The sequence below is a fragment of the Cryptomeria japonica genome, chromosome 7 (assembly GCF_030272615.1).
Source record: "Cryptomeria japonica chromosome 7, Sugi_1.0, whole genome shotgun sequence".
Lineage (NCBI taxonomy): Eukaryota > Viridiplantae > Streptophyta > Pinopsida > Cupressales > Cupressaceae > Cryptomeria > Cryptomeria japonica.
Window position 1 is genome coordinate 29,833,575 of NC_081411.1, and position 72,089 is coordinate 29,905,663.

The 72,089-nt window shown below is 36.5% G+C and overlaps 2 protein-coding genes and 1 pseudogene across 2 annotated transcripts; 2 read left to right on the top strand and 1 right to left on the bottom strand.

The window, feature by feature from the left end:
- The first annotated feature begins 27,125 nt into the window (after positions 1 to 27,125).
- Positions 27,126 to 45,188, top strand: LOC131078145 (uncharacterized). Its single transcript, XM_059208024.1, has 5 exons — positions 27,126 to 27,406; positions 43,255 to 43,863; positions 43,997 to 44,211; positions 44,319 to 44,872; positions 45,015 to 45,188. The coding sequence occupies exons 2-5, from the start codon at positions 43,277 to 43,279 to the stop codon at positions 45,186 to 45,188; spliced, it is 1,530 nt and encodes a 509-aa protein (XP_059064007.1). The 5' UTR covers positions 27,126 to 27,406; positions 43,255 to 43,276.
- Positions 28,258 to 29,475, top strand: LOC131078130 (RAN GTPase-activating protein 1-like). The gene has a single exon (XM_058015803.2). The coding sequence runs from the start codon at positions 28,258 to 28,260 to the stop codon at positions 29,473 to 29,475; it is 1,218 nt and encodes a 405-aa protein (XP_057871786.2).
- A 20,118-nt stretch (positions 45,189 to 65,306) lies between the features above and the next one.
- Positions 65,307 to 67,341, bottom strand: LOC131078146 (auxin-responsive protein IAA27-like; annotated as a pseudogene).
- Positions 67,342 to 72,089: the final 4,748 nt, after the last annotated feature.

The following is a 72,089-nucleotide window of genomic DNA, read 5'->3' on the forward strand; positions in this document are numbered from 1 at the left end:
ATTGAAATAAATAAATTAAAAATTAAAAAGTTTATCTGCCAATCTAAGTTTGAAAATTTTAAATCAAATTTGAATTTTTAATAAAAATGAAATGTAATAAAAATGTCAATACATAATTGAAGCATAAAATTTAATTATATATTTAAAAAATTTATTATAATTAATTATTTATATATTATTTTTATTATTTATATATGATAATTATTATTAAAATTCTTTATGTACACATTATAAAAAGATGTAAATAAATATCATATATAAATTTATGTTTTTTTTTTTTTTTGATAACTGTTTTTTTACTGGAGCTTGAACCAATGGGGTCGCAGAGGGGGACCCCATCCCCAAGTACATTATGATGAGGTATTAACACCTCCATATTGAATATTTACAATCATCTCTCCTTATCACTCTGCTCTCACCTTATCTCTTCATTTCTCATACACCTTATCACTCCAATAATTCATCACTTTATATCTCTCTATAAAGGGGCCCCTTATCACTTTGAATCATTCTTAACTCTCCAATAGGGACTCCTTACCACACCAAATACCAATTCAACATCTATCACCTAGCGAGGGCATCTTGGATCTTAGGTACAATGCAACACATGATATTAACACCAATACTTGGTGATGTAAACCATTGCACAGACCAACACATGAGGAATCAAGCATGTCAATCAAGGAAGGTAGGCACTGAGGAATTGCCATCCAAACTCACCCTGGTATAAACACCACCGAAAAAACATATGCTTGACCAATTGCTTGTGAGAAGGTACCTACACAAAGCATGGGTTTTGAACTTCAAACCCAATGTATTTAACTTTTTTTAAATAAATAATATAATAAATAATTTTGAATAGTAAATTAAATAATCACACTATATTTTTTATTGCACCTTTGGGCCTTATCTATAATCCACCATAACACAACATAATGAAAAAAATATATATATTTGCAAATAATGTTTAAAAAAAGATATGATATTGTATGTTTATATCAAACTTTAAATAAAAATAAAAGAAAGATTAGATAATAAAAAATTAAAAAAATCAAATTAGAAAGATGATAAAGAAGTTCTATGTTTTTAAATTTTTAAATTAAAAATACAACGTTTTCAAATTCAAAAAATCAAAGTTAAGTCATTATATGATTTTTAAAGTTACAGTCATTATATGATTTTTAATTTTCAATTTAGAAAGATCAAAAATAATTTTTTTGTTTCTAAATTTTAAATATTGCTAAATTCAAAAAATTAAAGTGAAATGCATATAAAAATATTTATGTTTATTTTATATAACTAGTATACTTATATTCTAAAAAAATATACATAAAATAATGTTTGGAGATATCACATAATTGTCTTGCATGTTTATTAGTTGTCAAGAAAGACATGGAGCTAAATAATCTTGCACTCTTTCACTCTCATTAAAGATGTAACGGTTTCATATACTTAGAGACAAGTGACAATGATTCTTTATTCAGAGTAATAAAATAATACTAATAAAATAATACTTATAGAGAAACTGAAACATGCATACATTTACCTCTTGATATAAAAATATCTATTATTAAAGCAATTTATAATTCATCATATAAATTTGGTTTTTCTATTTACATTTTATTTATCTCTTAATTGATTTTTAATTCTTTTCTTATGTATTAATAAAATTTAAAATATATTTATATTAAAATTTTAAAACAATAAATAATTTTATATAATTTTTTAAATAAAATTCCTTAAGAGTTTAAAATATTAAAAAAATGTTAATGAAAAATATGCATTTTTTAATATATATTTTAATTATTATTATTTTTTAAAAATTATTAGATATTTCAAATTATATTATAATTTTAAAAATTAACAAAATAAATAATTTTTAATAGCATTATTTTCTTTGAAAGTGTTTTATGTCATATATAACAATGGATAAAAAAGAAAAAATGGACACCAGGATTTTCATTCGTAAGGGATGCTTCATATAGTGGACCATGTTTATAGACCATAGTTTTGTATTAATGCATAAATTATATTTAATTTAATTTTTAATTATCCAAACTTTTGTGTTTAATTTTTAATTATCCAAACGTGTGTGTGTGTGTGTGTGTGTGTGTGTGTGTGTGTGTGTGTGTGTGTGTGTGTGTGTGTGTGTGTGTGAGAGAGAGAGAGAGAGAGAGAGAGAGAGAGAGAGAGAGAGAGAGAGAGAGAGAGAGAGAGAGAGAGAGAGAGAGAGAGAGAGAGAGAGAGAGAGATTATTTAATTGCAAATAAATTAAAAATATAAAAAAATCTCAATAAACTACATAATGAAGTCTAAATTTTAATTATATAAAATAATATAATAATAATAAAAATCTAAAAAATAGTATATAATTATTTGTGTGCGTGTGTGTGTGTTCGTTTGTTTTTGTGATCAGTAATATATAGATTTTATTAGTATTTAGAAATATAAAGTTTACAAAAGATCTAAAAGGCATGAATTAATACAAGCGACTAACCCAAATCCATAACATCTGCAACCTGCAATCCCCATAATAATCTTCAACTAGTTAGCTCTTAACCAAAACTGCCAACGTAACAACTATCCATGAATGCAGTGGTAAACCAAAATTGGTGATCCCATATTGATCACCTATAGTCTAATCTACAAAGCCATAATACATTAACATAATTGCATATAAAATAAACATTGCAATATCTCATAAGAATAGAGTAAATAAAACAAAATCGAGAAAATGCAACACCTGAAACCCCTACACCTCCAAAAACTAGGGCATTCTGCGTTTTTGGTGATCCCATGTCGATCACCAAGCCTACATCGCCTACAGTCTAGTCTACAAAGCCATAATACATTAATGTAATTACATATAAAATAAACATTGCAATATCCCATAAAAACAAAGCAAACAAAACAAAATGGAGAAAATGCAACACCCGAAACCCCTGCACCTCCAAAAACTAGGGCATTCTGTGTTTTTCTCCACTCAGGCCATCACCAACCAATTACCAACCTTCACCTCCCACTGCCTTTGATTTTCACTTATTGTCCAGATGCATAGAAACCATTCCCTCTACAAATTCTACATCCACCTTTTTGTTGCGGTCATGTTTTTTCTTTACTTATTGTGCCATTTCCTTTTTAATTTCCATCAAATGAACATACACCATCAAGTCTTCCCATGCTTCATGAGCCTCATTGGTCCTCTTCACACGGTCCACACCATCCCTCCATAGCATAAAGGGTCACTATTCAACATTAACGTGGTCCGACATCACACCCTCTCCAAAGGGTCTCCTCAATCCTTGCCCAAGAACCACCCTTCCCATCAAAGAGACCAATCCATAAAGTGAATGGGCAGGTACACAAAATTTCACCACCCATTCCACCTCTGACTTAGTTCCAAACATCAAACCCCAGACCACTAATATGGACACAATATCCATGTTAGTTCTATATCTAAACTCAGAAATGTCTCCTCATCATAGAGGAAAATGTCACCTAGTCAATTGTTAGAAATGACACCAAGGAAAGCTAGTTGTTGCTTGGTAGAATGGAGAGTGAAATTGGCCTCCATTTCCACAGAGAGCAGAAGAAAAATTGTTAACTCCACCCAAAGCAAAACAAAGCACTTCACACAACCCTCACAACGAACAAGAGAAAATTCACAATGCAAACCAAATCTAGAAGTTTCTAAATAAATGAATCCAGCCTCCTCCCACACCATAAAATGTGCCACCTAATTTACAACCAATCCCCAAAACCATAGTCATAATGACAAATTAAGGTGATGACATAAATTTAATAATAAAAAAGTAATATCAGCATAGAGAACAATCCCAGATGGACAAAATAAGATCGCAATACCACAAACTCAGAAAACAATCATGACAAATTCCAACTAGGCTTGCCAAGCCACCTCACACCTAAGTTGTCCCAGCACTGGATTATTTGGGGGCTGAAGTGACATGCCATATTGGACAAGGTGTCATGGGGGCTTCACTTTCTAGGCAATATTATATCACGTGCATTCATATGGGGGGGTTTAATATCCCAAAAATGAGGGGGCAATATATTGCCTATCAATGAAAATAGAGGGGTTTTTAATTCCGACTATGAAAAAATAAAATATTTGGTGAAAATAGGGGGGCTTTTAATTTGGGAATGTACTAGGAAGGGGTGAATAAAAAGGAGTTTAGGGCAATATTTTTTGAAAATAGGGGGATTTTTTAGTATGCCATGAACGCACGTGCTATAACCCAGACCTTCACTATGTGAAGCCCCCGTGCAAGGTGCCATCCTCCCCATTCCCATCCTGCTTGACGTGCGAAATTTTAAAATATTGGAAGGAGCTTAATTTTGAGCAAATAACTGAAACAAACTTATTAATGCACCAACATTGGGAAGATCCACTTGATATTACATTCATAATTATTTTGGAATCACCTTCAAGATGGAGTTTATAAATTTTTAGGTTACAGGCCAACTCGACTACCAATTTTGCCGCTTGAACCTCGGCCTCATTGTTTGTTCAGTCTTGCAACCTTTGAGCACCTTTAAACAAAAAATTTCCTTCATCATCATAGGCCACACAACCAACACCTGAAATACCTGGGTTTCCTCTTGCAACACCATTGAAGTTGATCTTCACCCATCTTTTTTTCGGTCTTACCCAAATGGAGTCAAAGACACCACCACCACTAGGATTTGCCCTAGAAAGCCCATTAACGAGCCTAAATTCTAAGAGGATCCATTAAGACTAAATCAACTCATTTGCCATAATAAAAGTAAATTTTGAGAAATTATTACTCATTGTCAACATAAACACCACTTTTGAAACTGCCCTTTCAACTCTGTCACACAATCTATCACCCAATTTTCTTCCTTATCCTAAAAAATGTGTGTTTATTTCTTTCTTTCTAGATTTCCTAGATAGCAATCATAGGAGTAACAGTCCAGATAATTAAATAGACCGATTTCATGGGCTTAGTCTAACTGGTAAAGGAATTTCCCATGATAGCTTTTGTTTCAAAAAATTGCAAACATACTAAGCCAATCCACAGTTCAAATGAAAATGATCCAAAGTTTCATTATTAGATTTGTGTATAATAGACTAGAAAGGGCCATTAAAACCTAATCTAATGAGTCTTTTTCCTATTAAAATACTCCCTTTCAACATAAACCAAGCAAAGACACCCGCCTTTAACAAACAGTGATTGTTCCAACAAACGTGAGTAGGTCAATCTTCAACTGCCACAACCGTCTCAATAACTTTATACCCAATTTTAATAGAGTACATACCTATCTTAGAACTACACCACTTCAATTCATCTTCCTTGTTTGAGAGATATTGACTAAACTCATCAAGAATTTCGTCAAAAATAGTTTTCTGAAGAGGAGACAAAGGAAGTGTCCTAGTATACTTTGATCTCAAATATTTAGACCATTAACTCATGAGACTTCCATATAGTCACTCAGTTTAGTGCCCCAATGTGCCTCAACCACTTGCTTGATTGCATCCACTCCATCTCGCAAAACGAGAGCAAGCCTACCATCCCAAGAGTCCTTCCAAAATTCTGCTTTCTCACCATTCCCCAACTACCATGTGATATGATCCATAATGACTTTCCTACATGAAAGAAGAAAATTCCAAATTGCAGAACCTCTAGGGGGATCACGAATAGTCAATATGCACTCCTTGTGTTGAGAATCTAGATATTTATGCACGATAATATGTTAACCCATTTTTGGTTTGGCTTCAAGTACATTTTCCAAATTAGTTTGGCTCCCATTGCCTCATTCAAAAGGATCCAGATTCTAAGGCCCGCACCTCTAGGTTCTTTAGGTTTACAAAGCTTATCCCAAGCTACAAGAGGAATTTTGTCTTGGTCATTTTTCCCATTCCAAATTTTTTTTTGCATGCATTGATTAATAACATTAACCACTTTCTCAAGAATTTTAAGACACATCATTGAGTAGATTGGAATAGGTGAGAACGTCGATTTTAGCATAAGTAATCTATCAGCAGAAGTGAGCCATTTACTTTTCCATCTTCTAACTTGTTATCAAAACTATCCACCAACCTGTGCCAAAGGTCCACCCTATCCTTCCCCTTAAAAAGAGGGTTGCCCAAGAATCTACCAGGTAGACTTCTCACTTTAACACCAAGAATCCTAACAATATCTCTCTATCTATCCAAAGGGGTATTAAAAAAGAACACAAAGACTTTTTGACAGTACACACTTCTCTCAATGAAGCCTCCCTAAATAGAATATAGCATTATCAACAAATTATTGATGAGTTGAGGCTTCTAGTCTAGCAACAATACTAATTCATTTCCATTTACAATCTCTCCTTAATTTCTGAATAAGTCTACCCAGAGATTCAACACAAGGAAATAGGGAAAATTTCACTAAAGGTTTCCACCTTTTCAACTTTTGGAATTAAAGTGAAAAAAGTACAATTCAATTTCTTTGCCACACAAGCATTTTCTCTAGCTTCTCCACCACTAACCAAACCTTAAACCCACCAACAACCTATAAAATTTTATAAAAGAAAGTAGAGAACCCATCTGGACCAAAGGCTTTATCCCCTTGCATCTAGAAGACTACATCTCTCACCTCCTCCAAAGTGACTGGTCTACAAAGACAAGCATTTTGGTGATCATAAATGATTCATGGGATATTGGAGAGCAAAAGGTTTTGCTACTAATTATTAAAATCCCCATTACTCTTTAATAATGAGTCAACATAATCTATCGCCTCCTTATTAATGGACTCCATAGTATCCAACTTTATGTTATCTTGTCTCTTAGTCTTTCTGACTTTATTCTAGGATCTCCTAACTTTCACTGAGATATGATTTTTTTTTGTGTTGTGATTGCCTACTTTCAACTAGAATTCATGAGACTTTTACCTCCAATAAACCTCCTCTCAGGCCAAAATTTCATTGTATTTAATTTTCAATTCTTTTTCCTTATCAAACAGACCAACTTTTATTCCATGGTTCATAATACTTTCTTGGATCACACTTAATTATGCCTCAAGAAACACTTTTCTTGCAAAGATATTACCAAATTTTGTTCTACTCCACTCCTTTAATTTCTCCTTTAGAAATTTTAAATTTTTGAAAAAATTGAAAGCATCATAGCCCCTCAGAATCGAGGCCTCTTCCAACCACTATTTGACCAAGTCCCGAAGGCCACAACCCTAAGCCACATTTTTTTCAAATTTGAACAAACAACAAACTAGGACACTATCCAACCGAACAATGAGCTCAACAAGAAATTGATCAGAAGAAACTAAATCTTTAATGGAAGCTTCAAAGAGTAGTGGTTTATCCTCCCAAATTCCTTCCCCAAAAAATCTGTCCATATTTTTAGCAATGTGCCCCAGACCCCACATTCAATTAGTCCAAGTGAAGGCACCACTATTAGTTTTTACTTCATGCAAGCCATTAGAGGAGACAAAGTTTTGAAATGCCATATGAGATCTCTTTAAGTCCACAACTCCACCTTTCTTATCCGCCAACTCAAGAGTAGAATTAAAGTCCCCTCCCATAATAACCAGATCCTCAGCTAAGTTCTATAAAACCAAAGAGATTTGTTGATATACTTCCAGTTGCAACTGAGCCCTTGCAGGGCCATAAACATTGAGGACAAAAAATCACAATTCAACCTAAAGGAGTGAACTTTACATAACTGTCAAGAGGGAGAATTAACCAACTCCTTAACATCCAAAGAAGCTGGGTTCCATAAAATACCCAAACCACCAGCAACACCAACCACATCTGCAAAAATACTCGACCACATCCACCAAATTCTTAAATGTTTCACAGACTCCTTACCCAACTTTGTTTCTTTAAGACAAACTAAATTTGGCTTCATTTGATCTAGCTCACACTTGATCAGATGACTTTTGTTAGGGGATGGGAATTGCATCCCCTGACATTCCAACCTATGAGCTTCATTGCTCCTTAGGAAGGGATAACCCCTTCCCTACTATTAATTTTATTTGTCCCTTAGTACTTCTTGCCATGGCTAGTTTGACTTTGTTGCACTTCCACCCTTGTGATCTTTTCTCTCCAAGTTTAACCTTCTACACCAAAGAATCAAATTGACTTATTGTTTGAATATCCACAATACCTTCCTCATCCATCAATCCCCATTCATCATCATCTTCATCCAAGACATATAGTTTGAATCCTCATTTGCCTCACTTTCCTCCCCCAAATCCTTTACATCATCCACTCCCTGTGCATTCTAACCACCCACTAACCTATCCTAAGCCCCTTCCTATTCCAAACGACTAGCCTCCATTACTTCCATAACTTTTTCCACTTTTGCTAAGACTTCCCCTGCTAAATTTGTCACTGCCTCTTGACTATTAAGGGGAATAACATTATTCTTAGAAAAAAGGCCTGTGTCAACTAACCATTCAAACCAGAAGGGGGTGAATTCGCAACAGAACCCTCTAACCCTGAAGAAGGACCAACTAAATTTGAAGCCATATTCAACCTTTTTTCTCTTGAAACATCAACGATGTCCTTTGAAATTTGGTGATCACGATTTGGGGGAGCAGTTTCTTCATTAGAAACTCTATCTTTCTAGCTCACTCTCTCCTCTTGAACAAGCTTCACCTGAGAAATCTCACTATTTACTTCTAACGATTTACCCTTGGACCCAACAAAATGCACCTCCTCAACATGTCCATCTTTTTTACAAATTTTGTAATGCTCCACATTCTCTTCTATTTCAATCTACAAATACCAACACCCTTCATTTGTGTTGATTTCCAAGGTTTTTGGTAAAGGGAAATGAGGCTTCCATCCAATGCAAATACAAGCATACATATTGAAATCTTTCGCTTCTATGGCTTGATCAAATTTAATGTAAAAATCCAATTTATTTCCAATCATCATGAAAGTTTCTTCATTCTAATAATCGCATGATAGATTATACAATCTCAGCCTAAACAAGAACTTATTTTAGATCCAAATTAAGGGGATTAAAATTTGGTTCCCAATCTTTAACAAACAAACCCTTACCCCCACATAAAAATGGGGCCATTCTTAAAAACCTAGTTTTTGTTTTCACTATTCTCCACTATCACCAGAAAGAAACCATTAGGCATAGTATTAATATCATACTTGAAAAACCATTTTTCATCACACCATTTCCTTACTCAACTAAAGGCAGGCCAATCCCCCACCCATTTCATGAAAAATATCTCACTCTCGAGAAGGATACCGAGTCATTCCAACTTATATTATCTAGAAAAAAAGACAAAACCTTTGCCTTCGGTTGAGAATGCCTTGTCTTATCAACATCTTCAGACCTTTGAATCTTCTTTGACTACCATTCTTTCTCCCAAACTTTCTTCCAATCCAGTTTTGGGTCTTCTAAGAAACCATTGAGGCCCTTGAAGGTCAGTACATATTTGTTCCTCCTCCAACCTGAACCCTAATTCTAGCCACCATTTTCCCTTCTTATCAAAGAAATTGTTTTCTTGTTTTGATCATGCCATACCCATTTTGGCTTTGTCCATTATCTAAAAGGAGGCGAGGACTAAAATTTAGGTTGATCCCTCTACTAAAAATCCCTAAAATCTCTCGGCTACAACCCTAATCTCCTCCTTGATGCCATTTTATCAAAGGCAATGATATATTGGTGAAATTCATATTTATATATCTTAGAATCAAAAGGAATTTAAAATAAAATCTATATATAATAAATTTATTATTTATATATATTATAATTATTATTTCTTATTAAATTTCTTTATGTACACATTATAAAAATAAATATTATATATAATTTTTTGTATTCAACTTATTTTAAATAATAAACACAATATAATAAATAACAATTGCTATGATGTAGGTAGAGTCCTTGCCTTTTGCAAAAAAATTGAGGTTTGTTCTATGTTTGTGTTGAAAAATGTTAAGTTGGACATCAAGCATCTAATATATTGTATGCATAAAATATCTAAGGTTATTTAGAATAAAGAATCAAACATATAAAAAGAAATTTGAATCTTTGTAACATAGAAATATGTAGATTAACATTAAAATATTATATTAGCACAATATAAATGCTTACATCATATAGAGTGCATCATTTGTTTATCATGTCTTCAATATTGTATTGTTGGTAGAGGGGATTGGTTCTTAATGAAGAATTTAACAACCTTCCCTTTCTTTAAGAATATATTTATATATTGACAATATAATTAATAATGAAAAATGTTTATAATTTTTAAATTATTTATATGATTTTGATCACAACTCTAACTTATTTAAATTTAATTATATTAGTTACATAGATTAACTAATAAAATATTATATTTATATTCAATAAAAGAAAAAAAATGCACAACAAAGAAAACATAACATTTAGATAAAGATGACAAAATATCTTCCTTACCACAACTAGAGCTTTTTTATATAAATGATTTTATAGAATAAAATTTTTATTTCTTAATTCTACATATATTTTGTTTTTCTATATGAATTCAAAGTCAAATATATGTGTGTGTGGGAAATGCGGGGTACAGAAACATAAAAGTTTGATTCCAAATGTGTCCACACACCAATGGGACTCTTGGTGCAAGTTATGGAGCTATATTGAATAGCTCAACTTCCCAAGGGATCTTCCATTCTTCTCTATCTCATAGGATCCCTCAAGCCAATGTCTTTGCTCTCAGATCACTGAGCAAAGTGACTTAGGAATGACAACTCCAAGAATGAGTGATGTTTGATTAATTTAGCATGAATGCATTCCTAGATATGTATGATATTGAATCTATGATGATTTAAACTAGCATAAAAGATGATGATAAGATAAAGATTAGTAAACTTATCCTAGCATGATATACTAGTCTAACATGGATATGCTATGATATTTAAAATTACTTCTAAAATGCTACTAAGATGATATTATCAAAGAGAGGCTAAATGCTTAGTAAAATGACTATAGATTAGATGCATGAAACTTGGATCCTTTTGTGAGAGAATGAGAGCTCTATTTATAGGAAAAATAGGGCAATGGATGGTCAAGATTGGACAATCTTAACAAGGGACAGGATTGAAATTTATCAATCCATGTTCACAATTCTCACCAATGAAATGGTGACACTTGTCAACAAGAGGTTTCTTGAGAGGAGATGAAAGAAGCATTAAATGCTTGAGAATACATGAAGGTTACCCTAGGAGGTAAGGGTTAAGGTTAGGTTAGGGTTATCCATTGGATAAATCTTTTATCCAAAGGATAAACTCTTGTGCAAGGGTTAAAGGGATAACCAAGGTTGAAGCCATAAATGTTTGATGAGACCCCTGGGTTAGGTGAAGGTTGAGCTAGGCAAAAAGTCTCTAACCATGCCAAAAGGGTTAGTTAACCATTAATGGTTTGAAAGACTTTGGGGACAAATTTGTAAGAGTCCTTCCAAATTTGGGTGAATTCAACAAGTTAGCTTGTTGAAGACAAAGACTTTAATGCTTTTAGAAGACTTTCCTCCAATTTTGAGAAGTGGCATCCTCAAATTTAGGGAAAGGATATGATTGGAGGGATTAGGCTAATTGATTATGATTAGATGGGTTCTAGAAGAATTTAGAAAGGGGGTTTAGAATGCAAGTGGGAGATGTAGGAAAATGCAAGTGGATGGAAAAGGATTTTAATTAAAATAAATTACTGTATCTCAATAAAAAAGGAAGCAACTTGCATAAATACAAGTGGGGGATTTGAATAAATAAATTAGATTTATTTACTTGCAAGGATCAATTTAATTAAAAGGGGAGAAAGGGGAATTACTCCCTCAGTCTTCAGTGATAAACTCCCTCAAGAGGCTTCCCAACCTTTAGAACAAAGGTTTTACGTATCTTAAAGATACTAGGGGAAGGCTAATCACTGAGCAAAACTGTTGAAGGGGACTTTCGTTAGCCTCCACTTTTGATTATAGTGGGTTGAAATATTTGGTGATAAAATCATTTCCCACTTAGGTCATTCCCCTCTCACCGACCATTAATGACACTCTAAGAGCAACTCCAGAGGGTAGGCCTACTAAAGGATTTAAATACTTGAAATGAAGAAAGCATGAAAGAGTGGTTTGAATTTTTGGTCACCCAGTTAAGGGGAGAGCATATACCTTCCACTTTCGAGACAAGGCAGACAAGTTCTTTTTATCTTCCAAAGCAATGATTTGTTAATTTCTATTTGGAGATTTTGCTCCAAAAAGCATGGTGTTCTTTTTAGTTCCTCATAGCAATGATTTTCTATCTAAAAATTGGAAATCCTGGTCAACAAAAGAAATCATCAATTTTGGTCAACAAAGTAAAGTCGATAAATAAAAATTTTCCTTTTGCCTTTCACAAAATAAATATGAGGTTCTTTTTATCCTTTGCGAAAATGAAAATGGATCCTTTTATGCACCAAAGGAAGGTGAAGTTCTTTATACCTTTGCAAAAATGAAATTTGCTTGTTCTTTTTAAACCCAAATTGGAAGTGTTTTGCCTAACTTGCAAGAATGAAAAAGATTTGTTTTGTTGTTCATTTTATCCAATCAATGAAGTTCTTTTTATAACCCAAAGGAAGATGATGTAGATTTTAAACCCCCCAAAAAAGTGAGATTCTTTCCAACCTTATAGAAAAGTGAATTCTTTTTACCTTAACTAGAAAGTTAAAAAGAACTAAAATTCCTATTTTAACTTAATCTAAACATGCAAGAAAGTGGTTAGCTACCTGCAAGAAGAAAGTAAAAACCAGAATCTGATGTGGACTTACACAAGCCTAAAATTGTCTTCCCTCGGTTACAATTTTTTTCTTTTTCTCTGTCAGAGTTATGCGCTAGCCCACTGCACATGCACTACAAGAAAGTGCAGATGCACTACAGAATGAATTCTATGCGCTTCACTGGTTACCAGATGCGTTATGTTATTTTCCAATGCGCAGAATAAAACTGAAATGTTATGCGCTATCCTAGAGTATATATGCGCTAGATAATGGGTTCAATGCGCTAAACAATATACCAAAAGTGCTAGCAAAAGGACCTAAAGTGCTAAAGAAAGGTCCCAATGCGCTAAACCAACCTTTCTGTGTGCTTGCAATATTGATCCTATATAAAAAATGATGTGATTAATGGGGTAGAGCCCCACGATAGGTTCTATAAATGTGTGCAGGAAATGTGGGGTACATAAACATATAAGTTTGATTCCAAATGTTTCCACACACCAATGGGACTCTTGGTGCAAGTTATGGAGCTATATTGAATAGCTCAACTTCCCAAGGGATGTTCCATTGTTTTCTATCTCATGGGATCCCTCAAGCCAATGCCTTTGCTCTCAAATCACTAAGCAAAGTGACTTAGGAATGACAACTCCAAGAATGAGTGATGTTTGATTAGTTTAACATGAACGCATTCCTAGATATGTATGATATTGAATCTATGATGATTTAAACTAGCATAAAAGATGATGATAAGATAAAGATTAGTAAACTTATCCTAGTATGATATACTAGTCCAACATGGATATGCTATGATATTTAAAATTACTTCTAAAATGCTATTAAGATGATTTTATCAAAGAGAGGCTAAATGCTTAGTAAAATGACTATAGATTAGATGCATGAAACTTGGATCCTTTTGTGAGAGAATGAGAGCTCTATTTATAGAAAAAATAGGGCAATGGATGGTCAAGATTGGACAATCTTAACAAGGGCTAGGATTGAAAGTTATCAATCCATGTTCACAATTCTCATTAATGAAATGGTGACACTTGTCAACGAGAGGTTTCTTGAGAGGAGATGAAAGAAGCATTGAATGCTTGAGAAGACATGAAGGTTACCTTAGGATGTAAGGTTTAAGGTTAGGTTAGGGTTATCCATTTGATAAAGATTTTATCCAAAGGATAAACTCTTGTGCAAGGGTTAAAGAGATAACCAAGTTTGAAGCCATGAATGCTTGATGAGACCCTTGGGTTAGATGAAGGTTGAGTTAGGCAAAAATTCTCTAACCATGCCAAAATGGTTAGTTAACCATTGATGGTTTGGAAGACTTTGGGGACAAATTTGCAAGAGTCCTTCCAAATTTGGGGGAACTCAATGAAGTTAGCTTGTTGAAGACATAAAGGCTTTAATGCTTTTAGAAGACTTTCCTCCAATTTTGAGAAGTGACATCCTCAAATTTAGGGAAAGGATATGATTGGAGGGATTAGGCTAATTGATTAAGATTTGATGGGTTCTAGAAGAATTTAGAAAGGGGGTTTAGAATGCAAGTGGGAGATGTAGGAAAATGCAAGTGGATGGAAAATAATTTTAATTAAAATACATTACTTTATTTCAATAAAAAAGGAAGCAACTTGCATAAATACAAGTGGAGGATTTAAATAAATAAATTAAATTTATTTACTTGCAAGGATCAATTTAATTAAATGTAAATTTAATTAAAAGGGGAGAAAGGGGAATTAATTAAATAAATTGGTTTATTTAATTAAAGGATAGAAAAGGCTTAGGTGAATTTAATTAAATAAATTAAGTAATTCATTTTATTAAATAGAGGAATGAGGTTAAAATGAATATTAAATATTCACTTAAGAAAGTGGTCAGATTTATACGTCTACAATATGATTCCTTCATGCAAGTGCAGATAGACAGGTGAACTATACCTTGAAAAAAAGATTATATATATTTTCTAGATAAATATTATATATTCACATAAAATAATATAAGTTAGTAGCAATTCATTATAGGTGCATTGAAAGACAATGATGAAGATAATAAATCCCAAATGCAACACCATCAACACAATACTATATACAGAGCTTTCCTTGGTGTTGTGATAAAAGATCATAATTATGTCAATTTCAGCTTCTGATATGTGCTAGAAGTTTGAACCATAATCAAATCAACAACATTGAGAAGAAAAAGATATTAGACACACAAAGACCTATAACAAATACATATGATAATTAGTATAATTATGGAAATGACAAGAAGATCCAACTCATTGTAGACCTTCATTAACACATCTACCTTGAACCGCCAGCTATCAGTATAAGTACCAATCGTAGCCCCTAGATAAGACGTCAAGCTCTGGGCCATAGCCGCATTCATTTGAACATACTCCATCAAAAATTTTACACCAATAATATGTTGCCAATTCACATTGCAAGGCACCAAAAACACAAAATTCAAGATCCATAGCCAAAACTGAACCAAGTCCTCACATTTCACAACAAAATGATCAAAGCTCCACGTATTAAACGTTGTTCTTTCCACGTATTAAACGTTGTTCTAAGATAGCTAAGAGAAAAGTAGAGAGGCATGGGGCCAACCCATTAAAAAGGAAGTTGCAAATTTAGGGTAGAAAAGCTAGATAAGATCAGACGTAAGTAGATTATAGTAAGTTGGGTTGTATGTATAGAGATGAAGATCCAACATAGGTCCTGGACTACAAGCTAATCTTGTTTGCATAGTCATTCGGGTGGAGTGAATGTTTTTTGGGATACATTTTTTTAAAAGATTTTGGAATGTCTCTATTTATTTATTTATAGAAAATCATGTAATAAAGCCTAAGAATATTATTATAAAGACATTTATTTTTAATTATTTAGATCTTTCTTTCTTTAACTACTGCAATTGTTGTTTTAAAATTTTAAAATTTATATTTACTAAAAATTGCACTTTAGTGTGCAATGGGTGCACTGAATGGATGAGGAAGGTTAATTAGATAATATTTTGGTCTGTTATTTGCATAAATTTGTGTAGTACATGAGATTGAAATTAGTTTCCATGATGATGTTTTTGCAACAATGGTATTGATAGATAAGTGATAGCTTCACAATAATAGGGATCTAAACACAATCGGAAAAAACCCTTGAATTGATAATAAAATTAGGTTCCATTTTTGCTAGGATCATGTTATGTTTGCATGAGAGAGAGAGAGGGGGGAGAGGGGAAAGAGGAGAGATAGAGTGAAAGAAAAATAAAGAGGAGTAGAGATATAATAATAGAGATGGAGAGAGGGAGAGAGAGGAAGAGAGGAGAGGGAGAAGAGAGGGATCTCTCTCTCTATGTGTGTGTGTTATCTTTACCTCTATTTCTCTTCCTTTGTCTCAATTTGCTTCCCCTCTCTTTCTCCTTATTCCTTTCTCTTTTCTCTTGTTTTGCCTCTCTATATCTTATCATCTCCCTATCATTTCTCAATTCCTTTATCTTTAGTATCTATCTCTCTATATATTTCAATTAATATATTACAAATAATATTATCATTAATTGAAATATAAACTCAAAATAAAATTAAAAAATATAAAATTAAATGGAAATGTAATTAAATTAAAATAAAAACAAACTATATTAAAATTGTCAAAGCTAAAATTTTAACTTCTATATTAAAAGACACAAATAAAACTAAATTTGTGTTACATGAGTTTAATTAGTAGGCCATTCAACAAATGGTGTTAGCAACAAAGATCTTAATAGAGAAGTAATAGTTTCAAATTAACTTTACATCTACTTATAAGGATCCAGACACAATTGAAATAAAACCTCTAAATGAAGAAGATAATTAGACTAATATTAAAGGTGTATCCTATGTTTGTAATAGAAGGAAGATGAGAGAGATAAGGATAAAAGAAAGATAAAATATAATATAATTTAAAATGTATACATTTTATTATAATGCATCCCATCGAAAAAAATATATTAAACAATTAAACTCTCAATAGAAATCCATTAAATAAAATTTTATATATATATATATATATTCCCAACCCATTAAAAGGAAAAAACACGTTTTTACCTCTTTACTTTTATGAGTATTGGATTAATGAATGAATGATTTTACTAACGTCCACGAGACTGAACAAACTATGGGACCAAGAAAAACACACACACTAAACCTCTTGAATATATTTTTCCATTTCTGATCTCCTGCTATGAATCTTGACTAGAAAGCTAGCCATTTGGTTGATCTTGTCGTCATCAAATAACCGATGCATGTTGTCGGTCTTCAGAATGATCTCATACTAAGCCCGAATATCATCATACATTGTGCATTCAGTAAGAAAGTGTCATTCAGTATCCACTGCTCCCATCCCACAAAACAAACAAGTTCTCTCTTCCCATAACTCCTTGGGCCTTTGCCACCTACCCATTTCACACTTGAGATGATGCGAACTAGTCCTCAGTTGTTCCACTAACAACCTAGCTTTCCCTTTAATAATTGCCCATACTTATAAGATTTATCTCCATGTTCCCCAGTTGGGTTAAACTCTTTAATGTAATACACCTTTTTGTGTCCAATGTGGTTATTCCACATGTCAGTTTGACACTTTTCAATGAAAAACTTCTTTATTTTCTTGGTATTAGAACAATCGTGTAGTTTGATGTTCCATTTATTCAGCCACTTTATGTTTTGTTTCATCCAAGTTTTCTTCCTATGGTTAAGACCCTCTTCGATCGCAATCTTGGGACACCGGTGGTTATCCATGTTTTCAACCTTCTTTAGATAACTTACTAACCCAGTTAATGTTGATGCCTCCAATGGAAAAATACCTGCTTTCGCCAAAAGGATTCCATATGGCATTGATGTTTTAACTTTGAGATTTCTTGTGATTAGGTGTTTTAGAATTCTTTCTAATGATCTCCATCAACATTTTGACATGCTGCCTCCCCAAACTTCACAACCATAAAGAACAACTGGTGTGACCAACAAACCAAAAAGAGTTTTTTTGGTTTTCCAATCCTACAATTCAACATTTATGCAGCTATTTTGAAGTAGATATGACACCTTCCATCCTCCCTAAATCCTTTTCGCTCTGCAAGTCTCCCAACTAAGCTTATAGTGGAAGTCAATCCCTAGATACTTGTATTCTTTCACAATTTCCAATGGACTCCCTTCGAAAAGAAAGGTAATTTGTTTTTCTTTCCTCTTTAAAGAGAAAATCATGATCTTGGTTTTGGAAATGTTCACCTGCATCACAACCTCCATACAAAAAATGCTCTAGAGGCCTTAAGTGATCCATCAAACCATGAGCCATTTTAGAAATTAGGATAAGATCATTAGCATATAAAAGTAATTTCACCACATATCTTGCAAGATGAACCCCTTCACCATTTGAATTGTTTAACCGTGTTTCAATTTTATTAATGTATAAACCAAATAAAGTGGGGGATAGAGGGCACACATGCTTGACACCAATGTCACTACCAAAGCACTCAGACATTCCCTCCTTAGTTTTGATTTTTGCTCTAACTTTCTCATATAGCCTATGGGTAACCACTCTATCTATGCCAGGTACACCCAAGTCTTCCATTCCGTTCCATAACTTATCTTTAGACACTGTGTCAAAGGCCTTTTTAAAGTCTACAAAACAACAATATGCCTCTTGCCCTTGATTATCCCATATTTTCTCTATCAAATGCCAAAGAGTGATGCAATGATCGATGGTGGAATGTCTAGGTCTGAAACCAGCTTGACCTTTGGCCTTTATACCTTCACCTTCTGCCCAACTGCTGATTCTACACTCTACCATGCTCCCAAAAAGTTTGTCGACAAGAGGATTGACCATAATAGTGCGGTAATTAGATGGATTGTTGGTATCCCCACTTTTAAAGAGAGGGATAACCACACTAGTTGTTCAATCCGATGGGAAACCATCTCAAATGACACTATTGAATATACCCTTTATGTGAGGAGCGAGAAGCTTGGCTCCCCACTTTAGAAATTCAGCTTGAAGCCTGTCGATATCACTTGCCTTACCATTTTCTAAACTCTTTATCCCCTTTTTGATATCCTCTATCATGAATAGCTCTGCTGAAGTGTTCACTATGGGAGGAGAGTGCTTCTCGTGAACCCACTCATAAAGAAGCTTTGCATAATCAAGCAATTGGGCATCAATGATACTATTTTCAGTTTTTTTTCTCTGTTGTTGTAATTCCTTCCAAAAATATTTGGGGTTGTTCCTACCAAGAGAGATTAACTCCTTCCTTCTTGCATTTACATATTCTTCTTTTTTTGCTTGAATCAACTTTGCGTATTTCTTCTTGTTTTCTTTGCTTGGATCTTTCCCCTTGAATTAACTCCATTTCTGAGGCCAATACAATGTTCAACGATGGCGCTAAGAAAAAGGGCAGATTTTGCAATAAAAAAATTACTAATTTGATGTTGTAACAAACATGAATCGTCATGCCACGTGAATCACTGGACATGGGTGACCCACAAGCAAACAAATTTAAATGTGTCCAAGTTTGAAGAAATTCTATTTCTTGTGGTTAATAATGTGGAAAAAGAAAAATAATTAGCATTCATTGGTTGGAAGTATAGTATAAACATTTAATTTTTGCTTGCACGATTCTCCAAACAAAAATAATTGCATTTAGGTAAGCTTGAAAACATTAGTCTCCTGCATATAAGGCAAGGACTAATAATCTAAAAAATTACACATAATATATTTTATTAGTATTTGTTGTTAGGCTAGTACTATTGCAATCGTTTGCACCCAATTTTTGTTAACTCATTATTATTCAATTGCTTTTCCACCAATTAGAACAAAGATTTTTTTCTTTTGATATGTTTATAATTTAAAAAAAAAGTTAAGATGCATGATATATAAGTTACAAAAATTGTTTTTCTACAATCTAATTGACTCAAATAAATTACATCTTATTATCGGATTTCACGGATCCACTATCTTAATAATAGTATAATCTAAAATACTGTATAAAGATTAATATAGTAATTATAAATAATTTATTAATATATATGATAATAAATCTATTATTAATAATTATATTAAAAAAACAATTAAATAATTATTAATTGAGATTAAGATTATTATTATTAATTTTAAGGTTATTATTTAAATAAGTGATTATAACTTAATTAATAATTATATTATAACTTTAATCTTAATTTTTATTAGTTATTATAATTCTAAAATTCTAAAATTATGATTAGGATTAAAATTAGGTTTATAGTAAGAGTTACTATTAGAATAAGGGTTATGGTTAAGGTTAAAATAAGGTTTAAATTATTTCTAAATTAAGATTAAAGTTAGGCTTAGACTTAGATTCTAAATTACACTCTAAAATTCTAAAATTATGATTAGGATTAAAATTAGGTTTATAGTAAGAGTTACTATTAGAATAAGGGTTATGGTTAAGGTTAAAATAAGGTTTAAATTATTTCTAAATTAAGATTAAAGTTAGGCTTAGACTTAGATTCTAAATTAGCATTAAAATTAAGGAAAAAATAAGATTAGGTTTGCATTTAATGTTACATTTAGAGTTAGAATTAGGTTAAAAATTTGAGCTAGGGTACAAATTATGTTAAGATTAGAATTAGGATTATTGTAAAGGTTTGAATTAGCTATATATATTAGTATAAGTTTATAACTATATTACAATTATGAACACTCTCCATTATTACACCGAGAGGCGTAACCTACAATGGCATCATATAGGAGTCATCAAACTTGTCAGTGTAAGAAAAAAGAAATGATCCATATTCCTGTCAGTTACAAACACATCACAATTATAAAGGGTTACAGAAATGCAGCCAACTGAAAAATTAACGCATTGAAGTTCAAGAGTCATTGATGTTTGCATAACATTGCCGTTTAAAACTCTTCACCATTTATCCTACCCTCACCGTTTCTGCACAAAATCTTCAACTTCTCGTTTGATACGATGTTTTCCATGAAGACATATGTATTTTTTTAATTAGAAAAACAGAGTGAAGTGACCGTTAGATTTATTTCCTTATATTGCTCTTACTTTCCATAAAGTTTCCCTTAAATTTCATAGGTACTTATATGGAGGGCCTAAATTAAAATAAGGAACTTAATACATGATAAATTTAAACGTTTAAGGAAATTTCCATATAGAGCTCCACGTATTCCACTTGAAGACTTAAATATAATTCATTTGCCTTATAACAGTTTTTAAAAGCATAACGTTTGATATAAATTTCTTTTAATTATATTTTGAGTTTTAAAGATAATTCGGACAGTTTCAAACGCATGACAATTAACACATCCAAGAAGAGAGGCATTTTTCTTTATAAGCGATTTCTCTTACATTTTTTTTTGGTTCGTGAAGAGATCCTGAGCTGGTGAGAAGAATTGGTGCTGCCACAGCTTTGGAAGGTCGAGCTACAAGAATTTCTTATGCATATCATCTTTGGTTTGCAGCAGCAAACCCCTGAAAACCACCGAAAGGGATTTCCCTTTGTAGCAGGACAGTAAGATTCTATCACATTTGATCGGTTTCATAGGTAAACCCTGCAACGTTTAGTATTTATCTTTTGATCATTTTGTTGCAGTCAAAACAATTTTTGACTAGAATTTTTTTCTATTTTAGCGGTAATAACAATTTGTGACTGAAATTTGGTTGATTTTTTTTTTTTTTTTTCAAAATTTTGTTAAAGATTTTTTTTAGATTTCAGGGTATTTTTATTGTGATTCTCTATGTTGTAGCAGATTCAATATTTATTTAGAGATTTATTTTTATACAATTGTATACACATGTTTCCTGCTCTAAAACCACCACCATATGATTCCTTGTAATTTTTACTGCTTGGACTTTGGATTCAGTAGTAAGTTCAAATATACATCTGTGAAATTTTGAATGCTAATAAAGAAGCATTGTGGGTTTTTTAAAAGTAGTATCAAGTGGGGATTCAACATCGGGAGTGTTGCAAACTCTTATGCACTTAGATGCCACTGCATCTGATGATGCAATTGACAATTGCTCTTCATTTATGTAAAACTCTGACTGTAAATGTTGATCTTCTGCATTTATACTAAGCTCAGACTCTGAATATTTATTTTTACTGTGATTTTCTATGCGTTAATTTCTTAAATGATGTAGCATAGCATTCTGCAAAACCTCAATAGCATATCTATGTCTACCATAAATGGCATAGGTCTTGGCATATAGATAATAGCCGTTGTAGATTATCTCAATTACTTTTCCTCTCTTGGTCATATATAAAGCAGGATTTTCTCCATCTCCTACACAAGGAAAAATGATCCACATGTATTGGTTTTCAATAGCATAACAAAGAAATCAGACCAATGTACAAATAGAAAAAACACAACTTCGGTAGAAAATGATCCGTATAGATTTATGAGAGCACAATGATTAAATTAGACATCTGAGAAGATAAAACCTATTGAGGCTAAAGAAATGGTGTTTGTAGTCATATGTAAATGTAATATGCTAATAATGTTTTTAATCATTTTTCTTTAATCAATTTATCAATAGAAAATATTTAAAGCTACAATACATTGAAATAGATATTAACAATTATAATGACTTCAAGTTTATTTTATTTTACAATTAAAAATGCAACTTTCTATATTCTATGAGTTATTTCCTTCTAAAAACATAAACATGCTTTTGAAGAACTGTTTTCATCTTGGAATGGTGTCTTACAAGAAAGTTTCTATATTTATTGTGCCTTTTAATAATGGATATGGATAACAATTCTATATTATTTTAAGAATAGTATAGCTGAATTGATTGACACCATTGCTTTGATACCAAAAAAAAAAAAAAAAAAGAATCTTAATTTTCAATTTAGAAAAATTCAAAAAAAATTCTATGTTTGATTTAATTTTAAACATAAAATATAATGTTTCTAAATTCAAAAAACTCAAAGATATATGCATACATGTAGATATATAATGTTTCTAAATTCAAAAAATCAAAATTACATGCATGCACAAATATTTTTAAAATAATATATATTTTTTTATTTCCAATTTAGTCAAATACAAAATTATTTATATATTTCTATTATAAATAAAATATAATGTTTCTAAATTTAAAAAAATCAAAATTTCATACACAAATATTTCAAAACAATTTAGTATTTTATATTACATTTTCTCTCTTTATAGATTATATAATTTTTCATATCAATGTCATTTTTCTATTGATATTTTATTTATCTCCTAGTTAATTTTATACTATTTTATTATATTTTAATAAAGTTTGAAATTTAGTTGTATTTGAATTCCAAAAATTAAAAAAAATAATCCTTTTTAACTTACATTTTATAATGACATTTTTTTATTCCACAAGACATTTAGCATATGGTTGTGTTAACATAGTGTTTATACAATATATATGTTCTATACATTATTAAATGAAATGGTACCCTCAATCTAAACCAAAATGAACTTTAAAATTAACTATAAATTACAAAAATTTGAAATAGTAAACCTAATTGAATATGAATCCAAGTCAAACTAGCATACTAATGCTAAATCATAAGAAAGCCTAAAACAATTAATTACCATTTATAATCTAAAGGTCATCACTTTCATTAATTAAGCTAGAACCATGGTTTCTTTTGTAGGGTTAAATTAAAACCTCAATGATGTGCCACAAATCAAATTCCAAAAGAAATACTTTTATATTAGTAAACTAAAAGCTAAATAGGGTTAGAGTTAATGATATGTTAAATATAATCTTGGATCAAAATAATAAGACCAAATCATTTAAACCCTAAGGCTTATTACTGGATCCAAATAAATTTAAAGCTAATTTATGATATGTTAAAAACTATAATTTTAATCTTATCATTGGACCAAAATAATAAGACCAAATCATGTAAATCATAATGATAATCCTACCCCTAACACTAAACCCTAACCCTAACAAAAAACCTAACCCTAGCTATAATATTAAACCCTAACCTTAACCATTTTCCTAACCATAAATCTAAACCCTAACCATTATCGTAACCCTACCCCTAATCCTACCCATGATGTAAACCCTGAACCTCCTAATAATACTCACTAAAATCCTTATGCTGACCCTAATCATAATCCACCCCTAATCCTAACCTTGATATAAACCCTAACCATAATTCTAACCCTAACGCTAAACCCTAACCCTAACCATAACCCTCGCCATAATATTACACCATAACCCTAACCATACCCCTATCCCTAACCCTAACTCGTACCATGATATAAACGCTAATCTTGCCAATAATTCTAACCATAACCCTACACCATAAACATAATTGTTATAGTAACCCTAACCTCAATCTTGAACAAAACATCATAATTTTTATTCTATCTCTAATTTCAATATTATCTATAACCCTAACCTTAAGCCTAACCTAATAATAACCTTAAATCTAACTAGATCTAGATAACCAAAAACCTAATCTGGAACTCCATTAGCAAACCAAATAATATACATATATTGGTTTCAAATGTAATCCTAATTGAATTTTACTCCAAAGCCATAACCTGATTGAACTCTAATCATAATTTAACCCTAAACCTAATTTAATTGAATAATAACCCTAATTCTAACCTAAATTGAAATATAATACTGATCCTAACTACAATTAAACCCCTATCATAATCAATCCTTGACCTTGACAATATCTAGGCAATCTATACCTAATTGAACCCTACCAATAACCTAATCTTACCATTATTGAAACCTAACCCTAAAATAACCCTAAGCTTAATTATAAACATATAGTTAAGAATTCTACAACTTGAACCCTAATCTAACCATAATTAAACACTAGCACTAATCCTAATTTAAACCCGACCCTAATGTAATTGAATCCTAGCCCAAATTGACCTCTATTCCTAACCCTAAATATAATAAAACCCTTTCCACAATCAAACCCCGAGTCTAATTAACTATAACCTTAACCCTTAACCCTAATCCTTCTAATTGAATGTTAACCCTAAACTCAACTCTATTTGTAGATTTGAACCTTAATATGAGTGTAACTGAACCCTATTCTAACCCTAACCCTATTATAAACCTAACACTAATCCTAACCCAAACCCGAACCCTAACTCTTATAGCTATCATCACTTACTATCTTTAATTGTAATCTTATCCCTAACTCTAACCCTATTCCTAATTATAATTTTGATCCTAACTCTAACCCTATTTTTTATTATAATCATTGATTATAATCTTTAACCATAACCTTAATTGTAATCACTAAGAATAACCCCAATACTAACCCTAACCCTAACCCTAGAGCTAATCCTAATTATCATCTTAACCATAACCCTAACCTTAACCCTAATTTTAAACCTATCTCTTATTCTAACCCTAACCCTAACCCTAACCCTAATTCTAACTCTAACCCTAACCCTAATTATAATCCTAACCATAACCCTAACCCTAATTATAATTGTAATCCTAACCCTAACCCTAATTTTAATTATAATCACTAATTACAATCTTTAATACTAACCCTAATTATAATCACTAAGACTAGACCCAACCCTAATCCAAACCCTAATTATAATGATAACCATAACCCTAACCCTAATTATAATTATAATCCTAACCCTAACCCTAATTTTTATTACAACCTTTAACCCTAACCCTAATTCTAACCCTAACCCCCATCCTAACCCTAACCTAACCATAACCCTAAACCCTAACCCTAACAAAAATACTTAGCCCTAACCCTAAAACCTAATTCGAACCCTAACCCTAACCCTAAACCTATCCCTAATCCTAAGAGTAAATCCTATTCATAATCCTAATCATAACTCTAAACCCTAACCCAAACCATAACCCTAATTGTATCCTTAATCTCAAACCCTAACCATAATCCCTACCCTAACCCTAAGCCTAAACCTATCTCTAACCATGATGTCATTAATTACCCTAACCCAAATCTAAACCCTAACCTTAACCCTGATCCTAGCTTGATGTAAACCCTAACCCTAGCCATAATCCTTACTATGACTCTAACCCTAAGCCTAACCATAATCTTAAACCTAACCTTAACGCCAACTATGATGTAAATGATAAACTTAAGAATAACCTTTATCATAATCCTAACCCTAACCCTAATCCTAACTCTAACCTAACTATAATCGTAAACCTTAACCCCTAACAATAATCTTGCCCTAAACTTAACCCTAACCCAAATTGAACTTTTATTCTAATCTATTTCTAACCTTAATCCATCCCAAACCTTAATCCTAATTGAACTTTAATACTAATTTAACCCTAACCTTAATGTAATTGAACCATAACCGTAATTATAACCCTCTTTGATGTAAACCCTAAACATATTAATTGTAATCCTGGCACTAAACCCTAACCATAAACTTAAGTTCCTTAACACTAAATCTTAACCCTAACCATAATCCTAACTGTAATCATAAACCCTAACCATTATCGTAATCGTAATCCTAAACCCTAACCCTAATTATAACCCTAACCATGTTATAAACCTTAACCCTGAACATAATACTAACCCTAACCCTGAACCAAAACATAACTATAAACCAAATCCTAATCCTAATGATACCCCAAGTTCTAATTCTAACCCTAACCCTAACTTTGATGTAAGCCTGAAACATAATTATAATCATGACACAGCCATAAACCTGACCATAAATTTAACCCTAATATTAAACTACATAACCCTAACCCTAACCCTAACCCTAACCCTAACCGTAATCCTAAACCCTAACATTAACCATAATCCTAAACCAAAACAAAACCCTAACGTTGATGTTAACCCTAACCATGATATAAAACCTAACCATTATCATAACCCTAACGGTAAACCCTAACCCTAATCATTAACCTAACCCAAACCATGATGTAAACCTTAACGCTAATGCTAAACATAACCATAATACTCGCAATTAAATAAAGTTTTATATTAACATTAAATGAAGTTTAATATATCTTAGATTTTAGTATTTCATATGTCTCTATGTAATAATATAATAATATTATAATATAATTTATTTTAATAAAAAGACAATATAAATATATATTTATTTATTTTATGTTTTCCATGTTGCGCCGCAACTGCCACTAGCATATATACCTTAAATTTTAATTTAATCTATATAAAATACGCCGAGATATATCCTTTTTGAGGCACCTATTTCAATTTAGGGTATAAAATTGATTAAAAATAGACGCCTCGAGAAGGATATATCTCGACGTATTTTATATAGATTAAATTAAAATTTAAGATATATATGCTAGTATTATATTATTCTCATATTTTTATCCAACCTAACTTTAAAAAACAATAGATTATTATTATTGCCAAGCACTGGCTATTATTTTTTCCTACACGGAGGTATGGATAAAATTTGTAAAACTGAAGGTATCGATAAAGTTTCTAAAGCGAACTGGGTAATTAAGTTTCTAATATTGGCCTGCCTTCCATAACGGTCGCTTCATATGGTATTGTTTGAATTGGGGTTTGCAGGTGATCTGCTTCGTTGCTTCGCTTCGATTTTTGGCTTTCGGGTGCTTGTTGTTTATATCTTTTGGCTGCATTTTTAGGGTCACAAAGTTTGGTGGCGTTTTGGCCTGCTGCAGGACAAGATACACTCCTTGTCCGGTATCCATACAGCTGAAAACTAGTACAGTTCAGTGGTGAGCAAGACGATTTTGTTCAAATTTGGGTTTGATATTGGCTTCTTGGTTTTGTTGAAAGCGTTCTGAGAATGCGTTTTGTTATTATGCTACAAATTTGAAAATAAATTGCTAACATGGAAGTGGATAAGGGCATTGGAACTAACAGAAATTATTATATCGATTTCAGTATTTTTGTCGGGTATGTAGAAATGTTGTTGCATGTTTTTTGTTTTGCATGCGAATTGCTTGCTTATTGTCAAAATCTGATTAGGAATTCTGAAACCAAAATCTGAACATAAGAGCTTTTCATATGGGTTAAAAATGAATTTGAATTCTGAGATTAAAAAAAGGATGACGAAAGCAATAAAAATCGGGGTGCATCTATGTAACTCTTAATGCCGGTTTCTTGGCGCCTCTATTTTTTCAAATGCTCTGTAAAAGTTTTCAACTTAAACAAGAGGATTGTACAATTGGTGACATTGTTAGGTATGTTTTTCAAACTACTATTTGTTTTGACCAGAGACTCAGAATTGGAATAATCTGTTTATGCTATAAAATACAAGAGATCTTGATGGGAAGCTTCAATTCAAACATTTCATATGTGCCTTGCGCAAAAGTCTCTTGAAAACCATCAAGCATTGACAACAAAGCATGCAAAATTATTTAATTCTTTTTTGGGTTGTTTTGTTACAGATCAAGAATCAGATTTTTTTTTTTGATAAAGGTCATGGGAACTTCCCAGAATCAGCTCTGGCCACCAAGCGAAGACGCACGCTCGTTGTTGGTTGAACACATGATCAGTTGTCTCTCTTTGGAATCCTATTTTTCCAGTAGGCATGGCCTTATGAGCAAAGAAAAGGCAGGAGAACATGCAAAAAAAAATAGAAGATATAGCATTTGCTGCTGCAAATCATTATATTAGTAAATACCCAAATGCAGATGGTAGCTCCACTACGCAGTTTTATGCGAAGGAAACAAGCAAATTATTTTTGGATGCCCTTGTGCAAGGATCCCCTGAAGAGACAGAAGATCTCAACGCCAGCGAAGCATTCCCTGAAATAGTTGAAGCGAAAGAAACATTTTTTGATATGTTTACAATGGAACGAGGATTTCTTGATGAAGCTTTAGCCACAAAGTTCTTCAGACCATTAGAAGAAATTAGGAATTATTGTACCAAGATACGCTTTGGCAACCAAAGTTTTGGAGTGGAGTCAGCTCGTGTTGCGAAAAAAGTCTTGATGGATGTTCAGAAAACTTTAACAGATGTGGAATTTGCAGATTTTGTCTTCGACAGATCTCAGGCTGAGGCACTTGAGGTTATGTCAATATTTTCATCTGCTTTAGAAGGGTGCGTGCTGAGATCCTTTAGTCTTTCACTAAATGAATTGGCAGAGGAGACCATCAAAGCTTTTGTTCCACTCTTGAAATCTCAGAAAATGCTAGAAGAATTGAAATTCAATTATTTCTACATTTCCGTCGAAGCTGCGAGAGCCATTTGTGAGCTTCTTCCATCTATTGAAAGGATTAAGAGTTTGCATTTCCATTACAACGATTCAGGAGATGATGCAGCAGAGACACTTTCACTGCTTGTTAAGAAATGCATTGCTCTGGAGGATTTTGAATTCTCCGCAAGTGAGATAGGTACACGAGGTGCTATAGCTTTAGCAGGAGCTTTGAGCGAAGGCAGCAGGTTGAAAATGCTTAATTTAACAGATAACATGTTTGGGACAAAAGGTGGGATTCCTCTGAGTCAAGTCGTCTCTAGACATTTGGGTCTCACAGAAGTTTACTTTCGCCATATGAATCTTGAGGATGAAGGTGTAATTGCAATTGCCGACAGCCTCAAGGATGCAGCTCAATCTCTAAGAGTTCTTATGATTGGAGGAAACAATATCACTTCAAAAGCAGCTCCAGCTTTGGCAGCATGCCTTGCTGAAAAAAAATTGCTAACAACGTTTTCTGCAGCAGGAAACAAACTTGAGGATGTTGGATCAATTAAAATATGCAAAGCAATTTCAAAAGGTCATGAGCAACTTAGAGTACTTGATTTGAGTGCAAATGCTATGACTGTTATTGGGGTTAGCTAAGGCTGCTGCGGAAGCTGTTGCAAATAAGCGTGAGTTCCGTTGGCTTTTTATTTATGAAAATTTTGTTACTGAAAAAGGAATTGAGATTGTCAAAGATGTGCTGAGAAAAGGTACCAACGGTGATTCTGTACTTGGCAGATAGGACTGCTACAGACTTTGATCTCAAACTAATTTTGAAAAATCTACAAGTTTTCAAACACAAGGCTAATTCTTCTTTAGCAGGACTTCATCTTTTTCTCTTGTAATAGTCTCATGCCATTCATATTTTGTTTCCTTGAACATATAGTCTCTATTCCCTTTTGTCTAATGTACTGAAGTAAATAGCACTATGTACATTTGTGTGTATGGTTAAAATGTCATCTTTCCGAAATGTGCCTTTCATTGATTTCAATATTTATTAATTATTGGGTACCAATTATTGTGAAATTGTATTTTACATGGATTTCACATTAGTTTACACAATTTAAATTAATATCATGTAGCTTAAATATTTTATTCTAGTTGTCTAGTTCAGGTCAGAGTTATATTTTGTTAGAATTAGTAGGGCTTGCACTATTTTTCTAGCAGAAAGGATCATTATTTGTTCCAAAATTTTCAGCACTTATATATTTTCAGCATTTTCAAGAGAACGTTTATGTTCAGAACTAGGGACTTGCTTCTGTTTTAGTTTCAGAAATTTCTGTTTAGTTACAGCAGGTGTCTTAGTTGAGTTCAGAACAGGCAGAATTACTTTCTAGATCCTCACATGCAGAGAAGGTTTTTTAATTATTCTCCACTTCTTGCAATGTGTAATCTTGAATAGTTCAATTCCCTAATTGAATAAATCTTGCACATGAGAAATTTTTTGCTTGAAGAGATCCTCACATGAGAATTACTTTCTTCTAGCTTTCTGTGAAGGTAGTGGGATCTTCATTTCAGGTAATTTCAGAATTTTGCTTTAGAATTCAGTAACTTGTTATTTAAATTGAGAGCCCTAATCTAGTTTTTTCAGAATGATGTTAAGTACTTATCTCTATAAAGGTGTTGCACCTTTTTTCCTTTCATTTGGGTTATACATGCTTTCTTGCTCCTTAAAGTCCTGCAATCACCAGACAAATTTCCTGTTTTTTTTGTCAGTTAGTCTTCTCTAAATACTTTTTGAAAAAATAATTTGTGTCAAGCTTTGCAAGGCTATCTCTTGGAAAAATAAATAATGTTGAAGGAGTTCTTTTTGCTTTTGAATGAAAAGTGGGCTTAGTTTCTGTTCTTTGTCTCTGGAAAACAATATGTTTCCATTTTATTGATGGCATCATAAATTTTGAAATTCACTTTAAATTACTTTCCCCACTTTCACAATTGAAGGTGTCATTTGTTAGTCTGAAGCACGATGTTTGTGGCAGGTTCACGTAGTTTCTTTGGTGGAACCTATCCAGCCATTACGTTAACTATGTGATGGCTTCTGATAATCAGAAAGAAAAAGTAAAGAATCGTGAAGAGTCTTCACTTTAATTTCCAGTGAAAACCAATTTTCTCTTGGTGGGCTTAACTAATCTTCTTGTCATCTGATAGATGTTCTTAGATTTGGGAATTCAATTGTTGCATTTTTTGCACATATTAATGTCTCGCTATTATTTATGGAGCTAAGTGTTTCAGTTAGTTTGACATGGTTCCTTGTGTTGAAAATGTAGCTAGGTCATATCCCTTGATTGGGCCGACCTAGCTGGGTAAATTTTAATGTGGCCTTCGGTCTTAAAATTTATTGTGTATGGGCCTATTTGGGATATTGTGTAACTTGTAAATTCAATAGGTCAGGACCTATTAATATGTAGCTTGTAAAGTGTTATTGGTCAGGTCCTAACCGATGTAACTTGTGATATTGGTCTGACCCTATAATGGCGAATGTAACTTGTGGTTATAAATGGGTTTGACCCTATAATGTAACTTGTGAATTTGCAATTTGGCGCCAAAGCCAACCTAGGCATAAGGGTTAAGGGCATGTATATAAAGGAAGTGACTTGAAGTCACAAGTCACATAACATAAGCGAATATCATCTGCCTTAATGCGATCTGTTCTGCTCCAAAAGATCAGCAAACTACATTCTGAAGTCAGCGAAATTGTCTTCTGGCTGGGCGAACATCTTCCTAGGTCTGCCGAGCCTGCCCCAAGGCTGCCGAACCTGCTCCAACGCTGCCGAACTTACTTCAGGCTGTGCTACATCTGTTCTAGGGCAAGCGAACTCCCGCACATGATCTGCGATCAACAATCTGGGCGATTGTTCAAATCTGACCTGAACTGTGATTCAGATAAGTTCTTTGTATGCCCTAGAAGGGCAGTATTGTAGTCTGCTGCTATACCTAATCTAATCAGATCTGAGATCTTTAGTTGCTAGGTTTTTCCTCCAAGAGGGAGGTTTTCCCAGGGTACATGTGTGTTATGTGTATGATTTACTTTGCATTCTGATTTTCTGTTCTATACTGCTAATCTGATCACTAAAAACTAACATCTTGTAGTGGAAACTCGAATCTGCCTAGGCACTGATTTCTTTTGCTGTGTTCTGACGATTCAAGGAAGTAAATTTAAATCATTGTTTGACATGGTTCCTTGTAGTGGAAACTCGAATCTGCCTAGGCACTGATTTCTTTTGCTATGAGTTCTGACAATTCAAGGAAGAGCTGCTGTTTTAAATTTAAATCATTGTTTAGCTATCATTGTTAAAAAAATACAGATCTCAAGCCCTCCTGTCACCGAATCAGCCAGATTACAGGAGAGAATTTGAAACAGGTTATCAGCATTCTCACAGTTTTGGATTATAAGGATAGTATATGGCTAAAATCCCCAATTATTATTATCACTTACAATTCCCTTTCTAAAATTTTGATTCAGATTTGAACCTTTCAATCCTTCTTGACAGGAAATTTAAATACATTTTCAATGCACTTTCATTGTTACTGGAATTTATTGGAACAATATGCCTCTAGTATTCTATTTGTAAGAAACACTAGAAACCACTTATTCATGCTACATAGCATGAACTAAACAACACAAACTGTCTTCTCAAGCTTACATGCTATCATCCCCTGCACACTTGCTAGCTACATCATTTTCAAAAATCTGTATTTTCATGAAAGATAATTTTAACGTTGCAACAGGAATCACCAGCAGCATGAGCCCTTCAAAAGATTGGCATCAGCTATAGTACACAAATCCATTATACCACAAAGACATTTCACACTGCATACAGATGCTTATAGAGTTCTATCAAACTGATAGCCCAGTCAAATAAAACTAGTAGGTCTTTATCATTCAGCCAAGCCTAGCAATGTAGCAGAAAGTTCCACAAAATGTGACTGATGCCGTTCAGTGGATGAACATAAAATTCATCTCAACAAACCACATAGTTAGCTGATAGGCTTCTCCTGGGAGAAAACTCATGTACAGAGCTATCGGAAAAGATGTCTCACACCATCAAACCCTTTTCAGAGTTCAGAAATTTCGTAAAACAACTTTCAAGGGCTGAAAATTTCATTAGATACTGACGTGGTAGCTACACCTTCCACTACCCTACCAATGAAAAGATCTGTATTAAATGCAGAGTAAATGAAATCCGATATCCGAATCAAATCTGATCTCCAGTAAGAGTATTGGCAACTGTTATGAATACTTTTCCTGCTCGGAGCACAGTATGGAACGTCCTATAGATGTCGTAGAAAAATGGAGGATGTGGTTTCAATTGTTCCCACTTTCAATTGCATGAACGATGAAATTTGTGGCAGTTCTTTGCACTTAGTCAGGGTTTACGATGGCCATGGAGAATCTCAGGTGTATCACAGATTCATTGGTGTATACCTTTTCCTTTATATTATTGGTCTGACAAGCAAATGTTTGGCATCATTTAGTTATTTGTTCTCAGACAACTTTTTTCTGCAAAGAATGGCTGCATAAGGTTCGTTTGGAGGAGATGAAGCCCTACATGTACGATTTGTAGGCTAGAAATAGCAAATTTTTCTGTTAAAAATGTCTCACTTAAAGTAATTGAAGTTTCAATCCTAAGCACCTCAAGTGACTTGTAAATATGCAATTTTAGGTGCGAAAGATCTTAAATTTGCAATTTTTGGTTTGAAGGGATCCAAAATTTGCAATTTTTGGCCCTTAGGACTAAAAAAATTTATCTTAAGGATTTGAAATTTTCACTTATTTGCAGCAACTGTTGGGAGATTGGTATTGCTTTGTCTATAATAAAAATTTGCTCTCGTAAGGCTCCTTAATATTTTGCCTCAAATTCTGCCCATTTTTTTCATCGACATCCTTGATAGTACAATTTATGTGCAGAATCTTTAGGTAAGTCACTTGCCATGGTTTAAGTGAATGTTTTTTTTTGGGGAATCTATACTCAGTCACACATTTTTTGTTGTGTTTTATTTCATTCTAAAATGGTTTTCTTTATCTGTTAAATTAAGGCTTTGTGCAATTAGCACACTCTTCTCTTCCAAACTAATTATTGTCTCTTCCACCAACAAACTCCATTCAGTAAGAAGCCATTTTGTTGTTGCCTAAATGTAGGCCCCTCCAAATGTACTCCTCTACAGCCAAAAAGAGTTCTTGTGTCTGTGATGGACTCAAGGAGAAATTGCATTTTGCCTTTCTCATTGGTAGTCCTGATTTAAATTTGTGTTTCCTTTAAAATGGATTAAGTCTACTTAAGAAATTTTGTATTTGTGTTTGAATGTAGTGCAAATTCTGTCACAAAGAAGGGAGGACTGATGATTGGAGGTCGAGGCTGACCATATAGTATTGAAATCAAAGATCGGAAAATCGCCTCAGACTCGCCAAACTCGGCGAGTCCGAGTACGAGACATGCCCCCCGAGTTGGCGAGCTCGGACTCGGACTCGTTCGAGTCCAGAGGGCGAACTCGCCAGATTTGCCGAGTCCGAGTACGAGACATGCCCCCCGAGTCTGGCGAGCTCGAACTCGGACTCGTCCGAGTCCAGAGGGCAAACTCGCCAGACTTGCCGAGTTGGCAAGTTTGGCATAAACTTGCCAAACTCGGCGAGTGCCAACGGCAAGGCCCAAAAAAGGCGAAAAAAATGCATTTTTTAAAGTTTTTTTAAAATGTCTAATCTCGTCTTTGTTCACTACAACCTCCGCCTAAGAATGAGAAAAATTAGGGTTACAACATGTCAGCCAATAGAAAAATAACACGTGATGCCTTTACTAAATAATAACTAAGTTACTGGTTCCGGTACGCCGATATGGCAAAATTTTGAAAATTCGTTTGGGTTCGTTAGTACAAAAACATGTAAATTTATATATATATATATATATATATATATATATATATTTTGATATTTGTGAAGTCTATAAGCATGAATTAAAATTTGCATGTCACATAGCTTCATATAAACAACAAAACAAACATAAGCTTGTAATCATAGCATCATATACATCAAGTTTAATATCAAAATGACAAAATATTCAAGTATCATTGTTTCAACTTTCAACAATATAAAGTTTAATCATCAAATGGATAATCTAATTCATCCTCCTCCTCATTGACATTGACATTAGATGAGCCAATGCCACTTGTAGAGGTGAAATGAGTGAATATAATGTTTTAGAAGTCACTTTTACGATATAAGTTTCACTTTTTAGTAGGCAGAATTCAAAAAATAATTAAATTTTGCATATAATTTGCTTTTTTGGGCCGCTCAGCCACCCGGGTTCAACTGGGTTCGACTGGGTTCGACCCGGGTTCGCTTGTGTTCGATCCGGGTTTGTTTGGGCTCGACCAGGGACAAACCACCTCTAGGTTTTTTGAACCCGGGTCGAACCCAGTCCAAACCGGACCCAAACCAGGAACCCGTTCAAACCAGGACCGGTACCAAGGGGGTCCAAGGGCGAACCCGGTAACTTAGAATAATAAAAGTCTTTTTGGCCTCGCGGGGTGCTGCCCCTCGACCCTGCCCTGTATCGGGACAGGGAGTGCGCAAGGGGCATTGCCCCTTAACCCCACCTTGGGGGCGCTGCCCCCAAACCCCCATTGAAAAATATGGGGGGAAACTACGTCAATAGAAGTAGGGAAAATTTAACCTCCGAGTCTGACACTGATTGGATTGACCAGGTAGATATAGAGGCTGAGGTTGTAGCCATGGCAGAGGAGGAGCACAGAGCACAAGCAGAGACAGGAGATACTGATAGTGACACAAATGTTCTTGATGTTGGTGAGCATGGCATGGTGTCATGGGGAGCGACTATGGCTGCTGAATCATCTAGGACCTACCCTAAACACCTTCGCAGGGGTCAGGGCAAGAGGGTGCACGCTCCTCTGAGCCATAGGCTTGTAGTTGTATTTACCTTTGGTATTTGTGTGGAACATTTGATGATGATCATATGATGACATGGATTTTTTATTCCATGAGTTTTGTAATATTGTATACATTTGACAATATTTATATATTTATGTTTGTTATTTCCTTCAGCTACAATTTGTGTTTATGCTTATGTGATTGATGTATACTTGTGTATGTAATCAAATGAGCTGAGTTTGATGATGTTATTGTGTCTTTAAGGTGTATTCAATAAAGGGTGCATGAAACAAGTTTTAAATCTTTAAAAATCTTCAAATTTCTTGAGTTTTTCACTTTCCTGAGTCCAGCTGAGTCTGAAGCCGAGTTTGACTCCGAGTCCCGAGTCCCGTTTCTTTGATTGAAATAGATTGAGATTTGGGCATTTGTGCCCATAATGCTATTTGATGTTAGAGGATATGAACTTGTAGATTTTGTTTTCAAAGATGGATGGAAGGCAGTATCAGTAAGTGATGTAATTTTCTTTGTATTTTAGAAATAAGAATACAAATTTGTGAAGAAAAGGAAAACTACATTCATAATTCAATTCAATGAAAAGGGAACAGATAAAAATTTCACATGTTCAGATATGGCACAATTCTATGGGACTGTGATTGCTGCTGCATGGTGAAAACTGTCTTGGAACACTTATATTGAAGCAATTACCAATTTGCTATGGTCCATTTATTGTAGAAATGATAGTGCTATGTCCTAAAAAGCATGTTGCCCATGCCTATTTGTTCCTGTAAGATTCTATTATAATTGCATTCTAAGATTCTATGATAATTGCATGAACTCCACTTCTATCGCTTAATGTTTAATCTATACTTAAAAATAAATTTGACAAAATAATTTCACATATTTCTTAGGGTTTCCATGTACAAATGGCTTAACCTAGAGTAACATTATAATCATTCTTCTCCCTAGCCATCTCTCTTGTAGGATTAAAACTAAACCCAAAATGTTTGTTATGATGTTGCTTATGTTATCACTAAGGTCTGCACCCTAGCTAAGCCTAGACTCAGCTAACCTGTGACACATGGGACTACTTCCAGGGTGTGGGTACTCTATGACGGAAGTAGACCTCCAGAGAGGGCTGGTTCCCTTTGAAGTTTCCTAAAACTACTGATTCAGGGCTGGTTCCCTTTGAAGTTTACTGAAACTACTGATTCTTTTACAGAGAAAAGGGATAGAAGGATGGCTGTAAATGAAAACCTATTCTACTCAAGAGGTGATGCACAAAAGTATTTTGTTTTTTGATTTTGGAATGACTGATTACAATTGAAGAACCGAGAAAAAAATATGTTCACAACCTATTCGGTTCCTATGATGATCATAAGCACTTCATATAGAGGTCATTCTCTTTCAGCTTGCATGAAAGATGATATAAATCATACAATTATACCAGCTGAAACAAAATATTGGCACAGTATATAACTTGATCAAATCAAAGGAGAACTTGCTGATACATTGAACTGATGCATAGAATAATAAAGGATTCAAAGCAAATCCCAGTGGATACTCAGCACAATAAAATGTAAATGACAAGTAACAAGTAGGAACAGCAGTGCCCTTCATTGATTTTCAAAAGAATCTGATTACAATATATAGAAATAACTCTTGAGTTTCATGTATAGGAGGTTATAAGAAATAATGCAGCTGAATACATACAAAATCAGAGACAAACTCAAGAAATTTTGAGTTACAAGACTCATTTCTCTGCTGTACATACAGTGAAAGGCAAGAACTAACTGAAAACATGAACTGAAATTGCCTTCTATTGAAGCTGCTCTAAAATTTGAAATTCGAAATTCTGGCTCTTTTTGGTTTGCTAACTCATTTGAGTTGTAGGATGTGCTGGCTGCTCCTTTGTCCCTTGAAATCAGCTGCTAATTGATTTGGAAATTTGAAACAAGTTGTGCTGGGCGAGCATATTTGAAATCTCCATAAAACTAGGGTTGGAACTGGAGATTTAGAGCTGATTTGCCTCCAAACTGCCCCTTGGTTGATGACTCACACCTTGAAGGCTTTAAATCAGGGGTAGGACTGCACATTTGACCTCAAAATGCTCCTCAAGTGGTGGAATTTGTATTTGGCCGACCCCTTGACTCATGAATACATTAACGATGAGTTTGAATTTTGAATTTCAAGTATTGCTCCTTTACTAACTCACTTTGATGACTACATCTTGCATTTATAACAAATTTGAATTTAGAATTCAATTTTGATCTTTTTGAACTAACATCTTTAACTGACGAATGTGACACATGTCAATCCTTCATGCTTCTCTGAGATTGCCATATGACTGCAAGACTTAAATCTGATCCTTCATACTGTTCATAGTTCATACTGCCTTATTGACTGTGCATAGGGCTGAGAGTTCTGATCTTTTCCAAAAATGTAGATTGCAACGAGTTCAATATTTTGCTCCTAATTTCTTCATTGCAAGCCTTCCATCCATGGTTTGCATGGTGAACTCAACAAGTATACCTTTTCTGATTGGTCCTTCAGGAAGTCTGAGATTCAAAGTGTTGCGTCTGTGAAAGTGAAGGTTCTACACAGCCTTGTGACATATACTATTTCTCTGATGCTCAAAGATCTGCAATAAGTATTCACTGTTTACTGTGTGGACTGCTCTAACAGCTCCATTCACTGCCTTGAACTGGGTTTTGGCCTTGGGACAGCAAGATGTTCATCAATCATGGATGTAAAACTATTGTTATATCATCCTTCCGGGCTGATAGCTTGTGTACCTTCTATGTTCTGAAAGCTTGACTGCTTCTTTTGCGACTGCTCTATTGACTGTGAACATAGGCTTATATCAGCTGTCTTATGAATGCCCTTGATCTCATACTAAGCTAAGAACACTGTCTCTGCAAGTCTATTATGAAGGAGCACCCTGAAGAAATCACTTGAAAGCAGTGACCTATGTATATCTCTATACCTCTGGGAGCTCTTCCTGGTACTGCTCTCTGTGCACCTCTTGTGACATCCTTTACAGTTTTCTATCTTTTTGAGCTCAAAGCCTCCACCAACTCTTTGTCACTAAAGCTCTTGACTGTGAAGTAAAGTATGTGACAACAATACTCTTTAACGGCTGCTATATTTCTAGTCAGAAACCACAAACATTTATATCCTTATTAGCAGGGAGCTGCTAGCACTATAACTGCTACAAGATTTAGAGCAGGGATCTTATGTTTTCCTCTTGTGATAAGGATTTGAATGCTGAAGGTGCTGCTCTAAGCTTGTATTTGATGCCCTACTCCTCATAACAGTGGCCGAGCTGCTATTGTCTGCATTACTATAATCCCTTTGTATTCTTGGAGATGCTGTCATATCCACCCTTTACTGGAGCTGCCCTATACTGTGACTGAGCTTTTGACTGTGGTATACCATCCTCATCTCTGCTCACAATATTGATAGAGGCTTTAGCTATGATATTCTTCAAAGCCCATTCCCTGTGTGTGTATCCTTTGACTGCTCTTAGGAGGGCTATGGATTGTCTTGGAAGAATTTATTTCCTATCACAGTCAAATTACTGTCATGACATCATTGATCATTATTTTAGACTGAGTTTTGACTGCTATAATGACCGTATTTTTACTTTGATGGGCTGCTCTATAAACCCATTTTCTTTAAAAACCTTTGTAGAAGATGAAAGACTGTTATATGACAGCAAAATGACCAAGCAAAAACCTCTACCATGATTGAATCTGTCTTCATATCTATGACTCAATCTCATGCATGAGAAAAACTCCTCCATCATACCGCTTGTTGGACTGCTTGAATTTTATTTTTTTCGGGTGACTGAAGCTCTTGAAAGATCTTTTCAACTAATGCATTTTCCCTATGTCTTCTGCTTTGTTATAGTAACCCCCCTTCATGAATGACTGTTCTCGAATTGGATGGCATTGTTCTCTATTTACTGTTCTTATAAGCTGCTCACTGTTGTATTTGACAAGTATTTACTGTTTGTGTTGAGGACTGAAACCTATGGTCTATGCCTTCAAGAGTTACCTGTCATCTTCATTTCCAGCTTACTGTTTTGTCTCCTTTTCATGTGTTTGCTATAGGCTTTGATAGTGGTGATTCCTTGGCATCACACTCATGACCCTATGTCTGCACATTCGCTGTCTAATGAGGAATTTCACTGTCTTTAGGGTGCTTTGTAATTGGCTCCTTTGTGTTTGCTATCTCACTGTGTTCAGTGTGCCGATGATTACTTTGATGGTGATCTCATAACCTCCCAAGGCTATATCTGTTATGGCTTGATGAAGATAATGTCACAGTTTTGACAGTGTTCACTGTCTCGATAATATCCACTATGACTGCTGTATCCATCATTTCCTGCTCAACGAGCTCATGCCCTCGCTTCGCTGATTTATGATGACTGAGACTGAGGCTGTCCTTGGACTTGTGACTGCATCTTTTTCATGGAGAGACTGTTCCTACTGTCACAAGCAATGGAAATCTATGTCTACTCATTGGAAACAACGGAAATCCTCTTACCAAAATCATTACCTTGGTCACACAACAACATTCACTATATCAAATGCATAAAATGATGAAGGATTTCATCAAAAGTCATAAAGAACGTATGAAGCTTTTATTCAAAGTCTACCTTCACTTCAGAAAGCTCATTACTATCTGCCTTTGATTATTGAGACATGGCCTTGTCCCATAGCCCTGCTCACTAAATCTTGTTGTTGTTGCTCTTGAAAAATCAAGAAGGAAAACTCCTAGAACTGCTGTTCACTGAAACTTTGAGTGCTGCCCTTCATATGGCCGCCATCAATGAGTTTGATGCAAAGATTTCGGGCAAAGTTTTTAAATAAACCCGTGATCTCCCTTCTTAAACTCAACATACAACGTGTTAACATTGAGTTAACATGCTTTTCCCTCAAAAGAAACCTCTAAGAATATGACTCCCCTTATGTGAAAATGACTCTTGTAATGACTCTTGTTCAAAGGGATTTCTTTAGAACATCAAGAGTTTCTTTTTCAGATTACAAGGCAAATTTTAAATCATTAAAACCCCCCTCAAAAGAAATATTTGAGCAAGTATAAGGACCTAGAACTTTTAACAATAAGGTCGAAAACTTAACCATCAAAACTTACTGACCAAGCCCCCCTAATAAATGCAATTTACACTAATGTGAAAATTAGAGAACGGCTTACACGCTTAATTTGTTTAAAAAATAATGAATAAGGATTTACGGTGGAATTTCAGTTTCAGAAAAATTGGTGGGACATAAATTAATAGTGATGGAACTTACAATCTCAGAAATACTCCTTCCAAGGCATACCATGTATCTCTGCATCCTCAATTAATATGATAATATGATTTACTGCCTTCTGTTCTGCAAGCTTCTGTTTTTGCTTAATTTTATAGCAACTAGCCATCTCATGTTATTGATGTTCCCCAAATCATCCTGGGCTTGGATAATGGTACAGAGTGCAAAGGCTCCAAGATCAGAATGCACAGTTGAAAGATGTCATGATACAATAAATACGTAACTCCAACCTGTTGTGAGGTATTCACACATCGCCCCATTGCAAATGGGGACCCCCGCTTTTCGCTTTCTAGGATTAGTCCTTTTTGCTCAGTCCTAGGTTGTCTTCGAGTCTTTGCTATTAGTCTTTGCATTGAAGGGCTAGAGTTTCTCAAGTAGCTAGAGAGTCATCATGTCAGGTTGGTCTCTTGAGTGGAGTGAAGTAGGACATCAAGTGTTGCAAAAATGATTGAGGCTTGAACAAATTGGGCAAAGTCAGGTGAAAGGACTAAGTCAAGAGTCTCTCTTAAGGACATGAGACCCCTGTATCTTCCCAAGGTCATTAAGCGAATTTCCCATCTAATTCATGTCCTTGCCAAGGTCTTAGGGCGAGAATTTCACTAAGGTGATGTACCTCATCAAGGTCCTAGAGCGAGCTTTGTCTTTGAGTCCTGTCCTTGGGAAGGTCATAGAGCGAATTCACCTATCTTGTCCTTGTCCTTTCAAAGGATAGTGAGTGAAATTCCCACATCTTGACCTTGTCCTTACCTTGGTCCAAGAGTGAACTGCACTTTGAACCTTGTCCTTACTAAGGACATAGATCGAATTGTGTTTTCTAGCCTGCCCTTACCTTGGTCCAAGAGCGAAATTAATCATTTGATCATGTCTTTAGAGCTGTCATTGAGGGAACCTAATTATGTCCTTGGATCTAGGTCTTAGAGCAAACTCTTTCACCTTGACCCTATCCTTGCTAAGGTCCTGGAGCGAATTTAACCTTGACCCTGTCCTTGGAGAGGACCTAGAGCGAACTTGTTTCTTATCCTTGCCAAGGTCCTTGAGCGAGTTTTTGCCAAGTATGTACCTCACTGAGACCTTAGAGAGAAGTTGAAGATGTATACCTTAGAAAGACTTTAAGGTGAATTTTGTCCAATCGATGTACCTTGTTAAGGTCCTAGAGCGAGATTTTTTGTATAGGTCTTGGAGCGAATTTCACCTTGACCCTGTCCTTGCTAAGGTCCAAGAGCGAATTTTGTCTTTGAGTCCCGTCCTTTTGGAGGTCATAGAGCGAATTTCCTATATAGGCATTCTTGGGAGGCCAAATTCATGAAGTTGAGGTAAAAGAAGTGATGAGTTTCATGCAGAGTTCCAGGACTCGCCAGGACTCGCCAAAACTCGGCGAGTCACGGGTCGAGTCACCCTTGGCGAGTCCTGGGTGGCTCGGACCCGGACTCGGCGAGTTTTGGCCAAGTCTTGGTGAGTCCTGGAACTCGGTGACTCGGCTCAGACCCGGCGAGTCCCGAGCCCAAAACTCAGCCGGCGTAAACAACCGAAAAAAGCAAAAAAATAAAATTTTAAAAATGGTTTTGCTTGCTTTTTTTTTCATTTATATTTTTAGCTAAGTTGTAAAAGGCATCTCATTTCATTCTATTGAAAAAATAGGAGGAGAAGAGTGAGTTGTGAGGAAAAAGAAGAGAGCATAGTAGGGTAACCAACAAGGAGGAGTAGAATTTCTTCAACAAATCACATTGGGGCAGTGTAATACTTGCATTTGGTGCATCAAAAACTTGTTAGAGAGGATTGGAAAGAGGTTGCATTTCATTTCAACCTTCTTATAAGAGGTAAGATTTATATTTTTTGGTTTTTTTGGTGTTTTATAAGCAAAATTTACATTTTTTTTGTTTTCTTAAAACTTAAAGAAATCAGCAAACCCTACAATGTACATTTTTTTTGTTTAAAAATGTAAATTGTAGGGTTTGCTGATTTCTTTATGTTTTGAAATGAAAAAACAATCTACATGGTAGGTTTGCTAATTTCTTTGAAAAAAATGAAAAAAAATGATACAAATTCTATTACATTGTTTTTTGTATCAAAATCAAAACATTGCTATTATATTTTTTTTTGTATTAATTTATAATTTAACAATGGACAAATATTCACTTTTTTTGTAATTGTGTCTTATTCCAGCAACCTTCAACTTTTGAAAACAATGTCTACTTCCAGTCCTCCTCATAGAGCAATCCCGGGTGGAAAAGATCTAGCTTGGAAATATACAGAACCTTTTCTTGAGCAAAAAAAAAGAGAGGCAATATGTAAATTTTGCAAAACATTCTTTCATGGAGGCATAAATAGATTGAAATACCACCTTGCCGGCATATGTGGCCATGATGCAGAGCCTTGCACACTAGCACTTCCTAAGGCTATTCGTGAGTGTCAAGTGCTATTAGACACATTTGAGACTCGAAAAGAAATAAAGAAGAGACAAAGAGAGGAGTTGGCTCAGGCTAGCATTGGTTGTGTTGGAGAGGCCTCTTCCATGCCTCCATATTGTCCTAGTGGGAGTGCTAGTGCTTCTGTTGCCGGTAGTGTCAGTGCTAGTGGGAGTATCAGTGCAACTCCAACCATTGGTCCTAGAGTTCGTAAATCTAGGATGGATTCATATTTTGAGCCACGCACTACTCCTGGTGCCCAACCTTCACTTGAGAGCATGGCTTGGAACAAAGAGGTACACAATAAGGCTAAAGGTGCAATTGGAAGATTTTGGTTTTATTGCAATATTCCATTCTTCGCAGCCAGGTAATTCCTTTTAGTTTTTATTTGATTGTTTTAAGTTTTTAAGTTGTTAATATTCTTAGTTTGTTTTGTGACTTTGTCTAAGACTCTAATATTTATAATTTTATACTTATCTTATTTAATTTATTTGTGATAGGTCTCCTTATTGGCAAAACATGGTTGATGCCATTGCTATTTGTGGGGCGGGTTCCAAGATAAGTGGCCCAATTTTGATAGAATCGGTGGTTGATGTAAAAGCCACATTAAAGGAACATCGAGAGATATGGAAGAAGGAGGGTTGCACCATCATGACCGATGGTTGGACTGATAGGAGAAATCAGATGCTCCTAAATTTTCTTGTTTCTTCTGCAGGTGATTGAATAACTTGAAATTTATTAAATGATTTGTATTTTTTTTTTTGAGTTGAGATTTATTGAATGATCATTGATCACTGTTTTTGCTTTGTTTTCAAATTTCAGGTGGCACCATGTTCATGAAGTCCATTGATGTTTCCGCACATTCTAAAAATGCCACTTACCTATGTGAGGTTATAGAGGAGGTCATATATGAAGTGGGCGAGGAGAATGTAGTACAAGTGGTGACTGATAATGCAGCAAATTATGTTGCTGTAGGTAAACTTTTGATGGAGAGGCACCCATCTATATTTTGGTCTCCATGTGCCGCCCATCATATTGACCTCATGTTGGAGGACATTGGTAAGATTGCATGGATCAAGACATGTGTAGAGAAGGCAAAAAATATTTGCAAATTTGTATACAATCATGCATGGGTCCTTAACTTAATGAGGCAATACATGGGGCAGAAGGAGTTGGCTCGTCCTGGAATCACTAGATTTGCCACTAACTTCATCACACTGCAATCCTTGATTCGCAGTAAGGCAGCTTTGAGACGTATGCTTGTTGGTGAGGAGTGGACTTCCTCATCCTATGCTACGAGAGCTGCAGGAGTTGATGTTACAGATTACATTTTTGATGAGCCAGGCTTTTGGACCCCTTGTGCTGAGATTGTGAAGGTAAAATTTTTAAGCATTCTAATCTCTACGTTATGTTTTAAGTTTTTATTTTTATTCGTATTTTTCTTTTATTTGCTTATTTTCATTCACAATTTCACACTTACATTAACTGATATTACATATTGTTTCACAATATTTGCAGTTCATTGAGCCCTTGGTAGTTCTCCTACGTGTTGCTAACGGGGAGAAGTCCGCAATGGGCTACATATACGAGGGCATGGATAGGGCTAAGGAGGGCATCAGATCTGCCTATGAAGGGGATGAGAGTAAGTATCGTCCCATTTGGGATATGATTGACAGGAGATGGCAGACCTAGCTTCACAGGCCCCTTCATGCAGCTGCTTATTACCTCAATTCGGCATTCCATTTCCGCCCTGATTTCAAGGCGGATGAGGAGGTTCTTAGTGGGCTCTACTCAGTGATAGAGCGAATGTTGCCTGGTCATAGCAGCAGTATAGTCCAAGAGCTAGAGGCTTTTTCTAATGCTGAAGGGAAGGTCTTCTCTCGTCTGCTTTGCAAAGAAAATCGAACAAAAATGCAACCAGGTAAAATGTATATTTTAAGAAATTAAGAGCATAATTTTAATTATATGTTATTCAATTTGTTATTAATTATTAAAGGAGGCTGATATTTTTTTCCCTTTTTCTCATCTCAAATAGGTGGTGGCAGATGTTTGGTCCTAAAACACCAAATCTTCAACAGGTAGCCATTCATATTTTGAGCCAACCATGCAGTGCTTCTGGTTGTGAGCGCAATTGGAGTATGTTTGAGCACATACACTCCAAGAGGCGCAATATACTGTCTGTGGAGAGGTTGAATGATCTAGTCTTTGTTCATTACAACCTCCGTCTTAGACACAAACAGGTTATGGACCATGACAACACCCCGATCATGCTAGAGGAGGTTGATCCAGAATCTGAGTGGATCAGTGAGGCTACAGATCCTATCTTTGGTGATGAGGACTTAGATTGGATCGACCAGGTAGATAGAGAGGCTGAGGTTGTAGCCATGGTAGAGGAGGAGGTTAGAGTGCGAGCAGAGCCAGAGCCAAAGCCAGAGCTAGAGCCAGACACAACTGATGTTTGTGAGGGTAGAATGGAGTCACGGGCAGAGAGTATGGCTGCTAATGCATCCAGGACCTACCTTAGGGTTAGACACCTTCGTAGGAAGGACCCAGGCTCCTCTGAGCCATAGACTTGTAGTTGTTTTACTTTTGATATATGTGTGGAACTGGAACATTTGAATTTTGATGTCATGGATTTGATATTCCATGAGTTTTGTAATATTTTTACATTTGACACTATTTATATATCTATGGTTATTGGTTGCTATTTGCTTCAGCTATCATTTGCATTTATACTAATCATAATGTGATTGATGTATACTTGACACTTGTGTATGTGATCAAATTAACTTCTATTTGATGATGTTATTGTGTATTTAAGGTTTGTTTAATAAAGGGTGCATGAAACAAGTTTTAAATCCTTAAAAATCGCTAAATTTCTTGGGTTTTTCACTTTGCCAAGTCCTGCCAAGTCTTGGCCGATCCGAGTCACCCTTGTCGAGTCCGCGCCGAGTCCGAGTCCCATTTCTTTGGTTTCACGTCCTTGTAAAAGTCATAGGGCTACTTGCCAAGTCTTGTCATTTAGGCCATGTCCTTAGGCCGGTCATAGAGCGAGTTTCATCCATCTTGACCTTTTCCTTACCAAGGGTAGTGAACGAGCTGCACTTTAGGTCTTGTCCCTAGTAAGGACATGGAGCGAAATTTTCATCAAGGGCTTGGAGCGAGCTTCTTCACTAAATCATGAATCTTGCATCAACTTGGAACAAATACATCTTTAGACCTTGTCCTTGGAATGTGCCTTGGAGCGATATGTTTTTAGGGCCTGTCCTCATCAAGGACTTAGAGTGAATTATGTTTTGAAACCTGTCATTACCTTGGTCCAAGAGCGAAATTCATGAAGTCTTGTCCTTGGGCTGGTCATAGAGCGAACTTGATCAATTATAGGTCTTGTCCTTAGAGAGGACATAGAGCGAACTGCTAAATAAGTCTTGTCCCTGCCTAGGACAGAGAGCGAACCTCACTTTGACCTTGTCCTTGTCAAGGACACAGAGTGAACTTATCATTTTGGGCCTATCCTTGCTAAGGACATAGAGCGAAACACCTACCTTGATCGCCCAAAGGACATGAAGTGAATTAATTTGAAGTTCATGTACCTTACCAAGGGTCTAGAGCGAATTTTTGAGGTCATGTACTTTGTTGATGATCAAGAGCGAATTTCTTCCTAAAATGGTGTACCTCATAAAGGCCCTAAAGCGAATTTATGAAATCGTGTACCTTGCTCAAGGATTCAAGCGAATTTTCTCCATAAGTGCTCTTGAAGGTCAAATTGGTGATACTTTCATGCGGAAACATTAAAAAGTTTTTAAGGCTAAAATCAACAAAGTGAAAAAGAATTGAAGGGATCAGATTAAGGATCAACACCAAGGCATGTACCTTGCAAACAAGTTAGAGCGAATTTCACCAAATGGTGTACCTCACAGGGGATCTAGAGTGAATTCTTTGCTAAGGTTATGTATGTACCTTGCTGATGGTTTGGAGCGAATTTTCTAAGTGATGTACCTTACTTTCCCTTTTGAGCGAATTTCATCATGCATGTACCTCATAAAGGTCCTAGAGGAAATTTCCCCAACCATGTACCTCACCTCCAAGTTGGGCGAATTTATGAAGTTATGTCCCTTGCAGAGACTTTGGAGCGAATTTTGAAGTATGTACCTCACAGAGGGTTGAGAGCGAGTTCTTGAGGTCACGTACCTCACTCAAGGTCTAGAAAGAACTTCTACCAAACCATGTCCTTTACTCTTGATTTGAAGTGAAATTCCCATGTACCTTGTCCATGATTAGGACCGAGATTCCTTGGAGATATGTATAGTGCCTCCTAATATGACCAAATTGCACCTATAGCATTTACTTTTGATTAAATGGGAGTTTGAAAAGGCTATAAATCATGTGTGTTCGATGCTTATTTGTTTATTTTGTAGAAAACGAGGAAAGAAATGAAGAGAATCACGATTGGAGGATCAAAACAAGTGTCCTAAGGAGAGAATTTCAACACCAAGGTCAAGATACAAGGAAGACCTCTTCAAGAAGCTTCATCAGCATCAAGAACACCTCAAGTGCATGAAGAAGACTCAAAGTGCTCAACAACTGCAAGCAATAGAGCAGGTTATCTTCAATGTTTTCATTCTATCCCATTGACATGGAGAGATCATAAGATGGCAAAGGAGAGATCATGCAATCACTCCAAGGCAAGCAAGCAAGGATGGAAGAAAGACTTAGCTATATCAATAATTCTCATCACCACTACTTTGAGCAAGCTAGAGAATGTTGAAGAGATCAATCAAATCAAGACTACGAGGTGCGAGTTGAAGTTGCATCCTAGTCATCGTCCTAGTCACCACCTCCACCAATCCGAAGGGTCCACATCAACACGTCTCAATGCAATGTACCTAACTCACCAGTGATGGCACAAACTTCAAGGCACCTGCCCTTATTATCTATTGGTCATGCCAAAGTGCTTTAATTATTTTATTGGCCGAACTAAGTTTGTTGTAACAAACCCTAATTAGGGTTTTCATTGTAAAATCTTGGTCATTGATCTCAAATTGATCTGAGCCATTGAATTGAGTTGCGAGCACTATAAAAGGCTCAAGTCTCTCATTTGTAAAGGTTAATGGTGAATAGTGAATAGAGAAATAGATAGTTAGTGAATAGAATAACAATTAGAATAGAAGTAGATTAGGAGAGGGAAGAATTGTTGGTACGACTTGTAAATGAGATACTCTTTTCATTGAAGTTATGGTCAAATTTGTTATTTCAACAAGCCTCATGGTTCTTCTTCTCAATTTATTTTCATGTTGATTAATAGATTGAATGGAAGAATTTGTTGAATGTATTTGTGTGGAATCCACCCAGTCCATACCACTAGCCTCTTATTGATTGTAAGTGTGCCTTGCGTGGTCAACTGGAATGATATGAGCTTAATTTCGAATCGTTTTACATTCATTGCTTATACATTAACTTGAATGGTGATCAATGTTTGATGATATTGATTCGAACATCTTTGAAACGTCCTTAGAAGATTGCACTGAGCTTGTGTCAAATTGTTCCATTTGATGGTGAGACCTTGTGTGCCTCTTACTGATTGTAAGTGTGCCTTGCGTGGTCAACTGGAATGATATGAGCTTAATTTCGAATCGTTTTACATTCATTGCTTATGCATTAACTTGTTGATCAATGTTTGATGATATTGATTCAAACAACTTTGAAACGTCCTTAGAAGATTGCACTGAGCTTGTGTCAAATTGTTCCATTTGATGGCGAGACCTTGCCAAATAGGATTCCATAAAGTCATTTATTTATCTTCTTACATTCTAGGTCATAGCATAGACTTCTCAAACCCTATTCCTTTTGCTCTTTTTTTTTAATCTTCCAATTGAGTAGATAGGACCTAAGTTCCAATGAATCAAGCATTCAGGCATTCGAATGTAAGTACCCTTGTGATTCCAGCATAATCATATTAAACCAATGAGCTTATCCACACGTAGTGACCCTACATTCATGAACCTTGAAGTCTTCTCAAGTGATCCTTAAGCTAATGTTCAAGCATTTGAGAGATTTTGTTCAAGAGAGGATATAATACTTTTGGGTATTTTACTTTGTGTTTGCATGTGTATAAAAAACACATCAACACAACCCACAACCCACTAGTCTATCATTTTTTTACACTCAATACAATCTGAAATTGCAACAGACACTAACTTGGTTAACTCTTATGTCAATGATTGACAATCAGGTGCAGAACACATGAATAAGATGTGCATTTAGTTTGGTCATATTCTAAACAAATTTATGTCTCCTAGTGCACCAAATACATATTGTAGTTTCAGGTTAAGTGGTCACTATTTGCTCAAAGTGTAGGTCAATCTTGATATTCCACAGTTCTAGAGAAATATGATCCAAAGACTTTGAATAATTTGCTTCAATAGATTGAATCACATTTTCAATCCAAAACTCCTCAAACCTAGAAATTATCACCTTTGCAATATTGAACCCTTCCCCAGCTGAAGGCTGCCAGTAGGAGTTTCTATATAAACATGAGGATTGTTGACGTGTTTTTAAGGACAACGTCTAACACAGAATAAAGTCACCAACGGTCACCTTATCCTCTCTTGATCAAGATTAGTCCATATGCTAGGATTGCTTAAAGTTCAGACGGCTAATTCCAAGGTTCCTTCAGTGCATGGACGTGGCTCAGATGTTTGATGGGTTTGCTGATAACCCAAGGGGCCTTATGCGTGTTCAATTGGAGAAGACATATGCAAGCTCAAAGATTTCTGTACGGATGATTTGCAATGAAAGTTCTGGTTTTAGATCTTTTAGGTTTTTGAATTATGTAAAAAGTAAATAGGAGTAGGGTAGAGAAAAACTAGACTAAGTAATTTAATCCTAAGAACAAGAGACGGGATCACTTATGCAAAATCAAACCACTCTTCGTTTCGCCAGCAAAGCACAACTACACGAAGGCGGTGCAATCTTCAAAGGGTGCGTGGAGGCTTTTCAGATCATCAATACAAACCATCGGATCAAACAATCTCTACTGATGATCGAAGTTAAACGCATACACATCAACAAGCTCAGCTAACTTTGCACGGCGTACAACAATCAGCTGCACACCAAAAGTATGAGCTCGGATTCTGCAACAAGTTCTCCTATCAAATCCAGTTCTTCTAACAACACAAGCAAATCTAATCTAATTGAAGAGAGAAAGACCTTGCAGATTGCCAAAGTAGAACAAGAATACACTATCAAAATTCAAACAATGCATTAAGTTGACTACTTCACAATCCTGATGCAACAATCTTAGACATATAATCTCTCTCCCTTTACAAATGAGGGGGGTCACCCCTTTAAATAGGCCTCAAGCCATGCAAACCCTAATTAGGGTTTACCCCAGAAGATTCCCACTAAAGGTGGAACAAGGTGGAAATCGGTAATTAATACCCATTATGCCAATATACAATTAATTCAAAGAGCCTAAAATAGTGCCCACTAGCACATTAAATGTGCCCCATGATGTTGATTATGCTCAGAATATAGCGAACACCTTCATAAATGCCCATCATTCTCCTGGTGATGGCGACATGCATGAAGAATCTGTCATAAAACCATAATGAGAAGGCGGCATGCAGGAAGATTCCCTCTCAGATGGCGACATGCATTGACTGGACCCACGCCTAGTCAAAATACCTTCAGCAATAAGTATGCCACTACTATTCAACCAAAAGATTTTCTTCCAAAAATGGACGACCATTATCCTGCTCATTTATGGCGTATACAATGAATCTGCCGACGACAACTTCCAGCTCTCCAATGGAGACACTTGGCACATTTTCGATGTCAAATTCCATAAGGCAATTTCTTCCTCACTTTTGGAAAAGAAGCTCTCCCACACCCTCATGATTTCTTGTGTCTTCTTCATTGTGCCGGAAAATGAAGAAACATTTGCAAAATGTTCCTTAGGGAATTAACCTACGAAGAAGAAATCGTGCAACTGAGACTTCAGGGAGTTCACCGTTATTCCTTCGTCATTGAGTTTCTTCGCAAACAATGCTTCTATTGCACTAATGATTTCCTCTTGTACCCCTCTGATGGACTCCTTCAAGGTAAAAGAGTCAACGTTGAATTTGTCAAAGGTGTTCTTTCTTGAGCAGAGAACCATTGGGGAAAGTCATAAGCTTCATTTTCTTGAATCACTTTCCCATCCACCAGAATTTGCCTTGGAGTCTTCGTCAGAGCCCTGAGTCACGGAATGGTTAAGTCTTGGTAAATGTGCACATCCTCCCATAATCCTTCAGCTGTCTCCAATCTGCTTAGAAGGGCCACGAACTTCGAATGAAGCTGAGCTAGATCCTCAATGAATTTTCCTACCTCAGCATAAACATCCTCTACCCATTCTCGGGAATTCTGCGCCATTGCTCTAATTAGCTCTGCATCATCAACCACTTCCTTGGGAAGGGAGGAAGGAGGAGTGAATGAAGGACCTGCCTCCCTAAGGGGTCTTTTGAAACTCCTGACATATTCACATAGGACTCTATTTTCTTCCCTCAGCCGCTTACATTTCGCCTTTGATTTCAACAATTTCTCTTTCATGGATAAGGAAGATTCTTCAAAGTCTCCCATTACTTGACCTATGGAGGCATGGCCGAGATCAATTTGCCTGATAACATAATCCTCCTGCCTGATTTCACTTCTATCTTTATCCACTGCAGCCTCAACAATGTGCAAGGTCCGGGATCCAGATTCTTCCCTGACAACCTTGGAAAATTTTCGGGGAGCCTTTCTTTCCGTTGGCTGATCCATCCTCTTCAATAATTCTTCCAACTCCTGAGCAGGATTGGTTTCCCCTTCTGCTTCCCTCCTCAGCCTGCCTATCAACCAGTCTAGAGCGGGGATGGAATGGCTATGATCCTCTATGTGCTCCTGTTCCTGAGATTCCTCCTCCATTTCACCAAGGATAGCCTCCACGAAGCTATCCTGGCGAGCTTCTTCCTGGTGTGGGGGACTTTCTTGCCTTTGACTTCCCGGTCGACAGTGTCCTTGTGAAGCATTGATGCTGAGTATATTGGGTGCTAGAACATTCCCTGGAAGTGAACCTGTGGTATGTGGAAACATCTCTACTTCTTGCACACTCGAGGAACTAACTGGCGAATGCTCCCTTTCCGTCCTTGCTCTCTTCTATGGATGTTCTTCCTGCTGGACTTCTTGTTGAACCTCCTATGGGATTTCCTACTAGATATCCTTCTTCTTTGTTGTCCTTGGTCTCTTTGGGGTATTGTTTCCTTTATCCATCCGTGCTTCCTTTCCTACCTAGACCTGTGAAGAGCTTTCAGTTGCCTCACGGTGGGAATCCAGACTTCCCATTAGTTGATATGTTAGATGAACATTTTCTTCCGCTAACTTCCTTATCTACCTATCAATCCAGTGCTTAGTGAATTTCAACACTGGTCTAGCTAAGATACTCAGATCATCCACCTCGGGCTCTGACCAATCTGGCAATTGAACAGGCTGATCCTTTACTTTCTTGAATTCAGGTTGTGTCAAATCTCCATCTTCCTTCACCTAATCTGGCTCCTGATAAATTTCACTTACCCTGATAGTGTCTAGGGGCAATCTGGAATGCATTCTCTTCCGAACCTCAAGGTCATCCTCGACACTTGCCCAATAATCCTCTAAGTGAAACTTGTGTATGAATTTGATGCCAGCAACCTTTCTGATTTGGCGGTAAGGATCATATTGGGCCCTGGATGTATAAAATGGCAAGCGATAGAATGCCAATTCACCTGCTGCACTTTCAGCGGCTTCCAAGCTTGGGCATATTTCCATGAAGTCACCCAAGACAACTGGAAATTCAATTGATTGCTTCTTCTTCTTTTGCAGCTGATCATAGGCAGTTAACTGTCTCATGAGCTCCAACAATACAAGCTTGTCTAATGGATATCTGAGCAACTTGTATGACTGGAATGAGAATCCTTGCGTCTTGATGTAGGTGAATTTAGGAAATTGCAAGAACACAGCTCCATATTTCTGGACCAAGGCACTTGCTTGCGGTGACATCCTTACGTGCAACTTCTTCTGCATAAGCCGTGCCAAGTACATGGTGAAGGTGTCATTCACCAACCTGTAAGAATTAACATTGTGGAGATGCAGCTGGAGATAACACTCATGTACTTTCAACTGAGTTGGTCCGCAAACTATGATTCTTCTTGTTGGCAGCCCATCGAATCCTCCTCTTCGCGCAAGCATATAGAACAGGTAGGAGCTCATGAAAAAGGACTGGGACCTTTTCTCTTTTAGGTTCTTCAATTGCTCATGCAAGTAGTGACTAATCAATCTGGCCCAGTCCATTAGCCCAGTTGAATTCATGATTTCGCCTATGTAGAAGAACATCCAGGTCTCGAAGTTCACAGAATGTGAACACCCCATTACTCTGCTTAGCATTTTTATCAGGTCCACATACTCCTGCTTGAACTCAAAGATGGTGAGAGTTTTGGGCATCTTGGAAGTGTGCAATTTGGGCTTCAGCAACCACTGTTCATTAATCAAATCAGCACACCTGGTAGGGCCTGCTTCATATACTACCTGAGCTCCACTACTGGTCCAGTACGTCATGGAATAATGTGAAGGAATTCCAAAAGCCTCACTGATTGACTCCGGAGTCAATGTTGCTAGCAACTTGCCATCTGGCGTGGAGATTGTCTTTCGCTCCAGATTGTAATGTGTTGCACACTCCAAGACCAGGTCTGGGCACTGAATAGCAGGAGGAAAACCAGCTGCCGCAACAATCCCACTTTTCACAATTCTGACAGCTGTCAGAGATGGACTGTGCCTTGCTGTTCCGAACATTCTGATCTTGAATGCAGCCAAGTTGAATGTGCCCAAATTAGTATCGCTGATTTCATCCCACCTTGAATTCAACCGGGAATGAGGAAAAAAACTTTTCATTTCTACCTTGATCAATGCCTGCCTAGAGAGAGTAGATGCCTTGCTTGATTCTGCCATCCTGGAAGCACCTTGGAAATGATGAAAACAAAGACTAAGTATGACCACTCTTCACTTCTCCACTTCTTCTTTCCTGAATTTTGCACGTGAGAAATGAAATGCCTTTCCAAACTTATATAGAATTCTTAAGAGGCGTTAAATTAACAATTGCATTCATGACGCGTCATACTTTCCTCAATTACTACGCCATGCAGAATCAATTTCCCATGCAAATGAGTTTGAATTTAGAAATTTCCTTAAATGCTCATGCGTCATAATTGGAAGATTCTCTTCGCCAACTCGTTGATTTCACTCTTTCCAATTCTGGAGGGAATTTGAAGGATTCTCAAGATTTGCTTGATTCTACTTTAACTTGTCGTCTCTTGCTTTTGAAGGAATTTCCATGTCTCTTTTTAGCATCCCTATTTTTTAGGGATCCTCCTAAAATTTAGGAGTCAGGTTCATTGGATGGAGAATTCCACCACAATTCCGAATCTATAAAATTTTCCACATTCTAGCAAGATTCGATGTCTAAAAATAGCAAATTCAAAAATTCGTCTGAGGGGAATTTTACTTTTTATTCCTCCTTGACCCCTTGGATTCCATGCCTAAGGCAAAATTTCAATTTTTTAGCTTGGGCGTTGAATTCACTGTCTTGGAATTCTTTTATTTTCCATGCCTTCCATGGAATGTCTATTTTGGCGCCACATCACTTCCTTGGGCGTGACTTTTTTCATGAGGGAGGAATTCATATTTTTCATTCTCTCCATGCAATCCGCATTTTGGCGCCCTAGCTAAACCTTGGGCGCTATTCTTCATAAGGCGTGGAAACTTCACCTTTTCACCTTTTCCATGGCATGACCATTCTAGCGCCCAATCACTTCCTTAGGCGGAATTTTGGCTAACACAAGGAATTCCTTACTCTTCATGTTTTCCACGTTGACCCCCATATGGCACCCTCCACTGGTCTAGGGCGGAATTTTACCTAGGAGAGGGAATTCCTGGATTTGTGAATTATCCATGGGAATCCTAGTTTGGCGCCCTCTTCCATGCTTGGGCGGAATTCTGCATAGGTCATGGAATTCATTGATTTCCACGCTATCCATGACCTCCTGTGTTCAGCGCCCAACTGTATACCTGGGCGGATTTTTTGCTTGAGGAAGGAATTTCCTCACCTCCATGGATTTCTTCTATCCCTCAGTTTGGCGCCCTCTACACCACTTGGGTGCTAAAATGCCTTGGTCAAGGATTTTTTGCAACTTACACGTTGCCCCTGCATTCTCCATTTTGGCGCCCAATCACTTCCTTGGGCGCTATTCTTCATGAGGGAGGAATTTTTTAACTTTTCATTTTCTCCATGGCTCTTTCTATTTGGCGCCCTCCCAGGTGTTAGGGCGGAATTTCACACAGGTGATGGATTCTTGCAATTTATCCATTTCTCCTTGCCTTCTTCATTTTGGCGCCCTCCACAAGGCTGGGGCAGAATTTTGCATAGGTGATGGAATTCATTGATTTGTGAATTGTCCAGGAGAAGACCACTTTGGCGCCAAATCACTCCTTTGGGCAGAATTTTCACCCTGGCATGGATTCTTGGAATTCATTGTTCAATCTTCCAGACTTAGAACAATTTGACCTCTTTGTGATTTTGAAGTGACTTCTTGAACCTTGGTGAATTTCTAAGCTTTCCATTTTGGGCATGGGCTTCCAACATGTTGTGACCATTTCACACATCGCCCCATCGCAAATGGGGACCCCCTCTTTTTGCTTGTCTTTTGTTCGTTTTCGCTTTCGTCTTTAGGATTTTGTTAGTCAGTTAGTTGTCTGGATTTAGGGTCAAGCCTTAGGGTTTTTATTTTTGTCTTTTCAGGCCAAAATCCAGTCGTTTTTGAGAGCTTTTGAGCTTCCTTTTCTAGGATGCAAATTTTGAATGCAATGAATTCGCCAGAATGGTCTAATGTTCATTTGGAATGTTGATGCAGAGCTTAAATTTGTTTAAGTGTTGAAAGTGAAATGTGTATTTTTGTCTGATTGAATATTTTTGACCAAATTTTGACCTTTATGATTTTTGATTCTAGGCATTTGAAATGATTTGTTTTTGCCTTGTGAAGTGTTAAAATGTGAAAAATCATGTTATTTTGGCCTGTAGGAGCAAAATCGCTCCTGTCCCTCAGTGAAGGACGGGAGCTCATTTTCAAATATCTCACTATTCCTGCAGAGTCAAGACGAATTTCAAATTGGAAGTGATGGAGAACGGCGAGATCTTTCCATTGAATGTAAATTGAAGATTTTCATGAGCACCGAAACGCCTCTAGGAGAAAAATCGCTCCTGTCCCTCAGTGGAGGACCGGAGCTACAAATCAAATTTTGCCTTGTCCTTGCAAGATTTCGTTGACTTGATGATTTGAAGAGGTCCAAAGGAAGATGCTTTACCAAATGAATATAATTTGAAGTGCTATCACAAAGGAGAATGGTCCAGAATGCAAAGTTCGCTCCTGTCCCTCTCCAAGGGACCAGGGCGAAGTACCTTATAGCTCCTGTCCCTCTCCCAAGGACCAGAGCGATGTACTTCATTGGGCAAAATCCAAGCAAAAATCAAGACAAGTTTACGTCCAAAGGCAAGGAAGAGCGTGAGATGAACTCATTGAATACGAATTGAAGATTTTTAAACGTCCACAAGGGTCCCAAAATGTCCAGTTCACTCCTGTCCCTCAGGAAGGGACCAGAGCGATTTTTGTTATAATTAATTTTCTTGCCAAGTTGCAGACGATATCAAGGCATGGATGAATGGAGTAGAGCATGACGAATCCGTTGAATATAAATTTGGAACCTGACAAAATGAAATGAAGGCCACAAGAGATAGATCGCTCCTGTCCCTCTCCAAGGGACCAGGGCGATACAATGGTTATATTGCCTTTTACTTAAGTTTGAAATCGATCTAAGTCAAGACGAAGGGTGGCAAGAGCATCTTAAGGCATCTTCATCGAGCACAAGCACTTAAAGGTCATCACAATGAAGAAATTTGCACCCTAAGACCTAGTTCGCTCCTGTCCCTCAGGAAGGGACCAGGGCGATGTTGGATATATTGGCCATTTCATGCAAGATTTACGTAAGATCAAGGGTTCGCAAGGTCTTAGAGGGTCCATGGTGCCTTTTGAAGGTAATACACAAAGATTTTGAACGTAAAATGATCACCAAGATGTACATAGGGACCATATCGCTCCTGTCCCTCTCCAAGGGACCAGGGCGATTTGCCTTGGATTCTTCGTTTTGTTTCGAGTTCATGCCAAGTCAAATACTCCACAAGATCATACAAGGTTCGAGACATCGTTTGAAGATCACATGCAAGAGTCTTGAACGTCCAAACATTGTCAAACATGCTAAAATGCTTACATCGCTCCTGTCCTTTGAACAAGGACCAAGGCGATCCCATCAAAAGCACTCATAATCCTTCGCAGTCAAGGCAAGGCGAAGATGAACAAGGTGAAGGACGGCGTTTGGAAGACATCACAACGAAGATTGAAGTTTAAAGTTGCTAAGATTATGGAGAAAGACATGGATCGCTCCTGTCCCTCTCCAAGGGACAAGGGCGATGATCCCTCTAAATGTCCAAACACCACATGCAAACAAATGGGACGAGCATAGAAAGAACGAACAAAGATGTTATTCGCTCTACAATGAAGGATCGAAGATCAAAAATGCAAGGTCTACGTGAAAACATGGAGATCGCTCCTGTCCTTTGGACAAGGACCAGGGCGATGAACACCCAAAGGCACTTATGCGCACATGCAAGGCAATCAAATTCGAAGGACCCATCAAAATGATCGATATTGAACGTGGAAAGGAAGGAGATGAACGTTGAAAACATGACAAAATCATGGATCGCCCCTGTCCCTCTCCAAGGGACCAGGGCGATGAGGTACGTCCCTTTCGTTTTCATAATTTTGGCGCCAAATAAACATTTTAAATTTTCCTTAAATGCTAAGTTCGATAAAATTGAAAATCCTATTTAAATTAGCATTTAATATGGCGTTGATCATTTATTAATTATTTTGCCTTTATTTAAAAAAATCGAAATTTATAAATTAAAACGAAAGGCATTTAATTAATCATCAATTAATTAATAAAAAAAATCGAATTTGAGCGCTCATATATGGAGGTCGGCCTTGCTATTTAATTAAAAAATTATTTTAAAAAATTGTTTTATCTCCGAGTCGGCCTAAGGGCATGGAGAGGTGCAAGCGCTATATATGGAGGGTGAAAACTATTGTTTTCACATCATTATTTTTATCCCTCTACATGCGAATTAAGGAGAAGGAAGGAAGTGCGAAGTGTGGGGTGCGAATTCCATTCAAATCCAAGGTGGCGCTATTATATCAAAGGAGGTGCGATACTTCATTTGAGCGAATTTGAAGACCACGCCAAAGGTGAACTTGAAGATCACATTCAATCCAAAGGTGGCGAAGTTGATCTTTTGAGGAGATAACTTTGAAGATCATTTATACATCAATTTTGCCTAGGCGATCTTTTGTCTTTTTGCATTCTAGAGCTAGCTCTCTATTGAGGTATGGCGATTTGATTTTATTGCTTTATTTATTCATCGTCATATTTTAAGTTTTGAAGTTTTGAATTTTGAATTTTATTGCTCAATCTTTTGTTTTTAGGAAATGATAACTCTAGAGACTTATCATGAGGTTTCCTAAAACTTTATCTCTCTAATCAACGTTATTCATTGCAAAATATGGTTCTCATAATGAAATGTTGTGTAGGTATGGCGACCCCGAAGGCGGGAGCATCCACCAGCCGCTCGGCTCTCATGAAAGAAGATCAGAAGACCGAAGAAGTGGAGACCAAGATCGTGTCGAAGTGGAGCAACATTGGAGATACAAACTTGGGGAACTTTAGCACGAAGAAGTTTCGAGAGGTCCCCTACATTGGCAAGCCATCACCTGTCGCCCGGAGAATAATAGAGAGTGGCATCATTAAGGCGGCCGGTTTTCCTCCAGCTATTCAGTGCCACGAGTTGATGATCGAGTGTGCCCGTCACTACAATCCACAGTCCAGGACAATTGTGTCCAATGAGGGAAACACTTTGGCGTACCTTTCAGAGGAAGCTATAAGTGAAGCTTTCCATCTTCCAGAGCACAGGGACATGATATATAAGAGCATTGAAGGAGCCAGATCAGTGTACGATGATGATCCAGATGCTTGCCTAAGCATAATCAACAAGAACTGGCTACTCAAGAGTCGTCCCCGTCTAAGCAAGGTACCGAACACACCGCACCGGATTGATTTCCAGGAGGAGTACAGAGATTTGATTACTATGCTCAACCGAGTTACAGGAGCACCTCATGCCTTCTATTTTGAGAAGTGGATGTTTTACTTCATCCAGGTGATTGTTCAAGGAAAGGGTACGATACATTGGGCTAGGATGATTAGCCATTGCTTAGACGCACAGTTGAGGAGACTCAGGGCTACTAAGTCCTTCCACATGAGTTCATACGTCATCTATGCTTTGATCAGGAGTGTTGAGTACGCAGGACTGCCTCACAGAGGAGTGATTGGAAGAGGACCCGGCGAGGTCAGAGCTTGTGAATCCTATACCTACTTGCATCATCCGCCAGGAAAAAACTATAAGTTAGTTAATGATACTTTCACGATGAACATCACAAGGACGTTGCAAGGAGGGATTCACAATAGATTATCTCAGGATGCCCAGGAATTCATCAAAAGGTACGATGCTTGGTTCATTCAGTTTCCCAAGTTCACTTACATTAGAGTGCATGGATGTCCTTTACCTCCATACATGTTGCCGAGGTATCCGACAGACAGAATTGTGTTACTTGAGGTAACGAGGCAGTTGGCAGCATATGTGAAGGCATTCAGACACAGACATCAGAATGGAGTTCAGGTACCTATTATTTTGGGTAATTCAGTTGAGGTATGTCCTAATGTCTTAGCCATGGATGACGCAGAGAAGGAGTTAGCCTTGTATTCTTTTTCATCTTTTGCTTGGAGAAATAGTTTTGATCCACATGGACATTTAGAGGAGACGGTCGGTAGAAGATTTAAACATGAGCACCAAATTGAAGATTTTATGATGAACCTCCTAGATGATCTTGAAGTGAAACGAAAGATACATTCTAGATTGCCTTTGGATTTCATCAGGAAATGCAGGATTTACAGAGTGGCCGACCAAGCTCAGGACAATGGCAGGCACATCCAATCTTCCTATGATAGAGAAAGCAAAACAATAAGGTTGGATTGGAATGAGCCCGAGGTCGTGGATTTAGATGCTTTGATGGCACTAGTTTTGTCTTGTACTCGCAGATGGGTAGACGTTCAGCATCAGAAGTTGAGAGAACAAGGCATAGCTATGTCTTTTACTTTGGAAGAGAAACCAGCCGAAGGTGGAGCTAGTGTGAGTGAAGGCAATCTTAATCCTAGAAATTCAGGTGAAGGTAACCTTCGATGTGCCAGTGAAGGCAATCTCCATCCGAGAGGTTCGAAGAGAAAGGAAAGATCAGAAAAGAAAGAGCCTTCCAAGAAAAAGCAAGGTGCCAACAAAGATCAAACACCAGGTACTTCTTCCAGACCAGAGGATAGAACAATTCGAGTAGAAGAGTCCATGGAGTCGATGGTACAGAATGACAGGCAGGAGGAAAGACAGGCACAGCATGTTTCATCAGATGGATCTCTCCAAGACTATGATTTAGAAGAAGATAATGAAATAACATCTCCTCCCAGACAAGAAGAAATAGTACATAAAGAAATTCAAGTTCAAGAGACAAGATCGAATATCCCAGATTGGTTGAAGGAAAGATTGACTAGGGTGATCGTAGTTGAGGACGAGGACAATGCAATTGATTTAGAGAGCCTTGTTGGACGTTCACGTGAGGTAACAGAGAAGAAGAAGGCTACAAAGATGTCCAAGATGATTCGAGATGAGACTAGATCCAGAAAACTGCAGATAGCTACACTGGCAGCAGATAAATATGAGGGTGAGATCCTAGCAGAGGATTATGATATACAGACTATTGAGTTAGGACCATCCACAGCAGAGCAGACTTTAGATGATGCCACCGACACATTTGAGGCATTGAAGGACAAGCTTAGAGAAGAAGTGGAAAAGAATAGAAAGCTTGAGAGAGGTCGGTGCATGGAGGACATATTTCAGTCACATCAATGAACCTTTGGGACGTCAGGATCCAGTTAGATCACCAGTGCAGGCATTGCCCCTTCAATCGATCAATGAAGCAGAAAGATTCAGGAACCTGGTCCAGCGTACATGTAGTTGGATGGATATATCTCATACAGTGGCCATAGAGTTTGTTACAAGGATAACAAAGATTATTCATCAGGCTATCCAAGTTCTTGAGATAATCCACAGGTTGATGGTAACAGTAGCTGCATTTGCCCATACCAAGGACGTTATCATCCCTGTCTTGAAAGTAATAAGACATACATCCAGAAGAATTTTAGCGCAGGAGAGGATCTTGGAAGGTGATTCTCACAGTTTATTTCAGTGGTCAACCTTACTCCATATAAAGAGTGTTCTCTTCGAGGACATCAGTGTTAGATGTAGTCAAGTTGAGGAGGTGATCAATCCGATCCAGGACAGAGTATTTGAGGTACTTCGTACCATTCTTGGCAGAAGGATCGAGGTCGAGACAGATGTGGATATGCAGGAATTCGAGGATAGAATCAAGATCATCTTTCGCAAGGACGCAGATGTTACAGATGAGCAGTATGATCAGATGTTTGCCACCATGCTCCTGATTGATAGAACGAAGGAACTTGAACCTACTTGGGACGCAGCTCTTCTAGATGCATTCGATCAGGTCATCCACTTAGAAGAGAGTATCAAGAATCTTCCCGAGATTCCAATCACAGAAATCGAAGGAATCGTGACAAAATTCATTGCATATGCTAAGAAAGAGAATTGGAAAGGGAATAAGATTCTAGATGAAAGGTTGTTACAGATGACATGACATCTTATTTCTCATTGGTTGATACCTCCTAGGTTTTTGTGCCGAATTTAATATTTGGCTATGTATTTAATATTGTTCAGTAAAAAGGAGGTCATTTGTAACAAACCCTAATTAGGGTTTAGGTGTCAAAATCTTGTCCGTTGATTTACTTTCAATCTGGACCTTTCATTGTAACTGGGGATGCTATTTATACCCCCATTTTTCATTTCATTGGGTAATAGATAATAGAGTAATAGTCAGATAATAGTCAATAGTTGATGTAAGAGAGATTAGAGTTAGAAGCAATTTTATTTTGTAGCAAGATTGAGTCTTGAAGAGAGAAATTCAAGCAATTGTTGTACATGATGACTTGGAAATCAATAAAATATTGAAGTTATGGTGTTTTGTTGCAAATTTCTTGAGTTATCTTCATGGTTGTTTGATACACTTGAATCGTGCTCAATCGAAGTAGTTTGTTAATTTGTAAGACTAAGTGTGAGATTTGATATTTGGTAGGATTCGTAATCCAAACCACTAGCTTCTTGCTGATTGTAGGAACGCCTTGTGTGGTCGACTGGAGAACACTTTGAGTCCTTAATCTTCAATTATCATTGTGTCTTGGATATGTACCTTCGTAGTAGTGTCCTTGATCTTTGATGCATTGAACACCATTATATTACCTTAGAAGATCGCACTAATTTCAATTGAGTTGTTATCTTATGGCAAAATTGAAGTTGGTTGAGTCTTGCCAAATCTCGTCCATACTAAGTCATTCCTAGGGTTAGGCTAGATTAGACCTCTTTAAACCCTATCTTTTGCTATTTTTTTTTGAAAGTTCCTTTTAGTTTAGTAAAATCTTCGAGCTTTAGAATGCGTAAGACCCCTTGGAGGAAACAGCAAATCACATCATACCACTAAAAGCTTGTCCACACGTAGAGACCCTACTAAAAGAACCTTGGAGTCTACCTGACTGATCCTTTTTGCAGATCTTCAGCAGTTAGAGACTATTTTCTCAAGAGAGGATAAGATGCCTTTAGGTATTTTATTCTGTGTATGATTGTGTATAAAATACACGTCAACACAACACTTAACCAATTTCTGGCTTTCTCTGTCTGCTGTCAGACTTTCCGAAATTAGAAATATCTGCAAACGTCTGATCTTTGTCGCCTTGTCTGACTGACCCTGCCAATATTGACTTTCCAAAAATAGTAAGTTTTCCCAAAACCCTAACAGAAACCTCTAAAATCTAGGACAGAAGGCAGAAACCCTTAAAAGGGACAAAACAGACCCTAGACTTCATAGAACTCGCTTGACAGAAAAGTAGATCAACTCTAACTGACCCCCGAATATCCACAAAGCAGAGATATTGACGAGATTGCCACCAAAACACACAAAAACCAAGACCAAATGACCAAAAGGGCCTAAAAGCTAGGGGGGTCCCTATCTGGGATGGGGTGATGTGTGACTAGGTCACAACAAGGAAAAGAAAGTACCTTTTAGCAATTTGTTAAAGCATTCATTGATAAATTCCAACTCCATGGTGTTGTGGCAATCAGTATATGAAAAGAAATCCATGGTGTTTGTGTGCCAGAAGAGTTGAAATATCATAGCAGCCTATAGTAGTATTTTCCCACAGAAATGGAGTTGTTCTTAGTACAAAACTTGGTGGTACCTTTCCTTTCACGACAAGTATTGAAATTAAGTATAAGATGAAGGCTTGTCAAAAAAAAAAAAGAATGCAAAAAAAGGTGGAATATATGTTTTATCAATCTCAAACTCCATAACAACTGGCAAGATTGTAATTGGTGTGTATTGACACAACAAACTACTCTGTAGAACAATCAGAAGAGAGAATGGTGCCAAAATCTGCAAAGCAAATCATGAGGAAAGTAATATGAATTCTGTCAATTTACCACATATTGAAACCATGAATATCATGGCTATAAAAAAATCTTTCTTGCACAATTAGTACAGTCACAACCCAGTGCAGGAAAGGAAAAAGTTGGCCAGAAATTTTGACAGTTATTGCACGAACTATATCAAATCCTCCAGACCTAGCCAAGGAGAAAGAGCACCTATTTCATTCACATAAGAATCGTCAACTCTTAAGCAGATGGATCTCAAGACAGACATTGAAAGCAATTACCAAATTGCTATGTCCCATTTATTGTAGAGATGATAGTGCTATATCCTTAAAAGCACGTTGCCCAGGCCTATTTGTTTTGTAAGATTCTCTGATAATGGCATGAACTCCACTTCTACTGCTTAGAGTTTAAACCAGTAACTGATTTAAAAATAAATTTGACAAAATGCTTACACATATTTCTTAGGGTTTCCATGTACAAATGGCATAACCTAGAGTAACATTAGAATCAGTCTTCTCCCTAGCCATCTCTTATGTAGTTAGATTAAAACTAAACCCAGAATGTTTGTTATGATGTTGCTTACACGCTATTTTGTTTAAACAATAATGAATAAGGATTTACAGTGGAATTTGAGAAGACTATTTTCAGAATGAATGTATCATGTTTATGTAAATTGATGCTTGTGACATGCATATAAGAAGTTATACCAGATGTGAAGATTGTAGTATGTGTTTTTAATAGTAGATTTTTCAAAACTTTTCTTCCAATAAAAAAAGTCATATTATGCAAATAGATTGACATTTACTATTATATTTATAAGAGTTTCTATATAGATTTATATTTCAATATAACTAATTTAAAAATGTTAAAATAATTTAACTCTTACCTTTATTTTCCTATTGGCATACACCTTGAACCTCATACAGGTACAAGTGCTAGTAATAAAGCAGTCAAGTTCAGAACTGCAAAGAGTTTTTGAGAGTTACTACATTTCTCTCATAACATGTTGAAAATGATGATACACTTCAATCCTACCGCAGATATCAAAGTAGAAATAGCTCCTTCGATAGTGAAATGGAATGCCCATGATCTTTACCTAAAATGAAACCATTCCTCTCCCTCAAGGAACTAGAATGATACTCTGGAGATGTGCAGATGCAGAACTTGCCCTATGGAATTGTCTTATCAAACAAAGCATTTCAGCTCCTACCTAAACAAGAAAATAGACACTGCCCTAATTTTATGACCTCCCTGATAACTTCAATTTTGAACTAAACAGAATCTACTTCTTAATCTGTGCATTCCATGTCACAATACCCACGTCTTGCGTTAAGTTCCACAAAAGGTAGCTTTCAATCGCACAGCTTCCCAAGTCACTCTACCTGACAGTGACCATTTGGGTGGGCAAACACCCTATATAATAATATATAGTAAGTCAGATATTCAAACATATGCATAGTATATTTCCTATATCATTCCCAATCTCCATTCTCAACCCAAGTCATCCCTCACAACAACCAGATACCAGGTCATGCACAAGATCTAGTTCCTGTTTTTGCATTTCTCCATGGCCCTGGGAGCTGCATGCAACATTCAAAGTAATTTCTAAGGCTAAAGCTTCCAGAGATAAATAAACTACATGAATAATAAACAACTAAAAAAGATTCAGAATAGAATAGGTAAATATTAGTCTTGCTACTGACAATAAAAGAATAATACTAGTACCTAGGCCAATTGCTTCTGATCCCTTCATGATTTGTAACCTTTTGCAAGAATCAATGAACATCCTGTAGTAAATAGGCAAGTCAGCAAAATATATAATCTATCCATGACTCCTGAACCACAGAGATGGAAGAACACAAATTTTTCAACAATACACAGAATGAACAAATCTTTGGTCCCTCTCTAAGATAAGACTTGTTGTATGACACGAAGTGAGTGAAGAATTTTTTCTCCTTAGATTTTGTAATTAGCACTATGGAATAATATCTATTCTGCTGAGATTGTTGATGATGGAGATTGGGGAAATAATTTAACTTAGGATAAATAAACAGCTGATGAAGAACAACTACACTCACTCCCATGGGACTCTCCGCAGAGCATCCAATCTCCATGCTTGTCCTCATATGTAAGCACATATTCTGAACCATGAAGAAGATCCATCGACTTTCTCTCACTTAGACCATCCCTGCCTGGTACTCCATTAGATCCACACTGACCTGAAAATCATAATATAGACCATATCTATTAAGACCTGAAAGTTCCCATATTTACTATGGGATGCAAAATTTTAAAATCAGTATAAGGAGAAATCCACCAATAGTAAAGCAACTGAACATCTTCTCCAGTGTAGTGGACAACTCCAGGTAGCAACTGTACAATTTCAAATCTACTTTCCTCATATAAGGAGCCCCATCCATGCTGACCTTAACATACAGAACACTTGATCTAGCCTTTCCTTCACTTTCATTAGATGTCTTCGTGTTAGCAGTCTATTCTTCCGAAAAGATCAAATTGGTGGCCAACCTACCACTTGAGCGCTACCAAATAAAACCAATCCCAGTTCTTACAACAGCTCCCAAAAAAATCCAATATAAGTCCACCAAAATTGGTCCCACAACCCTCAAACCAACACTCAAATTTTTTAGAAAGAAATTGAAATTGACTATTGGGTATGTTGGCCTTTAGTATAGAAAACTAGCCACAGAAAATTGTTTGATAAGAAAGGGAATGGATAATTATGTAGTCTTTGGCTATAGACGGGACTAAAATGCAATAAGATTGCCAGAATTAAGCCATGTGATAATACACAATTCTGGATGTATGAATAAGCGTAGAAAACTCCCATACATAAAAAATACATAATCGTATATAGTCAGTCAATTGTGGTTGAAGTTAGTCCCCGGAATTGTCATTAACATACTTGGCAGCAGGAGCCATTCCTGGGTCATTTGCAGAAGACATTTGATTCTTATTCGATCCATGATGAGGTTCAGTATGAAGCCTCTCTTGAGGCATCTTTGGCTATGCTATATCTTTAACACCAATGAAGCAGCACCATCCTTGACAGATTTTCCATTGATGTTAGTTCTGACAGGATGCCTAGAAGATGCAAATGGGCTCCCTGAGTGATCCACGTGTAATGTCCCTTGCCAATTCTGATGATGAATTTTAGACTTCTAGCCTTTTGAAGGAATTATGACAAACACTTTGCTTATGACTAACAGTAAACCTTAGATTTGGCTTAACATTAAGACCTTGTTTTTATAAATAACATGGCTTGCAAATCATAGAACAATGGTTTAGGGTGATAATGCAACTATGGTACTAATGACAATGGATTAGTATGCAGAAATAAAAATAACAATAGATTGTAATTAGGACAAACAGTTGGCATACATCATAAGACAATATCTAGATGACAAGAAACCTTATCACTCCTTCATTTGGAAAATAGGCCCATTACATCCAATCAATAAATGCCCCAACACCTGATACTTAAGTACTGATTTGTCTGAAGATATATGGCAGCCAACAATACATACAGAACTACTCAAAATATAATTAAATTGTAATGCCAAAGAACCTGGTATAAATCGCCTTGGTGAGACGATGAAGAAAACAAGCAATATCCTTTATCAAATGCCTCCAATATGCAAGATTGAACCTCCTTCTATGGCGTCCCTACTCCAGAAGGCCTCCAAACTGATTGGTCACAATGCTACATGATAGCGCCTTACTGATTTGCAGGTTCGACGGCTTATGCAATGTGATGTCACCCAAATCGATGGATTTCTTCTATGCTCAGGTCCGTCTGCTCAGACCACTGATTTGAGGTTGTATTGTCACCAAAGTTCATTCAAAATAGCCTCAATGGAATCGCCTTGTTCCCTAAGTGACATCGCTGCCTTCCAACTTGTGATTTACTGCATCAATAATGAGTAATTAGCCCAATCGAGGGTTTGGAGAAGTCTGCACCAATTCTGATATGTCTGCAATACAATTTTGATTTCACCTTCAAGACCCCAAAATAGCATCACCCTCCTCTTTAGATAATATCGTTGATCTCAAACTACGAAGACTTCTATTTATCATGTCCCAACACAAATCGTGGCAAATGAAGTCTGAAGCAAACTCTTCAAACTGATATAACTGATATAAAATCTCCAAATTAGCTCAATGTAAGAAGCTGAGTGCTCCTCACTCACCAAGCAACCCTTCAGAGGGTCTTTCACAACTCAACAAGAGATAACATAAACAACTGAGGCCCAACATGTCTTTCCTCTCTTCTATTTATCCATTACATAATACGTCACAATCACCTTCTAGAAGATAAGGTTAGGTACACTTTATATTATTTAATTAACATGTTATTTTAATGTACCTTTAATTTAATAATTAAATAAAATTAACACATCTCGTGATACGTGTTATCTCCTTATAACATCAAAATAACAAATAATAAAGAGATGTGAAGCCACCAATCACCGCCATGTCGACCCCCTAAATAACTCCTTGGCCTACGAGGGTCAAAAATAGGCCAACCTCGACACAACTACACGTGCTAAGGAGAAGGGGGCATTACAGTCTGCCCTCCCTGAAATTGCTTGTCCTCGAGCAATCTAAATGCAGGATGCTACAAGATCTCCTCACCCTCCCAAGTAGCATCCTCAATTGACAAATCCTTCCATTTAATCAAATATTCATTGATAGCTCTCTTCCTCAACCGCTTCTCCCAAACATCCAAGATAGCTTCAAGTACTAAAATCAACTTACCCTCATCATCCAAGAGTGGCAAAGTCGTGGAAGGAGTCACATGATACCCTAGCGCCCTCTTGAGACGTGAAACATGGAAGACATTATGCACTCAACTATTTGTCGGTAGCTCAAGCTCATAAGCCACCTCTCCCACACGCTTGATAATCCTGTAAGGTCCATGGTATTGTGGTTTAAGTTTCTCAGCACCGCTCCTCTTGAGAGTAGACTATCTATACGGCTGTAGTATCGAATATACCATATCACCCACTTCAAATGTTCTCTCTACTCTCTTCTGATCTGTATACTGCTTTTGCTGGTTTTGTGCCTTCTGAAGATTCTCTCAGAGGGCTCTCATGATATCCTGATTCTCATGTAGCATATCTTTGGTGCTAGGCACTCTACTATCACTGAACAACAGATCCATAAAACTAGGCGCCTCATACCCATACAATGCCATAAATGGTGTCATCTGAATAGAAAGGTGGTAAGTGGTATTATAACAATACTCACAAAGGTATATCCACTTGACCCAACCCTTCTGCTGCCTCGCAATGTAATTCTTGAGATATCCCTCCACCCATTTATTCACTATTTCTATCTGTCTGTCTTTCTGCGGGTGGTAGCTGGTGCTTGGTATGAGCTCGGTCCCACAAAGTTTAAAAAGCTCTTGCCATAAATGACTCATAAACCTGCTATCTCTGTTACTCACTATACTCCGAGGTAAACCATGCAATCTGAATATCTCTCTGAAGACAGCTCTGCTACTTGTGTAGCTGAATGTGTAGTGGTGATCAGAAAGAAATGGGCATATTTAGCCAAACGGTCAACCACTACATAGATACAATCCTTACCCTGCATCTTGGGTAAACCTGTAATGAAGTCCATGGAAATGCATTCCCACTTCCTATCAGGAATCAGAAGTGGCTGAAGTAAACCTGTAGGGTATGTGTGGTCTTGCTTATTCTGTTGACACGCAGGGCACTCTCTAACATAACGTAGAACATCTGATTTCAAACCTTTCCATGTGAATCTTTTCCGCACCTGTTTATATGTCTTGTAGTAACCGGGATGACCTGCCATGGGTGTATCATGAAAGGTTCTCATCACTATGTTCTTTATAGTCGATCCTGGGGTCAAAAAGATCCTTCCCTTGTAAATGATTAAATCATTCACATATTCTGCCACAATCATGTGCTTCCAATCTTCCGAAATTTGTGCCATGGAGCTTAAATGAGGGCGGCGAGATAGTGCATCAACCACTACATTCTGTGACCCTTTGACAAAAGAAATGTCAAAGTCATATGATTGCAGCTTACTCACCCATTTTTGTTGTCTATCATTAAGATCTCGCTGCCCAAGGAAATGTCTCAAGCTGTTGTGGTTTGTTTTTACTATAAATTTGTTGCCAACCAAATACTGCCTGAATTTGGCCAAGGCATGCATGATGGCCAACATTTCCTTGTCATAAATGTTGTAGCTCTTCTCAGGACCCCTCAACTTCCTGCTCTCAAATGCAATCCAATGTTTGTCCTGCATAAGGACAACCCCAATCCCTTCACCTGAAGCATCACACTGCAACTCAAAGGGTTTACTAAAGTTCGACAATGCAAGTATTGGGCAAAGTGGTCATAATTCATTTGAACATTTCAAAGCACTCCTGTGCTTTGGGTGACCAAACAAAACCTCCCTTTTTGGTCAAATCAGTGAGCGGAGCTGCATGTCGGGAGTATCCATTAACAAACATGCGATAGAAACCACATAAGCCCAAGAAACCTCTAAGCTATGTCAAATTCTCAGGTGTAGGCCATTCTACAATCGCCTTGACTTTATCGGGATCCATGTGTACACCCTCTGCACTGATGATGTGACCCAAATAAAGCAACTATGTCATGCCCAAGTCACAGTTGGATTCCTTGGCATAAAAAGATTCCTTGCCAAGAATACCCAAAACAGTATCTAGGTGAGCAATGTGTTCTGCTCGAGTCCTGTTGTACACAAAATGTCATCAAAGAAGACTAGCACAAATTTCCGTAGCTGAGAATGAAATACCTTGTTCATTGTGGACTAGAAAGTGGCAGGTGCATTGGTTAGCCCAAATGGCATAACCACAAACTCAAAATGACCACAATGACATTGGAATGCAATCTTCTCAATGTCTTTCTCCCTAACTCGTATCTGGTGATAGCCCAACCTTAAATCAATCTTAGAAAAATATTGTGCACCATGGAGCTCATCAATCAACTCATCAATTCTAGGAATTGGATGGTCTTCCTATTCAACAATCTGTAGTCTATGCACATGTGCAATGTTCCATCTTTCTTTTTAACCAAAACTACAAACGAAGCAAAAGGTGACTTACTAGGTCGGATATGTCCTATAGCTAACAACTCCTTGATGGTTTTCTCTATCTCATCCTTGAGCCATTTGGGATGTCTATAGGGAGTGATTATTATTGTCTTAGCCCCTTCCTCCAACTCAATGATATGTTCAATTCCTCAATCAAGAGGTGCTTCAGGTGGAATCTCACTAAAGACCTTGTCATGCTTAATCCTCAACTCCTGGATATCAGGTGGATAGATGGGCTTTTGTTGTTCCTCTTGAATAGGTTTCAAGACACAACCTACTGCCCACTTGATCATGTCATGACGCAAGAGACATTCCATCCTCCTGAATGAAATACACCTGTAGCTAGTGTCCCGTAGTGCCTTCAACACATGTGTCTTTTCATCCATCTCAAACCTCATTTCCATCTCACAGAGGTTGAGAGTAAATATGCCAATATCACACAACCATGTCATGCCTATAACCATATTGGTATCACCCATATTCACAACATAAATATCTGCCTTGAATTCAAAATTATTCAAGCGCATAGGCAAGTTAGGTATCATCCTGTCACACTTAAGAGTGTAACCATCATAAACCTTCACTCTTATTCCCTTGAAATCCTCAATGTGTATGCCCCATCTTTCCACAAGCCTTGCATCAATGAAATTATGGGTTGCACCAGTGTCAAGAAGTGTGAT

Bases quoted from the DNA above. Each gene is read 5' to 3' on its own strand.
- LOC131078130 (XM_058015803.2), top strand. From the start codon at position 28,258: ATGCAAAAAAAAATAGAAGATATAGCATTTGCTGCTGCAAATCATTAT.
- LOC131078145 (XM_059208024.1), top strand. From the start codon at position 43,277: ATGTCTACTTCCAGTCCTCCTCATAGAGCAATCCCGGGTGGAAAAGAT. The intron at 44,212-44,318 runs GTGATTGAATAA...TTCAAATTTCAG, and splicing joins TTTTCTTGTTTCTTCTGCAG to GTGGCACCATGTTCATGAAG. The intron at 44,873-45,014 runs GTAAAATTTTTA...CAATATTTGCAG, and splicing joins CTTGTGCTGAGATTGTGAAG to TTCATTGAGCCCTTGGTAGT.